The sequence below is a fragment of the Aythya ferina genome (assembly GCF_964211825.1).
Source record: "Aythya ferina genome assembly, contig: HAP1_SCAFFOLD_436, whole genome shotgun sequence".
Lineage (NCBI taxonomy): Eukaryota > Metazoa > Chordata > Aves > Anseriformes > Anatidae > Aythya > Aythya ferina.
Window position 1 is genome coordinate 1 of NW_028181142.1, and position 61,035 is coordinate 61,035.

A 61,035-nucleotide genomic window follows, 5' to 3' on the forward strand; every position below is an offset into this window, starting at 1 on the left:
GCTTTGGGGACATGGGGGGGCATGGGGGGGGGTTGGGGACATGGGGGGCATGGGGGGGACATGGGGACATTGGGGACATGGGGGGGCGTGGGGGGGACACAGGGATGGGGGGGCATGGGGGGACATGGAGGGCATGGGGGGGGACTTTGGGGACATGGGGGGGTCATGGGGGGGACACGGGGGGACATTGGGGGACACAGGGACGGGGGGGCTTGGGGATGGAGGGGACACGGGGGGGACACGGGGTGTGGGGGGGGACATGGGGGGGGCGTGGGGACGTGGGGGGACAAAGGGGGGACATGGGGGGGGGACACAGGGATGGGGGGGGCATGGGGTACATGGGGGGACATTGGGGACGGGGGGGGACATGGGGGGGTCATGGGGGGCGTGGGGGGCGTGGGGACATGGGGGGGACTTTGGGGACATTAGGGGGGGTCATGGGGACATGGGGGGGGACATGGGGGGGGGGCATGGGGCCCCTGGGGGTGTCCCCAAGTCCCCGTCCTGCAGGGTGGCAGCGGGAGGTGGCAGCGCAGCGCCTGGGGGCCGAGGTGGGGCGGCTGCACCTGGAAGGTACTGGGAGCACTGGGAGCACTGGGAGCACTGGGAGGGACTTGGGGGAGCGAGGGGGGGGCCTCAGGGGGGATGGAGCGGGACCAGAACTGGGAGGGGCTGGGATCCTAAACTGGGAGGGACTGGGTCCTGAACTGGGAGGGACTGGGTCCTGAACTGGGAGGGACTGGGACCCCAAACTGGGAGGGACTGGGGTCCCAAACTGGGAGGGACTGGGGTCCCAGTGAGGATGGACTGGGGCGCCAGCTGGGACTCTGGCTGGTCCATACTGGCCCATTCTGATCTGTACTAGTCCATACTGGCCCGTACTGGCCCATACTGGCCCGTAGTGGTCCATACTGGTCCATACTGGTCCGTACTGGTCTGTGCAGGCAGCCGCTTCAGGATGGAGGAGGGAGCCCAGGAGGCCGCGCTGCGGGCGGAGGTCGCCCAGCTGGGGGGGGTCACCGATGTCCCCCCCCCGTGACCCTCCCTTGACCCCGCCCCCTTCACAGCCGTGGCCCCGCCCCCTTTGTGACCCCGCCCCCTGTGCCCCCCCCCCAATAAACCACTCCACGGAGCCCCCCTCGCGTCTGTGGGGTTTGGGGGTCCTGAGGGGGGGGGGGGTGCGGGGCGGGGGGGGCGTCCCACCCCCTGTGTCCCCAAATGTCCCCCCCCGGTGTCCCCAAGTGCCCCAAATGCCCCCCCGGTGTCCCCAGATGCCCCCCTGTCCCCAAGCCCCCAGGTGCCCCTCCCCGGTGTCCCCAAATGCCCCCCCCGGTGTCCCCAAGTCCCCAGATGCCCCCCCCGCTGTCCCCAAATGCCTCCACCTGGTTTCCCCAAGTGCCCCAAATGCCCCCCCCCAGTGTCCCCGAGTGCCCCAAGTGCCCCCCCCGGTGTCCCCAAATGCCCCCTCCCAGTGTCCCCAAACACTTCAAATGCCCCCCCAGTGTCCCCAAGTGCTCCAAGTGCCACCCCGGTGTCCCCAAATGCCCCCCCCCCGTGTCCCCAAGTGCCCCAGGTGCCCCCCCGGTGTCCCCAAGCACCCCAAATGCCCCCCCGGTGTCCCCAAGTGCCCCAAATGCCCCCCTGGTGTCCCCAGATGCCCCCCTGTCCCCAAGTCCCCAGATGCCCCCCCCCCGTGTCCCCAAGTGCCCCCCCCGGTGTCTCCATGCACCCCAAATGCCCCCCCGCTGTCCCCAAAAGCCCCCCCCCCCGGTGTCCCCAAGCACCCCAAATGCCCCTGCAGTGTCCCCAAATGCCCCCCCCAAGCGCCCCAAATGCCCCCTCCCGTTGTCCCCAAGTGCCCCAAGTGCCCCCTCCCGGTGTCCCCAAGTCCCCAGATGCCCCCCCCCCCGTGTCCCCAAGTGCCCCCCCCCCGGTGTCTCCATGCACCCCAAATGCCCCCCGGTGTCCCCAAATGCCCCCCCCCGTGTCCCCAAACGCCCCCCCCCCGTGTCCCCAAGCGCCCCAGGCTGTCCCCAGGTGTCCCAGACAGATTTTATTGTCCCCGAGCTCTGGGGGGGGGGTTCCGGGGGGGTGTCGGGGGGGGGGCTCAGCACCCCCATGGCCGCTCGCACACCCACCCCCCCGGGGAGGGGCGGCGCAGGGCCGGTCCCCCCACGCCCCCCGGGGGTCCATGGCCACGCAGTCCTCGCCCCCCCCCCGCCTCGTCCGGCTGCCCCCAGCGCCAGTTCCTGGGGGGGGGGGAATTTGGGGAGGGGGGGGGTCAGGGGGCGGCACCCCTACCCCATAGCCCCCCCCCCATAACCACAGAGAGCCCTCTGACCCCATAGAGCCGCCGTAATCCCATAGACCCCCATAATCCCATTGCCCCCTGTAATCCCATAGCCCCCCCATAATCCCATTGCCCCCCGTATCCCATTGCACCCCATAATCCCATAGCCCCCCCATAATCTCATTGCCCCCCGTAATCCCACAGTCCCCCATAATCCCATAGCTCCCCATAATCCCATAGACCCCCATAATCCCATAGCCCTCCAGACCCCCATAGCCCCCCCCAATCTCATAGCACCCTCTAACCCTACAGCCCCCATAACCCCCATAATCCCATAGCCCCCCAGCCCCCCATACCCCCCACTAACCCTACAGCCCCCACAGCCCCCAATAATCCCACAGCTCCCCGATAATCCCACAGACCCTCATAATCCCACAGCCCCCCATAATCCCATAGCCTCCCCAGCCCCCACTAACCCTACAATCCCCATAGCCCCCCTATAATCCCATAGCTCCCACATAATCCCACAGCCTCCAATCCCCATACCACCATAAACTCACAGCCCCCCCATAATCCCACCCCCCCTATAATCCCACAGCCCCCACATAATCCCACAGGCCCCCGTAATCCCACAATCCCCCATAATCCCATAGCCCCCCCATAATCCCGTTCTCCCCATAATCCCATAGCCCCCACTAACCCTACAGCCCCTCATAGCCCCCATAATCCCATAGCTCCCCCATAATCCCATAGCCCCCCAACCCCCCATACCCCCCATAATCCCCCAGCCCCCCATAATCCCATAGGCCCCCCATAATCCCATAGCCCCCACATAATCCCGTTCTCCCCATAATCCCATAGCCCCCCATAATCCCCCAGCCCCCCCATAATCCCATAGCCCCCACATAATCCCCCAGCCCCCCCATAATCCCATAGCCCCCCCATAATCCCACAACCCCCCATAATCCCATAGCCCCCACTAACCCTACAGCCCCTCATAGCCCCCATAATCCAATAGCCCCCCATAACCCCATAGCTCCCCCATAATCCCATAGCCCCCCAACCCCCCATACCCCCCATAATCCCCCAGCCCCATCATAATCCCACAACCCCCCATAATCCCATAGGCCCCCCATAATCCCACAACCCCCCATAATCCCATAGCCCCCCCATAATCCCATAGCCCCCACATAATCCCATAGCCCCCCCATAATCCCGTTCTCCCCGTAATCCCATAGCCCCCACTAACCCTACAGCCCCTCATAGCCCCCATAATCCCATAGCTCCCCCATAATCCCATAGCCCCCCAATCCCCCCATACCCCCCATAATCCCCCAGCCCCCCCATAATCCCATAGGCCCCCCATAATCCCATAGCCCCCCCATAATCCCACAACCCCCCATAATCCCATAGCCCCCACTAACCCTACAGCCCCTCATAGCCCCCATAATCCCCCAGCCCCCCAGCCCCCCATACCCCCCGTAATCCCCCAGCCCCCCAATAATCCCACAGCCCCTTATAACCCCCAGCTCCCCAGGACCCCCCCATGCCCCCCACGCCCCCCCGCGCCCCCCCAGCCCCACCGGTAGCTCAGGGCACTGCCGTCCACCCACTGGAAGGAGCCCTCGGTGCTGCGGTCGTGGAGCCCGATCCAGGAGTCGTGGGGGGGGGCCAGCCCCGCCAGGAAGGCCTGGGGGGGGGACACAATAAAAGGACCCCCCCCAAACCCCCCATACCCCCCCTCGACCCTCCGTTCCCCCCCACAGACCCCCCCCATCCAGCACCCCGCATCCATCATCCCCCACCCATGGGTGCCCCCCACCCTATTGCAGCGGGATTTCCCCCCCCCCCTCACCCCCCCAGCACCCATGGGTGCTCACCTGCTCCTGGGGGTCCCCGATGACGGCCAGGTGGGCGCCCAGCCCCCTGCAGACCCCCTGGGCCTGCGCCCACCCCGCGGGGCCGCTGCCGAACTGGAAGCAGCTCCCCCCGTGCAGCCGCCAGCCGGGGGGGCACACGCGGCACCCCGAGGCTGGGGGGGGGGGGCACGGGGAGGGGGGGGCACGGGGGGGGCACGGGGGGGGGGCACGGGGTCACCACCTGTGACCCCCCTCCCCCAGTGGTGTCCCCCTCCTGTGGTTCTCCCCCGCCATGGTGTACCCCCCCCCCATGATGTCCCCCCCCATAATGCCCCCCCCATGATGTCCCCCCCCACCCCCATGATGTCCCCCCCTGCAGTTTCCCCCCCGTGATGACCCCCCCATTCTCCCCCCCCCATGATGTCCCCCTCCGATGTCGTTGCCCCCATAATGACCCCCCCCATGGTTGCCCCCCCCATCATGCCCCCCCCAGATGCCCCCCCGATGATGTTCCCCCCCCAGATCCCCCCCCCCCATGGTGTCCCCCCACCCTTGGTGTCTCCCCCCCATGTTGTCCTCCCCCCCAAGGTGTCCCCCCCCAGGTGCTCCCCCCCCATGCTTGCCTCCCCCCATGGATGTCCCCCCCCCCGATGACCCCCCCCTATGGTACCCCCCCATGATATCCCCCCCCAGGTGCCCCCCCCGTTGCCCCCCCATGATGTCCCCCCTCATCATGCCCCCCCAGGTGCCCCCCCCATGAAGTTCTCCCCCTCCCATGTTGCCCCCCCCCACTGTCCCCCCCCCATGATGTCCCCCCCCAGGTGCCCCCCCCCCCGCTGCCCCCCCCCCCCTCGCCCCCCCTCACCGTTGTGCGCCCAGAGTGCCTGCAGCAGGCTGTGCAGCGCCGTGCGGGTGGCGTCGCGGTCCCGCCACACGGCCACCAGCGTCCCCGACACTGCGGGGACAGCGCCGGCACCCCGTGACCCCTGACCCCTGACCCCTGACCCCTGACCCCTGACCCTGACCCCGACCCCGACCCTGCCCCCTGCCCCTGTCCCCACCTTCCATCCTGGTGGCACTCTGGTTGGCAGCCAGCACGTCCAGCAGCGCCGCTGTCGCCGTGCCTGGGGGGGGGACATTGGGGACACGGGGGGGTCACGGTGACATGGGGGGGTCACAGGGACATGGGGGGGTCACAGGGACACGGGGGGGGTCACAGGGACACGGGGGGGTCGCTGCCACCCACCGCGCTGCTGCAGCCGTGTCTGGTTCCCCTCCAGCACCGCCAGCACCAGCGCCAGCGCCGAGCCTGTGGGTGGCACGGCAACACTGTCACCTGCTGTCACCCAGTGTCACCCCCCGTCACCCACTGTCACCCACTGTCAGCCCCATCACCCACTGTCACCCGCTGTCACCCATTGTCACCCGCTGTCACCTATTGTTACCCCCCGTCACCCACTGTCACCCACTGTCACCCGCTGTCATCTGCTGTCACCTGCTGTCACCCCCTGTCACCCTCTGTCACCTACTGTCACCCATTGTCAACATTGTCACCCCCCTGTCACCACATCACCCCATCACCCGCTGTCACCCGCTGCCACCTACTGTCACCCACTGTCACCCATTGTCACCCACTATCACTGTCACCCCCTGTCACCCAGTGTCACCTGCTGTCACCCATTGTCACCCACTGTCACCCATTGTCCCCTTGCCCCCCCCCGCCCCCCCAGTCCCACCGTTGGCCTCCAGCCTCTCCTGGCTCTCCCTCAGGCTCCGCAGCTCCTGGCTCAGCGCCGCATCTGGGGGGGGGGGGCGGTGACACCGTGATCCCCCCGTGTCCCCATGTCCCCATCTCCCTCCATCCCCCACCCCCCGTGTCCCCCCTACACCCCCCCATGTCCCCACACCCCCACGCCCCCACCCCCCATCCCCCCCCCATTGTCCCCAATGTCCCCATGTCCCCCCCATGTCCCCAAATCCCCCCCATGTCCCCCCTCCCCCCCCACAACCCCCCCCATTGTCCCCAAATCCCCCCACGTCACCTCCTCCCCCCCCCATGCCCCCACATCCCCTCACCCCCCCCAGTTCCCCCCCCTTGTCCCCACGTCCCCCCCATGTCCCCCCATGTCCCCCCCCTCCCCTACATCCCCCCCATGTCCCCACCCCCCCATATCCCCCCCCTTGTCCCCAGTGTCCCCAAGCCCCCCCCATGTCCCCCCCCCACTCACGCCGCCCCAGCAGGGCCCCCAGCAGCAGCCCCCAGGCCACGAAAGCCGCCCCCAGCAGCAGGCAGAGCCCCGGGGGGGTCCCGAGGGGTCCCCACGGCCCCCCCCAGCCTGTGGGGACAGGGATGGGTCAGGGGGAGTTGGGGGGGACACGGGGACCCCCCCCAAACCGCCCCCCCCCCCCCTCAGCCCCCCGCCTCAGCACCTGCCCGGCCCTGGCCCATGGCTGCAGTGCCACCGGTGCCACCCCCCCCCCACGGGTGCCACCCCCCCAGTGCCACCCCCGCACGTGTCACCCCCCCAGTAACCACCCCCAGCCATGTGCCACCCCCCTGGTGACCCCCCCATGGGTGCCACCCCCACACGTGTGACACCCCCCCCCCGGTGCCACCCCCCTACCACGAGTGACACCCACCCAGTGACACCCCCCTGTGCCACCCCCCCCCAAGACACCCTCCTGGCGACCCCCCCCCACGGGTGCCACCCCCCCCAGTGCCCCCCCCCATGTGCCACCCCCCCAGTGCCCCCCCCAGACATATGTCACCCCCCCTGGTGCCACCCCTGCACGTGTCACCCCCCCCGATATGTGCCACCACCCCCCAGTGCCACCCCCCCACGTGCCACCCCCCCCCGGTGCCACCCCCAGCCACGTGCCCCCCCCCCCCCCCCCTTGGTGCCACCGCAGCATTTTGGGCAGGAAGAAGCGGGGGGGGGCGGGGGGGGCAGGATGTGGCCACCCGCCCCGTGACAGCTCGGGGGGGGGGGGGGGACGGGGACAGGGATGGGGGGGACTTCCTGGGGTCCCCAGGGACCCCCCCGGTGTCCCCAAGTGGGGGGGGGACACAAGGGATGGTGCTGAGGGACTGGGATGTCCCCAACCCCCCCCCCCCCGAGAAAGAGTGGGATGGGAGGCTGCTTACAGAGACAAAAAATGATAAAAAACGATAAAAAAGGGTAAAAAAAGATTTAAAAATGTAAAAAACGATAAAAAAAGGTAAAAAACGATTAAAAAAAAAAAGGTAAAAAATGATAAAAACGATAAAAAACGATAAAAAAGATAAAAAATGATAAAGTGTTAAAAGAATAAATTAAAAAAAGTGATAAAAGATTAAAATGCAATAAAAATTAAAAAACGATAAAAGATTAAAAAAATATAAAAAACGAGTAAGAAAGAATTAAAAAACTAAAAAAAGCAATAGAACACAAAAAGCTATAAAAAACGATACAAAGAAATAAATAAATAGAAAACAATAAAAAAATGATTTAAAAAATATATATAAAAACAAACAAAGAAAAAAAACAAAAACAGAATAAAACCCAATAAAACCCAATAAAAGGCCAAAAAAAAAAAAAAACACAAAAAAAAAACAATAAAAAGCACTAAAAGGCCAATAAACCCCCCCAAAAAACACTCAAAGGCCAATAAAACCCAGGGGGGCCAGCCCCCACCAGGAGGGACAAGGGACAGAGGCCGAGGGCCACCAGGGCTCCGAGGTCCCCGTGGAGGCCGAGGGCACCCATGGGGGGAGGCCGAGGGCCAGCGCCGAGGCCCAGAGGGAGGCCAGGAGGGCGACACCGAGACAGGAACCGAGGGAAGGGGCTCCAGGGGAGGCCGAGGAGGACCAGGGAGGCCGAGAGGCCGAGTATTGGGTGGAAACCAAGCAAAATGGCTCCAAGAGAGGCCGAGGATCCGCCAGGGAGGATAAAGGACACTGCCGAAGGCCGTGAGGGAGGACCAGAGGCTGTGCACTACGGCCAGGACCAACGGAAGGGTCTTGGAGGGAGTCAAGCAACGAAAGGGTCTCCAAGGGAGGCCGAGGACCACTGGGGAGGACAAGGGACAGTGCTGAGGCCCACCTGGGAGGACAAGAGGCTGTGTTTTATGACCAGAACCAACGGAAGGGGCTCTGTAGAGGCCAAAGCCCACCGAGGGAGGACAAGAGGTCAATTATTGGGACGAAAACCAACTAAAGGGCCTCTGAGAGAGGCTGAGGACCACCCTGGAGGACAAAGGATGGTGTTGAAGGCCATGAGGCAGGACAAGAGGCCATTTATTGTGACAAAAAACAACTAAAGGGTCTCCGAGGGAGGCCGAGGACCACCAGGGAGGACAAAGGACAGTGTCGAGGGCTGTGAGGGAGGACCAGAGGCTGTTTATTGTGACAAAAATCAACTAAAGGGACTCCAGGGGAGGCTGAGGATCCACCAGGGAGGACAAGAAACAGTGTTGAGGCCCACCTGGGAGGACAAGAGGCTGTTTATTCTGATAAAAACCAACAAAGGGGTATCTGTAGAGGCCAAGGGCTATTGAGGGAGGATGGGAGGCCATTCATTGTGATGAAAACCAACTAAAGGGCCTCTGAGAGGCTGAGGACCACCCTGGAGGACAAAGGATGGTGTCGAAGGCCATGAGGGAGGACAGGAGGCTGTTTATTATGACAAGAACCAACAAAAGGGTCTCTGTAGAGGCCAAAGCCCACCAAGGGAGGACAAGAGGTCATTAATTGTGATGAAAAACAACTAAAGGGTCTTCGAGGGAGGCCGAGGACCACCAGGGAGGACAAAGGACACTGTCGAGGGCCGTGAGGGAGGACCAGAGGCTGTTTATTGTGACGAAAACCAACTAAAGGGACTCCAGGGGAGGCTGAGGATCCACCAGGGAGGACAAAGGATGGTGTCGAAGGCTGTGAGGGAGGACAAGAGGCCATTTATTGTGAGAAAAACCAACTAAAGGGTCTCCAGGGGAGGCCGAGGACAACCAGGGAGGACAGGAGGCCATTTATAGTGGCAAAAACCAAGGAAAGGAGCCCAGGAGGGGGACGAGGAACAACCCCGAGGGCCTCCATCGCGCTCCAGGACCCCGAGGGACCCCGAGGCCCCCCAGGCCCGCGCCCGGCCCCGCTCAGCGCCCCTCCAGGCTCTTGTCGCGGGCGATGACGGCCTCGTCGAACTTGATCATGAGCGTGGTGCCCTTGTGCCAGTGGGCCGTCACCTTGGCGGGGAAGCCGCTGGCGCCCAGCACGGCCTCCAGCAGGCCGGCGGCGAAGGCGGCGCAGTTGAGGGTGCTGTTCTCGCGCGGCACCGAGATGTAGGCGTTGAGCAGCGGCTCCCTCTCGATCACGTAGTAGGTGCGGGGGTCGTCGTTGGCCTGCTCCAGCTTGTCGGCCTCCTTGCCGAAGAGGGCCCGCCACACGGGGCCCTTGACGAAGAGGAGGGCGCTCAGCACCTTGGTCTCGCGGCGGCCGCCCCGCTCGCGGGCCACCAGGGCGTCGAGGACGCGGAGGCCGACCTGGTGGCCCAGGCGGGCCAGGCGGGCCTGCAGCTCGGCCACCGAGTAGACGCGGCGCTGGCAGTACTGCACCAGCTCCGAGAAGAGCAGCGCGAAGGCGCCCAGCGCCACCTCGCCCCGCGGCCGCGCCAGCGCCCGCTCCAGCAGCGGGGACTTGGCCCGGGTGAAGCGCGCCTCCATGGGGCTGGGGGGGGAGAGAGGGGGTCAGGGGGGGCGCCCAAGGCGGGGGGTAGCCATGGGGGGGGGCTGAAGGGGGGCACCCGGGGTGGGGGGCACCCAAGGGAGGAGTATCTGTGTAGGGCACCCATGGGGGGGCACCCTACAATGGGGACTTGGCCCGGGTGAAGCGCGCCTCCATGGGGCTGGGGGGGAGAGAGGGGGGTCAGGGGGGGAACCCAAGGGGGGGCACCCATGGGTGGGGGCTGAAGGGGGGCACCCGGGGTGGGGGGCACCCAAGGGAGGAGTATCTGGGGGGGGTACCCATGTGGGGTAGCCATGGGGGGGGGCACCTATGGAGGGGGACGACCCATGGGGGGGGCACCCGGGGGGGGTATCCATGGGGAGGGCACCTATGGGGGGGGACCCATGGGGCAGGGCCTGAAGGGGGGCACCCATGGGGGGAGCACCCGGGGTGGGGGGCACCCAAGGGAGGAGTATCTGGGGGGGGGACCCACGGGGGGGGCACCCATAGGGGGGGCATCCAGGGGGTGGACACACCCATGGGGCGGCACCCGGGGGGGGGGGACACCGAGGAGGGAGGAGCACCCATGGGGGGCGTGGGGGGAGGGCAGCCAAGGGAGGGGGCACCCAGGGTGTATGGGGGGGGGCCTAAGGGTGGGGGGGGGCAGGGGAGCACCCGGGGGGGGCACCCATGGGTGGGGGGGGGAGGGGAGGGGGGGAGGAGGGCACCCGGGGGGGTTCCCCGTGTGGTTCAGGCCCCCCCCAGGGCCCAGAACCCCCCCTCATGCCCCCCCCGTCCCATTTTGCCCCCCCCGTCCCTTTTTACCCCCTCCCCCCCCCTTTTTACCCCCTGCCCCCCCCCCCGGTACCGACCCGGCCGCTCCGGTCGCGCTTTGCGGCCGCCGCTGTCGTAAAAGCTCCGCGGGGGGGGGAGGGAGGAGCGAGCCGCGTTGCCCCTGGCAACCGAGGAGGGCGGGGCCGTGCGCAAAAAGGGAGCGGGGCTTAGCGCGCCTGGCCACGGCCCCGGAAGCGGCAGCGATGGCGCCCCGCGGGCTGCGGGCGGTGGTGGGGGAGAGTGAGTGGGGGGGGGGGGTCACGTGGGTGGGGGGCGGTCACGTGATGGAGGGGAGTGAGGGGGGGCCGAGGGGGTCACGTGGGGGAGGCGTTGGGGGGGCAGGGGCGGGGCTTGGGGGGGCGGGGGGGGCTGGGGGGGTCATTGGGGGTCATGGGGGGAATTTGGGGGGGGCATGGGGACAGTGGGGGGGTCATGGGGGGCTTTGGGGGGGTCACTGGGGGAATTGGGGGGAATTTGGGGGGGCTGGGGGGTGGGGGGGCTTTGGGGGGGTCATTGGGGGAGTTTGGGGGGCATGGGGGGACTTTGGGAGGGTCATGGAGGGGTCATGGGGGGGTTTTGGGGGGGCTTGGGGGCATTGGGGGGGTCATTGGGGGTCATGGGGGGAATTTGGGGGGACTGGGGGGGCGTGGGGACACGGGGGGGACATGGGGGAATTGGGGGGTCATGGGGGGGACATGGGGGGGGTCATAGAGGGACTCGGGGGGGACATGGGGGGGACATTGGGGGACACGGGGGGGTCATGGGGACATGGGGGGGCATTGGGGGAATTTGGGGGGGCTTGGGGGGGGCATGGAGGGACACGGGGGGGTCACTGGGGGGACATGGGGGGCACTTGGGGGGGTCACAGGGACATTGGGGTGACCTGGGGGGGGCACAGGGGGGGCATGGGGACGTTGGGGGGCATGGGGGGGGCACGGGGAGGATTTGGGGGGGTCACTGGGGGGTCATGGGGGAGATATTGGGGACACTGGGGGGACACTGGGGGGCCGGGGGGGGTCACGGGGGGACATGGGGGGGGGGTGATGGGGACGAGGCGTGCTGGGGACACGTGGGGGAGGGGGGGAGGTGACATCTGGTGGCCCTGGGGGGGGAGGGGGGCGGGGGGGGCACAGCTGGGGCCAGATCCGGCTTAACCCCCCCCCCCCGCGTGTCCCCCCCCCCAGAAATCCTCAATGACGTCATCAGGAGCGTGCGCAAGGAGGGCGAGTGGAAGGTGGGGGCCCCCCCGAGACCCCCCCCAACCCCCCCACCCCCAACCCCATGACCCCGCCCCCAAAAGGGGTCCTGACGGTTTCCCCCCTCCCCCCCCAGGTGCTGGTCCTGGACCCCCCCAGCACCCGCACGGTGTCGGCCTGCTGCAGGATGGGCGACGTGCTGGCCGAGGGCATCACCAGTGAGTGCCCCACAGCGCCCCACAGTGCCCCATAGCGCCCCATAGCGCCCCATAGAATCCTATAGAACCCCATAGCACCCTACAGAACCCTACACTGCCCCATAGAGCCCCATAGCGCCCCATAGAACCTTATACAACTCTACAGTGCCCCACAGAACCCCATAGCACCCTACAGTGCCCCACAGCACCCTATAGAACCCTACAGTGCCCCAAAGCGCCCCACAGTGCCCCATAGCGCCCCATAGAACCCTACAGTGCCCCATAGTGCCCCATAGAACCCCACAGCGCCCCATAGAAACCCACAGAACCCTACAGTGTCCCCCAGCACCCCCGGTGCCACCCGTGGCCACTTGTCCCCTCCTGCCCCCTGTGCCCTCTGACCCCGTGACCCCTGACCCCGTGACCCCTGACCCCGTGACCCCTGCTCCTGTGACCCCGTGACCCCTTGACCCCCCCCCCAGTCATCGAGGACATCGGGAAGCGCCGGGAGCCGATCCCCAGCCTGGAGGCCATCTACCTGCTGCGGCCCTGCCCACAGGTGGGGGGGACACGGGGGGGACACGGGGACATTGAGGGGACAGGGGGACAAAGGGGGACATGGGGGGGACACGGGGACATGGGGGACATGGGGCCATTATGGGACATGGGGACATGGGACATGGGGGGACACGGGGTTGTGGGGGGACATGGGGATTGGGGGGACATGGGGACACCGGGGGGACAGGGGGACAAAGGGGGACACGGGGGGGACACGGGGACATTGAGGGGACACGGGGGACAAAGGGGGACATGGGGTTGTGGGGGGACGTGGGGACAAAGGGGGAACACAGGGACATGGGGATTGGGGGCATATGGGGACAGGATGGGTGGGGGGACGTGGTGGGACATGGGGACATTGGGGGGATATGGGGACATTGGGGGACATGGGGACACTGGGAACACTGGGGGACACGGGGACTTGGGGACACTGGGGATGTGGGGACAGGGGGATATGGGGACACTGGGACATTGAGGACATGGGGATGTGGGGACATTGGGGACACTGGGGACATTGGGGACCCGGGGGCGGGCTGACCCGTCCCATCCCCGCAGTCGGTGCGGGCGCTGATCGGGGACTTCGGGGACGCCCCCACCCCCCGCTACCGGGCAGCGCACGTCTTCTTCACCGCTGGTACGGGGCGCGGGGCACCCAAGGGTGCTGGGGGGCACCCCGGGGCACCCCTCGCCTGTGGGGGAGGGGTGGGTGCTGCGGGGCACCCATGGGTGATGGGGTTTGCTGCGGGGCACCTGGGAGTCTTGGGGGTGCTGTAGGGCACCCATGGGTGCTATGAGGTGCCCTGGGTTCTCTGAGACACCCCTGGGTGCTGTAGGGCACCCATGGGTGCTATGGGGTGCTATGGGTGCTGCCAGGCACCCATGGGTGTTCCAGAGTAGCATGGGGTGCTGGGGGCACCTGTGAGTCCTAATGGGGTGCTGTGGGTGTTGTGGGGTGCCTTGGGTGCTCTGAGACACCCCTGGGTGCTATGGGGTGCCCTGGGTTCTCTGAGACACTCACGGGTGCTGTAGAGCTCCCATGGGTGCTATGGGACACTATGGGTCACCCATGGGTGATCTGGGGTTCCACGGACGCTTTGCGACACCCATGGGTGCTATGAGGTGCAGTGGGGTGCCCGCGGGGCACCCATGGGTGCTGTGCCCCCCCCCAGGCTGCCCCGATGATCTGTTCGAGGAGCTGGGGCGCTCGCGGGCCGCCCGCGCCATCCGCACCCTGAAGGAGATCGACATCGCCTTCCTGCCCTACGAGAGCCAGGTGGGGGGCACCCATGGGTGCTGGGGACACCCAGGGCGAGGGGGGGCACCCAGGGATGACGGGAGGGCACCCACAGGTCAGGGGGAGCACCATCGGGTGCCCTATCCCACAGCCAGCTCATGATGGGGGTCCCCATGTGTGCAGGGGGGGCACCCATGGGTGATGGGGGGCACCCGGAGGTGACAGGAGGACACCCAAGGGTTACGGGGGGACACCCAGAGGTGAGGGGGGGCATCCAGGGGTGACGGGGGGGCACCCACAGGTCAGGGGGAGCACCCACAGGTGCCCTGTCCCTCAGCCAGCTCATGCAGGGGGGGCACCCATGGGTGATGGGAGCACCCATGGGTGACGGGGGGACACCCAAGGGTTACGGGGGTTACACCCAAGGGTGATGGGGGGGCACCCACAGGTAAGGGGGAGCACCCATGGGTGCCCCATCCCGCAGCCAGCTCGTGCTGAGGGGTCCCCATGTGTGCCAGGGTGGCACCCATGGGTGATGGGAGCACCCATGAGTGACAGAGGGGCACCCAGGGGTGAGGGGTGGCACCCACGGGTGGGGGGCAGCACCCACGGGTGCCCCATCCCGCAGCCATCTCGTGCCAGGGGTCCCATGGGTGCCGTGCCCGTGGGGTGCCGTGGGGCGCAGCACCCATGGGTGCCCCCCCCGCAGGTCTTCTCGCTGGACTCCCCGCAGAGCTTCCACGGGTGCTACAGCCCCCAGCGGGAGGGGACGCGGGCGCAGCACCTCGGGGTGCTGGCGGAGCAGCTGGCCACCCTCTGTGCCACCCTGGGCGAGTACCCGGCCGTGCGCTACCGCAGGTGACAGCGGGGGGGGGACACGGAGGGGACATCGGGGACATCACTGGGGACATCATTGGGGACGTCGGGGGGTGGGGGGGACATCGGGGAGCTGTGGCCAGTGTCCCCAGGGTCCGTGTCCCTGTGTGACGTGTCCCCATGTCCCCAACGCTGATGTCCCCGTGTCCCTGTGTCCCCATGTCCTTGTTTCCCCGTCCCCAACACCCATGTCCCCATGTCCCCAACATCTGTGTCCCCGTGTCCCCAACAATTGATGTCCCCATGTCACCGTTCCTGTGTTCCTATGTCCCCGTGTCCCCATCTCCCCATGTCCCATCCCCAACACCCATGTCCCCGCATCCCCGTGTCCCTGTCCCCAACATCCACGTCCCCATGTCCCCAACATCCATGTCCACGTGTCCCCACGTCCCCCTGTCCCCATCTCACCGTGTCCCATGTCCCCTGTCCCCAACACCAACATCTCCATGTCCCTGTGTCCCCATGTCACTCTGTCCCCATGTCCCCAACACCGACGTCCCCATGTCCCCAACATCCATGTCCCTGTGTCCCCCATGTCCCCGTGTCCCTGTGTCCCCAACACCCATGCCCCTGTGTCCCCATGTACCTGCATCCCAATGTCCCCAACACCGATGTCCCCACGACCCTGTGTCCCCATGTCCCCATCTCACTGTGTCCCCATGTCCCCAACATCCGTGTCCCTGTGTCCCATGTCCCCAACACCGTCTCCATGTCCCCGTGTCCCCACGTCCCCATCTCCATGTCCCATGTCCCCTGTCCCCAACAGCCATGTCCCCATGTCACCGTGTCCCTGTGTCCGCATGTCCCCATCTCCCCGTGTCCCATGTCCCTATGTCCCCTGTCCCCATGGCCGTGTGTCCTATGTCCCCAAAACCCGTGTCCCCCTGTCCCGTGTCCCCCTGTCCCACGTCCCCGTGTCCCCAGGGGCCCCGAGGACACCGCGGTGCTGGCGCGGGCGCTGCTGGCTCACCTGGACGCCCGCCGGGCGCAGCACCCGGCCATGGTGGAGGTGGGGACGGGGCCGGGGTGTGGGGGTGGTGACGCCCGGCGGGGGCACCCATGGGTGCTGGCCGCAGGGGCGGGTGCAGCTGCTGATCGTGGACCGGGCGTTCGACCTGGTGACGCCGCTGCTGCACGAGCTGACGCTGCAGGCCATGGCCTACGACCTGCTGGGGCTGCAGCACGACACCTTCCGGTGAGGCACCCATGGGTGGGGGGCACCCTTGGGTGGGGGGCACCCGTGGGTGGCGGGGGAAGAGGGTACGGGGGTGGGGGTGTCCACGGGGGGACACCCATGGTGGGGGTGCCTGTAGGGTGAGGGGCAGCCAGGGGTCAGGAGAACCATGGGTGGGGGGCACCCGTGGGTGGGGGGGGCACCCATGGGTGGCATGGGAAGAGGGCACAGGGATGAGGGCGCCCATCGGGGGACACCCGTGTTGGGGGTGCCCGTAGGGAGAGGGGCAGCCAGGGGTGGGGAGAGCCCTGATGGGGGACACCCATGGGTGGGGGGCAGGGCACCCATGGGTGCAGAGACCCATGGGTGGGGGCACCCATGGGTGGGGAGACCTGATGTGGGGCACCCATGGGTGGGGGGCACCTATGGGTGGGGGAACCTATGGGTGGGGAGACCTGATGGGGGGCACCCATGGGTGGGGGGCACCTATGGGTGGGGGCACCCATGGGTGAGGAGAGCTGATGGGGGGCACCCATGGGTGGGGGCACCCTTGGGTGGGGGGCACCCGTGGGTAGGGTGCATCCATAGGTGGGGACACCCATAGCCGTGAGGGGGAGTATCCATGGGTGTGGGGGGGCGATGACACCCACGGGGGGGGGTGATGACACCCACGGGGGTGGGGGGGGTGACACCCATGGGTGTCCCCCCCCCAGGTACGAGACGTCGGGGCTGGGCCCGGTGCGGGAGAAGGAGGCGCTGCTGGACGAGGACGACGAGCTCTGGGTGCAGCTGCGCCACATGCACATCGCCGACGTCTCCCGGTGGGCCCCCCCCCTGCAGAGGCACCCATGGGTGCCCCCCCACCCCCCCCAGCACCCGCCAAAAAAAAAAATCCCACCCCCACCCCCATCAAACCGGCCCCGGTGCCCTGAAACGTCCCCAAGATCACCCCCCAAAAATGTCCCCCCCGCACCCCAAGGGCGGCCCTGGGGCACCCAAATCCCCCCCCTGCACCCCAAAATCCCCCCCAGCCCCAAATCCCCCCTAAAACTCCCCCCACCCTAAATCCCCCCCTGTGCGCCCCAAATCACCCCCACCCCAAATCTCCCCCACACACCCCAAATCCCCCCCCACCCTAAAATCCCCCCCACCCCAAATCCCCCCAACCCCCCCCCCAACCTCCCCTGCACCCCAGGTCCCCCCCAAAACCCCAAATCCTCCCCCCCAACCCCAAATCTATCCCATGCCCCAAATCACCCCCCGAGCCCCCCCCCCCACCAAATACCCACCCCCACCCCAAATCCCTCCCCGTGACCCCCCCCCCGGTGCCCCCCCCAGGAAGGTGTCGGAGCTGCTGCGGACGTTCTGCGAGAGGAAGCGGCTCAGCACCGAGCAGGTGGCACCTGGGGCACCCGTGTCCCTTGTCACCCCTGTCCTGTGTCACCTCCGTCACCCCTGTCCCCAATGTCCCCGGTGTCCCCAACGTCCTCAATGCCCCCAGTCCCCACTGTCCCCAATGTCCCCCCACTGTCCCCATGTCCCTATGTCCCCCTGTCCCCAATGTCCCCTCAGTGTCCCCATGTCCCGTATCTCCCCTGTCCCCAATGTCCCCAATATCCCCAGTGTCCCCATGTCCATGTTTCCTCTCTCCCCAATGTCCCCAAATGTCCCCAATGTCCCCAACTTTCCCAATGTCCCCATGTTCCCAATGTCCCCAAATGTCCCCAGTGTCCCTCCTGTCCCCATGTCCCCAATGTCCCCCAGTGTCCCCAATGTCCCCAACTTTCCCAATGTCCCCATGTCCCATGTCTCCTCTCTCCTCAGTGCGCCCCTGTCCCCAATGTCCCCAGTGTCCCCAATGTCCCCATGTCCCCAATGTCCCCATGTTCCCCAGTGTCACCCTGTCCATGTCTCCTCTCTCCCCAATGTCCCCAATGTCTCCAACGTCCCCAATGTCCCCATTGTCCCCAATGTCCCCAATGTTCCCCATGTCCCCCAGTGTCCCCATGTCCATGTCTCCTCTCTCCCCAGTGTCCCCCCTGCCCCCAACACCCCCAATATCCCCAACATCCCCAACATGTCCCCAATGTCCCCAACGTCCCCAACACATCCCCGTGTCCCCCAGGCCACCCTCAAGGAGCTCTCGCACATCCTCAAGAAGATGCCCCAGTACCAGAAGGAGCTGAGCAAGGTCTGGGGGGGGGCAGCAGGGGGCCGCGTCCCCCCCGTGGTGGCCGTGCCACGTGTCCCCGTGTCCCCATGTCCCCATGTCCCCGCAGTACGCCACCCACCTCAGCCTGGCGGACGCCTGCATGCGGCGCTTCAAGGGCACTGTGGAGCGGCTCTGCGCCGTTGAGCAGGTGACAGGGGACACCCCGGGGACACCCCGAGGACACCCCGGGGACACCAGGGGACACCGGGGTCCCTGTGCCTGTCGGGGTCCCCGTGGCACCCGGAGGTGTCCCCGTCCCCAGCCCTGTGACGCTCGGAGAGCGGTGGGTGGGGTGGTGGGGACGTGGGGTGACAGCCACGGGGGGTTGGGGACCCCAAGGTGACACCCCAGCACCTGATGATGGGGACGTGGGGTGCTGGGGACATGGGGTGACAGCCACGGGGGTTGGGGACACTGAGGGGACACCCCAGGATGTGGTGATGGGGACATGGGGTGCTGGGGACCCTGGGGTGACAGTTAAAGGGTTTGGGGACACTGAGGGGACACCCCAGGACCTGATGATGGGGTCATGGGGTATTGGGGACATGGGGTGACAGCCACGGGGGGTTAGGGACCCCAAGGTGACACCCCAGGACGTGGTGATGGGGACGTGGGGTTTTGGGGTCATGGGGTGACAGTTAAAGGGTTTGGGGACACCGAGGGGACACCCCAGGACCTGATGATGGGGTCATGGGGTGTTGGGGACATGGGGTGACAGCCACGGGGGGTTGGGGACCCCAAGGTGACACCCCAGGACCTGGCGACGGGGACATGGGGACACTGAGGGGACACCAGGGGGTGCTGGGGACACTGAGGGGACGCCCCAGGACGGGGTGCCGGGGACGTGGGGTGACAAGCAGGGGGTGTTGGGGACCCCTTGGTGACACGCGTGTCCCCAGGACCTGGCGATGGGGGAGGAGGCGGGGGGGGCGCGGCTGCGGGACCCCCTGGTGCCGGTGGTGCCGCTGCTGCTGGACGCGGGCGTGGAGCCCCCCGAGAAACTGCGCCTGCTGCTGCTCTACCTCCTGAGGAGGGGCGGTGAGGGGGGCGGGGGGACAGGGGGGGACACCAGGGGACACGGGGACACCGGGGGACAAGGGGGCACCGGGGGACAAGGGGGCACCGGGGGACACAGAGGGACAGGGGGGCATAGGGACATGGGGACGCCAGGGGATGGGGGGACAAGGGGGACTGGGGACGTGGGGACATGGGGGGGCAGGGGGGGACAAGGGGACGCCAGGGGACACAGGGGGGACACCGGGGGACAAGGGGGCACCGGGGGACATGGGGACACCACGGACAAGGGGACACCAGGGGGACTGGGAATGTGGGGACATGGGGGGTAGGGGGGGACAGCGGGGACAAGGGGACACTGGGGGACATGGGGGGACACGGGGGACACGGGGACACCAGGGGACAAGGGGACACCAGGGGGACAGGGGACGTGAGGACATGGGGGGACAAGGGGGGGACAGTGGGGACAAGGGGACACGGGAACACCAGGGGACAGAAGGACATGAAGGGACAAGGGGACATGGGGATGTGGGGGGACATTAGGGGAACGTGGGGACATTGGGGAGACATGGGGGGACACTGGGGGACATGGGGACACCAGGGGGGACATGGGGACAGGACATAGGGACACCGGTGGGTGGCTTGGGGACATGGGGTGGGGACAGGGGACAGGGACCTGGGCGTCGCCACCCGGGGGTGACCCCGGTGACCCTGGGTGACCCCGGGTGACCCTGGTGACCTGGGTGACCCCGGTAACCCCAGTGACCCTGGTAAGCCGGGTGGCCCTGGTGACCATGGGTGACCCTGGTGGCCCCGGTGACCTGGGTGACGCCGGGTGACCCCGGTGACCCCGGTGACCCAGGGGTGACAGAGGAGAGCCTGGCGCGGCTCCTGCAGCACGGGAACGTCCCCGGCCAGCACCGGGTGCTGCGCAACCTGCCCCTGCTGGGCGCCACCATCGGCCCCGGGGTGAGCACCCATGGGTGCCCCCCAACGGGGGGGTCCCCGACCCTCCCCTGGGTGCCCTCCCTCCACCCCTGGGTGCTCCCACCCCATCCCTGGGTGCCCCCACCCCGCCCCTGGGTGTCCCTGATCCCACCCATGGGTGCCCCCTGACAGGGGGGTCCCCCACCCCACCCCTGGGTGCCCCCCTCCCACCCGTGGGTGTCCCTGATCCCACCCCTGGGTGTCCCCTGCCCCCCTCCCAACCCCCTCCACGTCCCTTTGCACCCTTGGGTGTCCCCATCCCTGGCTGTCCCCTGGGAGCCCCCATTGGGTGTCCCCAGGGATGTCCCCATGGGTGTTCCTGTCCCTGGGTGTCCCCTGGGTGTCCTGTGGGTGTCCCTGAGTGTCCCCTGGGTGTCCCTGTCCCTGGGGTGTCCTCTGGGTGTCCCCTCGGTGTCCCCTGGGTGTCCCCATCCCTTGGGGTCCCAGGGTGTCCCCTGGGTGTCCCTGGGTGTCCTCTGGGTGTCCCCTCGGTGTCCCCTGGGTGTCCCCATCCCTTGGGGTCCCAGGGTGTCCCCTGGGTGTCCCCTGGGTGTCCCTGTCCCTGGGTGCCCTGGGGTGTCCCCTGGGTGTCCTCTGGGTGTCCCTGTCCCTGGGTGTCCCTCTCCCTTGGGGTCCCGGGGTGTCCCCTGGGTGTCCCCTGGGTGTCCATGTCCCTTTGTGTCCCCTTGGTGTCCCTGTCCCCTGCGTGTCCCCTGGGTGTCCCCTGGGTGTCCCTGTCCCTGGGTGCCCTGGGGTGTCCCCTGGGTGTCCCCGGGGTGTCCCCAGCGCGGTGTCCCCGTGTCCCTGTGGCAGGGTGGGGGGCAGTTCCCCGAGGTGCGGCCGCGCCCCGAGCCCACCTACGAGCTGTCCCGGTGGACCCCCGCCATCAAGGACGTCATGGAGGTGGGGACACGGGGGGGGCGTGGGGACACGGGGGGGGTGAGGGGACATGGGGGGGGCATGGGGACACGGGGGGGCATGGGGGGGGCGTGAGGGGCATGGGGGGGTGTGGGGGGGACATGGGGGGGCGTGGGGACTTGGGGGGGACATGGGGGCTACATGGGGGGGCATGGGGGGGGTGTGGGGACATAGGAGGACATTGGGGACATGGGGGGGGACATGGGGAGGTGTGGGGGCATGGGGGGGACATCGGGGGAACATGGGGGGGACATGAGGGGGAGATAGGGGGACATGGGGGGGACATGGGGGGGACAAGGGAAAATGGTATGGGGGATGTGGGGACGGGGGGGGACATGGGGGGACATGGGGGGGACAAAGGGACATGGGGGGGACATTGGGATATGGGGGGGACATGGGGGACATGGGAGGACATTGGGGACATGGGGGGGACAAGGGGGGGCATGGGGACACGATGGGGGGCATGGGGGGAAATTGGGGACAGCAGGGGGACATGGGGGGGATGAGGGGACATCAGAGGGATATGGGGGGGACACGGGGGGGACACTGGGGGGACATTGGGCCATGGGGGGGGGGTCGGGGGGCGCTGGGGACCGGGGGTGACAGCGCTGTGTCCCTGTGTCCCCCCCCCCCCCAGGACGCGCTGGCCGACCGCCTGGACCGGGAGCAGTGGCCCTTCGTGCGCCCCCCCCCCAACCCCCCCAGCAGCCAGGCGGCCGTCAGGTGGGGGGGGAACTGGGGGCACTGGGAGGGACTGGGAGGGGGCTGGGGGGTGACTGGGAGGGACTAGATGGGGAACTGGGGGGACTGGGAGGGGCTGGGGGTTAAACTGGGGGGGTCCAGGGGGTAACTGGGGGGGGGACTGGGGGGTGATGGGGGGGGTAACTGGGGGGCCTGGGGTGGGCTGGGAGGACTGGGGGGTAACTGGGGGGGGTAACTGGGGGGACTGGGTGGGGCTGGGGGATAACTGGGAAAGATTGGGGGGTAACTGGAGGGGACTGGGTGGGTAACTGGGGGGACTGGGGGGTAACTGGGAGCACTGGGGGGGACTGGGTGGGTAACTGGGAAGGGTTGGGGGTAAATGGGGGGGGTAACTGGGGGAGACTGGGGGTACTGGGAGGGACTGGGTGGGTAACTGGGGGGGCATTGGGGGGGGTAACTGGGGATACTGGGGGGGTACTGGGGGGTTACTGGAGGTAACTGGGGGGCACTGGGGGCCACCCGTGGGTGCCCCGGTGACCCCCCCCTTCCCCTCCCCCCCCAGCGCCCGCTTCGGGCAGTGGCACCGGAGCAAGGGGGGTGCGGGGGGGGCGTGGGGGGGCCCCCGGCTGCTCGTCTTCCTGCTGGGGGGGGTGGCGCTGGCCGAGACGCGCTGCGCCTACCAGCTGGGGGGGGACGTCCTCATCGGTGAGTGGCACCCGCGGCACCTGTGTCACCTCTGTCACTTGTCATCCATGTCAGCTCTGTCACCTATATTACCTGTGTCACCTCTGTCACCTGTGTCACCTGTATTACATGTCACCTGTCACCCATGTCACCCGTGTCACCTCTGTCACCTGTGTCACCCGTATTACATGTCACCTGTCACCCATGTCACCCGTGTCACCTCTGTCACTTGTCACCCGTGTCACCTCTGTCACCTGTGTCACCTGTCACCCGTGTCAGTTGTCACCTGTGTCACCTGTGCCACCCGTATTACATGTGTCACCTGTCACCCGTGTCACCCGTGTCACCTGTGTCAACTGTATTACATGTCACCTGTCACCCACGTCACTCACGTCACCCGTATTACATGTCACCTGTCACCTGTGTCACCTGTATCACCTGTGTCACTTGTCACCCGTGTCACCTGTGTCACTTCTGTCACTTGTCACTCGTGTCACCCGTATTACCTGTTACCCATGTCATCTGTATCACCTGTGTCACCTGTCACTTGTCACCCATGTCACCCGTGTCACCCGTGTCACCCGTGTCACCTGTGTCATCTCTGTCACCTCTGTCACCTCTGTCACCTGTCACCTCTTGCACTTGTGGTACCTGTGTCACCTCTGTCACCTGTCACCTGTGTAACCTGTCACCCGTGTTCCGTCACCTGTGTCACCTCTCACCTATCACCCATGTCACCCATCACCCGTGTCACCTGTCACCCATTGTCCTTGTTGCCTGTCACCCTTGCCACCCATGTCATTTATTGTCTGTGTCACTTGTCACCTGTGTCACCTGTCACCCCTGTCACCCCGTCACCCGTGACTTGTCACCCATGTCACCTGTGTCATTTGTCACCTGTGTCACTTGTCACCTGTGTTCCCATCATCCGTGCCGTCTGTCACCCATCACCGATGTCACCCTGTCACCTGCCACCCAGGTTACCTGTCACCTGTGTCACCTGCCACTTGTGGTCCATGTCACCCGTGTCACCCATATCACCTTGTGTCACCTTGTGTCACCCCATGTCACCTGTGTCACCTTGTGTCACCTATGCCACTTGTCACCCTGTGCCACCCGTGCCACCCTTTGTCACCCGTGTCCCCAGGCTCCAGCCACATCCTGACCCCGCGGAGCTTCCTGGAGGCCGTGGAGGGGCTGGACCAGCCCCTGCCCCCCCCGCAGTGACCGGGGGCACCCATGGGTGCTGCAGCCCCACCAGGAGAGGGGGGGGGAGTGGGGGAGGGGATTATGGGTGCAATTAAAGCCATTTGGGTAATTGCTCGGCGCTGCCAGCGCGGATTGGGGACGCGGCGGGGGGGTGGGGGGGGCTGCACCTGCTGTGCCTCCCCCAGCACTGCCGTAATCCAGAGAGCACACGGCACCCTTGGGTGCCCAACAGCACCCACGGGCACCCCACAGCACCCAAGGGCCCCCATGGCCCCCCCCAGCACTTGTGGGCACCCCATGGCACCCATAGCACCCAAGGGCCCTCACGGCACCCACACCCACCCCAGAGCACCCATGGACCCCCGTGGCACCCATGGGTACCCCATGGCACCCACAACACCCATGGGCACCCCACAGCACCCAAGGGCCCCCACAGCACCCACGGGCACCCCATGGCACCCATAACCCCCATAGCCCCCCCCGTGGCACCCACAGAACCCCATGGCACCCACAACCACCCCACAGCACCCAAGGGCTCCCACAGCACCTGTGGGGACCCCGTGGCACCCATGGACCCCCACGGCACCCCAAAGCACCCAAGGGCCCTCACAGCACCCACGGCCCCTCATGGCACCCATGGACCCCCACTGCACCCATAGCACCCATGGTCAACCCACAGCACCTATAGCACCCATAGGCCCCCCCCGGAACCCCATGGCACCCACAGGCACCCAAGGGCCCCCGTAGCACCCATAGCACCCACAGCCACCCCATGGTACCCACAGCACCCATGGCACCCACAGGCACCCAAGGGCCCCCATGGCACCCACAGCACCCACAGCAGCCCCGTAGCAGCCCTGGGCACCCCCAGCACCCATGGGTGCCCCCCCGCCCGCCCACGCTCCCCCCCCACCCCTGCTGATCCGGCTTAGGGGGGGTTATAAGGCGTCGCACGGGTGCGGGGGGCAGCACCCAGCATGGCTGCGCCGGGGGGCTCGGAGGGGACGGCGCCTGCGGGGGTGAGGGGTGCGGGGGGCACCCATGGGTGCTGGGGGTGTGGGGGGGGGGCACGAATTTGGGAGGGCACCCATGGGTGGGGGTGGGACACCCACATCGGGGTTACGGGGTGGGGGGGGGATTTGTGGGGGCACCCATGGGTGGGGGTAGGTGGGGGGCACCCACATTGGGGTTATGGGAGGGTGGCACTAATTGGGGGGGGGGGCGCCGATTTGGGGGGGGGCACCAATTTGGGGGGGCACATTGTGGGGTCCTGGGGGGGGCACCCACTTGTGTGTGCTCCCATGGGTGGGGGGGTCACCAATTTCTTGGGGGGGGGGGCGTCAATTTACTTGGGGGGGACACCGATTTATTGGGGAGGACACCAATTTATTTGGGGGGGGGGTACCAATTTATGGGGGGGGGCGCTAATTTATTGGGGGTGGCACCGATTTATTTGGGGGGGGGCACCGGTTTCTGGGGGCATGTTGTGGGGTCCTGGGGGGGGGGGGCACCCACTCGCGGGTGCTCCCATGGGTGCGGGGGGGCCCTGACCGCCTCGCCCCCTTTGCAGGGGGGGTCCCCGGGTGCGGGGGGGTCCCCCGAGGCGGGGGGGTCCCCGGAGCAGGAGGGCTTCTTCTCGCTGCTCAGCTCCGTGCAGGGCGCGCGCATGGACGAGCAGCGCTGCAGCCTGGGGGGGGGCACCGGTGAGTGGGGGGGGGGGGGGGGCACGGGGGGGGGGCAGAGGGGATGGGGGGGGGCACAGGGGGGGGATTTGGGGGGTGTTGGGGATTGGGGGGGCGGGAATTAGGGCCGGAGGGGGGGGAATTGGGGATGGGGGGGGGCACTGGGGACAAGGGGGGGGGACAAAGGGGGAGAATTGGGGACGAGAGGGGAACGGGGGGGGCGTTGGTGGATGGGGGGGCCACGGGGGGGATTTGGGGGGTGTTGGGGATGGGGGGGGATTAGGGCCTGAGTGGGGAAGGGAATTGGGGATGGGGGGGCCACGAGGGCGGGATTTGGGGGGTGTTTTTAGATGGGGGGGTGGGAATTAGGGCCAGAGGGGGGGGCGTTGGAGATGGGTGGGTCACTGGGGACAAGGGGGGGGACAAGGGGGTGGGAATTAGGGCTGGGGGGGGGGGGGGATTGGGGATGGGGAGGGAATTGGGGACAAGAGGGGGGTCCGGGGGGGGGGGCACGGGGATGGGGGGGAAGTGGGATGGGGGGGTACTGGGTTCAAGGGGGGGCAACTGGGAACGAGGGGGGGGGCACTGGGGCCGGGGGGGCGGAATTGGAGCTGGGGGGGGGTCACAGGAGAAAAGGGGGGGGCATTAGGGAATTAAGGCCGGGGAGGAGAAATTGGAGCCGGGGGGGGGGCTCCGATTCAAATTGGGACAAGGGGGGGGGTTCTGGGGTGGGGGGGGGCCGTGTCCCACCGGTGCCCCCCCCCCCCCCCCAGGGGAGGCCCCCCCCGAGCTGGCGGCGCTGCTGGAGCTGGTGGCTCACGCCAGGGCCGGCGGCTGGACCAGCAGCGCCTGGGGGTGGGGCGGCTGCCGGGCTTCGGGGGCCCCCCCGAGACCCCCCCGGTACGAAAATTGGGGGGGGGGGGGGGCAAAGGGGGGGCTGGGGGAGGGATAGGGGGGGTCCTGGGGGAGAAAGGGGGGGGTGGAGGGGGTAAAGGGGGGGGCTGGGGCTGGGGGGGGGTGGGGGGGGGCTGGGGGGGGCACTATTCTTTGGGGGGGGGGTTATGGGGCTGGGGGGGGCACAGCCCCATGGGGAAGATGGGGGGGGGAAATAACACAGCTTTTTTTTTTTTGGGGGGGGGCACAGTTTTATTGGGGGGGTGGGGGCACAAAATTGGGGGGGGGGCACAGCTCCATGGGAAGCCCCAAGGGTTGTTTTTTTTTTTTGGGGTGGGGGGCACAGCCCCATGGGGGGGGCAAAAGGGAGGTGTTTTTTTTTGGGGGGGGGCACCCAGGTGCCACTCCCCCCCCGCTGTCCCCACAGAAGTGAAGCCCCCGGAGCCCCCGCGTCCCCGAGGAGTCCCCGCGCCCCCCTCGCCGTGTGACCCCCCCCCGACGACCCCCCCCCTCCAAATAACCCCCCAAAATAACCGCCCCCCCCCCCAATAAACGCCCCCCCAGCTCTTGATGTCTGCGGGTGTCTGTGGGGGGTGGGGACACCGGGGGGGGACAACACTGGGGACACGGGAGGGGGCAAGGGGACCCCAGCACTTTGGGGACCCTCCCGGATCACTTTGGCCCCCCCATGTCACTTTGGGACCCCCCCATTAATTTAGGGACACCCCCAATGTCACCTTGGGGACCCCCCCCCATGCACAGTGACAGCCACGTGTCCCCCCCCCCCACTGTGTCCCCACCCCCGGTGTGTCCCCAAGCCCTTGGGTGACCCCAGGGTGACCCAAAGCGTCCCCACACCCTCACGGTGTCCCCAAGGTGTCCCCAAGGTGTCCCCGGGGTGTCCCCACATCCCTGCAGCGTCCCCAAAGTGTCCCAAGTCCTCGTGGTGTCCCCAAGGTCCTCACGATGTCCCCAGGGTGTCCCAGGGGTGTCCCTGAGGTGTCCCCAGGTCCTTTCAGTGTCCCCAGGGTGTCCCCGCGATGTCCCCGGGGTGTCCCCAAGGTGTCCCTGGGGTGTCCCCAGGTCCCCAGGGTGTCCCCTACGCGCGGGGTCCCCGCAGCGCCCGCTCCTCCTGCAGCTGCCGCACCCGCTCTTCAGCGCCGCCATCGCGCGCCTCTGGGGACAAAGGGGGGTGACACCGGGCACCAAGGGTGCTGGGGGGGGGCAGGGGGACAGGGGGACATGGGGACAGGGAGGGTGTGGGACAAAGGGCACCCAAGGGTGCTGGGGGGGGCGGGGGGACAGGGGGACACGGGGACGTGACACTGGGCACCCATGGGTGCTGAGGAGGGACAGGGAGACATGGGGACAGGTCACTGGGCACCCATGGGTGCTGGGGGGCAGGGGAACAAGGGGACATGGGGACAGGAGAGTGTGGGACTAAGGGCACCCAAGGGTGCTGGGGGGAAGACACGGGGACAGGGGGACACTAGGATGGGACACCAGGCACCCATGGGTGCTGGGGGGGGACACAGGGGGACACGGGGATGGGATACAGGGCACCCATGGGTGCTGAGGACATGGGAACAGGGGGACAAGGGGTGGGACACCAAGCACCCTTGGGTGCCAGGGGCGGACAGGGGAACACAGGGATGGGACACAGGGCACCCAGGGGTGCTGGGGGGGGATGGGGGGACAACGGGGGGGTGATGGGCAACCAGGCACCCATGGGTGCTGGGGGGGACACACAGGAACAGGGGGACAAGGGGACAGGACACTTGGCACCAATGGGTGTTGGGGGGGTGGGGCAAGGGGGGGTGGGACAAAGAGCACCCAGGGGTGCTGGGGGGTCATGGGGACAAGGGGACAAGGAGGGGTGGGACAAAAGGCACCCAAGGGTGCTGGGGGGGCACCCTAGGGACACCCCGGGGCTGCCTCTCACCCGCTCAGGGTCATCTGGAGGGAAGATCTCCCGCTGGGGGGGGACAAAAGGTGTCAGCACCCATGGGTGGGGACACCCGGGAGCCCCCCTCCCCTCCCAGCAGCACCCTTGGGTGCCCCCCCCCCCACAACCCTACCCCCATGGGAGCCTCCAGACCCCCCCGGGAGCGCCCTTGTTCCCCCTCAGCACCCATGGGTGCCCCCTTGTGCCCCCCCCACCCGTGGATGCCCCCCCCTACCCCTGGATGCCCCCCCCCCATGGGTGCCCCCCTGGGGGAGTCCCCAACCCCCCCCTAAAGCACCCTTCAGCACCCACTGGGTGCCTCCAGCCCCTCCCCAGGTACCACCCCCACCCAAGGGTGCCCCCCCACCCATGGGAGCCCCCCACCCAAGGGTGGCCCCCCCCATGCGTGCCCCCCCACCCAAGGGTGCCCCCCCCCATGGGTGCCCCCCCCCATGGGTGCCCCCCACCCAAGGGTGCCCCCCCCCACCCATGGGTGCCCCCCACCCATGGGTCCCCCCCACACCCATGGGTGCCCCCCCCACCCATGGGTGCCCCCCACCCAAGGGTGCCCCCCCACCCATGGGTCCCCCCCACCCAAGGGTGCCCCCCCCACCTTGCGTTGCACGACGAAGCGCTCGAAGTACTGCGCCTGGTTGGACACCCAGAAGACGCCCACGGGGAAGGAGAGGTACAGCAGCATCTGGGGGGGGCACCGTCACCACCGCCCCCCACAGCCCCCCCAAACACCCCATAACCCCCCCATAACCCCCTGGACCCCCCCAATACCCCCCTGCCCCCCCCTTTACTCCTCCTTGCCCCCGTTTCCCCCCGTACCCCTCCAGACCCCCCCAAATGCCCCCAATTCCCCCAAATCCCCCCCAAACCAAATCCCCCCCAAACACACCCCCAGCCCCCCAAATCCCCCCATACTCCCCTAAACCCCCCCAAATCCCCCCAGACCTCCCCCAAATACCCCAAGATCCCCCCCAAACTCCCCCATTGCCCCCCAGATTCCCCCAGACCCCCCCAACCCCCCCCAAATGCCCCCATATCCCTCCAGAGCCCCCCCAAACTCCCCCTTTGCCCCCCAAATCCCCCCAGACCCCCCAAATACCCCTCCAAATCCCCTCCCAAATACCCCCAATTCCCCCAAATACCCCCCCAAACACCCCCACAGCCCCCCCCGGACCACCTAACCCCCCTATATCCCCCCCAAATCCACCCAGACCCCCCAAACATCCCCCCCAAATACCCCCACAGTCCCTCAAATCCCCCCAACCCCCCCCAAATGCCCCCAACTCCCCCCAGACCCCCCCCAAATCCCCCCCATATTCCCCCCAAACTCCCTCTTTGCCCCCCAAATCTCCTCATAGCCCCCCAAATGCCCCCAAATCCCCCATAACCCCCCCAAATCCTCCCATATCCCACCCCGGACCCCCAGACCCCCCCCAAATCCCCCCCAACTCCCCCTAAATGCCCCCAGATCTGCCCCAAACTCCCCCTTTGTTCCCCAACTCCCCCCCAATACTCCCCAAATACCCCTCAAGCTCCCCAAATACCCCCACAGCCCCCCCCGGACCCCCGGACCCCCCCCATAACCCCCCCAACCCCCCCCCGCCCCCCTCACCCGGAAGATCTCCAGCTTCACCCCCATGGCTCCGCCGGCCCCGCCCCCCGCCCCCCATTGGCTGCCGGAGCGGAAGGGGCGGGAGCCCAGCGGCGCGACGGGCGGGAGGGGCAGCCAATGAGAGCGCGAGCTGAGGGAGGGAGGGCGGAGGGGAGGAGGAAGTGACGTCAGCCCCCAGCGCCCAGCAATGGCGGCGGAGGCCTCGGAGGTGGCGGAGATGGAGGGAGCGGGGCCGGAACCGGAACCGGGGCCGGGAGCGGGACCGGAAACGGAACCGGAACCGGGAGAGGAACCGGAACCGGCACCGGCACCGGAAGCGGAGTCGGGCATGGAGCAAGAACCGGAGCCGGAGCCGGAACCGGAGCCGGGGCCTGCCCGGGCCGAGCTGTGCCTCGTGAGTGGCGGCGGGGGGGGAGGGGCCGGGACCGGGCCCCCCCGGGCCCCCCCCGTTCCCCCACAGCCCCCCAGAGCCCCCCCAGTACCCCCCAGTACTCCCCAGTGACCCCCAGCCCCCCCCAGTCTCCCCAGCCCCCCCCGCTACCCTCCCAGTTCCCTCCAGTACCCCCCAGTTCCCCCCCATCCCCCCAGTATCCTCCCAGTACCATCCCAGTACCCTCCCAATACCTCCCAGTATCCCCCCAGTACCCGCCAGCCCCCCCACATTCCCCCATTGCCCCCCAGTGCCCCCCAGTTCCCCCCAGAACCCCTCCAGTACCCCCCAGCACCCCCCCCCAGTATCACCCAGTGCCCCCCAGCGCCCCCCCAGTACCCCCCAGCACCCCTCCAGTGCCCCCCAGCACCCCCCCAGTATACCCCCGCCCCCTCCAGTAACCCCCATCATGCCCCCAGCCCCCCCAGTACCCCCCAGTTCCCCCAGCCCCCCACCTCCATGACCCCCCCGACCCCAAATCCCCCCCAACCCCCCCCAACGCTCCCTCTCCCCCCGTTGCCCCCCCGGAGGAGGCTCCACGAGGTGCAGGCGCTGCCCCTTGCACCCCCCAGTGACCCCATGACCCCCCCATGACCCCCCTCGTGACCCCCCCATGACTCCCTATAACCCCATAACCTCCCCCTGACCCTATTTACCCCCCCCATTCCCCCCCCAGGAGCAGGCAGACATACCCCACGAGGAGCAGCTGCTGCCCCCCTGCCCCCCATACCCCTCCAATACCCCCCTAATTCCCCCAATTTCCCCCTGCCCCATACCCTCATGATCCCTATGACCCCCCCATGACCCCCCCCGACCCCATAACTCCCCCCTAACCCTATTTGCCCCCCCGTTGCCCCCCCAGGAGGATGCGGATGTGCCCCATGGGGAGCAGCTGCTGCCCCCATACCCCCCCATACCCCCCCAATTCCCCCCCAATTCCCCCAGTTTCCCCCTGCCCCATACCCTTGTGACCTCTATGACCCCCCCTGACGCCCCCTGACCCCATACCCCCCCTAACCCTATTTCCCCCCCCCAAGGTCGATGTGGACGTGCCCCATGGGGAGCAGCTGCTGCCCCCATACCCCCAATTCCCCCCCAATTCCCCCAGTTTCCCCGTGCCCCATACCCTTATGACCCCCATGACCCCCCATGATCCCCCTGACCCCATAACCCCCCCTAACCCTACTTCCCCCCCCCAGGACGACGCGGACGTTCCCCACGAGGAGCAGCTGCTGCCCCCATACCCCCAATACCCCCCCAATTCCCCTGACCCCCCCTGACCCCATACCCCCCCCTAACCCTATTTCCCCCCCCCAGGACGACGCGGACGTGCCCCACGAGGAGCAGCTGCTGCGCGACCCCTACTCGGTGCGGGGGTGGCTGCGCTACCTGCGGGCCCGCCAGGGGGCGCCGCGGGCACGGCTCAACCTCCTCTACGAGAGGGCCCTGCGGGAGCTGCCCGGCAGGTGGGCGGGGCCTCGAGGGGGCGGGGCCTCGAGGGGGAGGGGCCTAGGGTGGGCAGGGCCAATGGTGTGGGCGGGGCTAGGCAGTGGGTGGGGGCAAGGGTATGAGTGGGGCTATGGGGAGGGGAGAGGCTACAGGGGGCGGGGTCAGGCAGTGGGCGGGGTCTAGAGGGGGCGGGGACTAAGGTGGGCGGGGGCCTCGAAGGTGGGCGGGGCCTCGGAGGTGGGCGGGGCCAAGGATGTGGGCGGGGCTATGAGGTGGGTGGGGGTATTAGAGCAAACAGAGAGGCTAAGGGGGGGCGGGGTCAGGCAGTGGGCGTGGCCTCCTGGTGGGCGGGGCCTATAGGGGGCGTAGCCTCTGGTGGGAGGGGCCTCGACGGTGGACAGGGCTAGGCCGTGGGTGGGGACAAGGGTGTGGGTGGGGGCAGTGGGGCTAACGGGAGAGGTCAAGGGGGCGTGGTCAGGCAGTGGGCGTGGCCTGTGAGTGGGCGGGGTCTCTCGAGGGGCGGGGTCTCTGGTGGGCGGGGTCTCGGAGGTGGGTGGGACCAGGACATGGGTGGAGCCAAGGGTGTGGGTGGGGGCAGTGGGGCTAACAGAGAGGAGAGGCCAAGGGGGGCGTGGTCAGGCAGTGGGCGGGGTCAGGTAGTGGGCGGGGCCTCGGAAGTGGGCGGGGCCTCGGAAGTGGGTGGGGGTAGTGGGGCTATGGGGAGGGGAGAGGCCTAAAGGGGCGGGGTCAGGCAGTGGGTGGGGCCTCTGTGTGGGAGGGGCCTCGTGGGATGGGATGTGGTGGGCGTGGCCTCGAGGGGGCGGGGCCAAATGTAGTGGGTGGGGTGGGGCCAAGGGGGTGAATGGGGCCATGGTGAGGGGCGGGGTCAAGGGAGGGTGGGGCTGGAGGGGGTGGGGCTAAGGGGAAGGGGTGGGGATTTGGGGGCAGGGCTGCTGCTGGGGGCGGGGCAGGGCACCCTTGGGTGCTGCTGGGGGTGCTCAGGGCACCCTTGGGTGCTGCTGGGGTGGGGGCTCAGGGCACCCTTGGGTGCTACCGGAGGAGGCTCAGGGCAGCCTTGGGTGCTGCTGGGGGGGATCAGAGCACCTTTGGGTGCTGCCAGGGGAGCTTCGGGCACCCTTGGGTGCTACTGAAAGAGGCTTAGAGCAGCCTTGGGTGCTGCTGGGGGGGCTCAGGGCACCCTTGGGTGCTACAGGAAGGGGCTCAGGGCACCCTTGGGTGCTGCTGGGGGGGATCAGACCATCCTTGGGTGTTGCTGGGAGGGCTTGGGGCACCCTTGGGTGCTACCGGAGGAGGTTCAGGGCACCCTTGGGTGCCGCTGGGGGCACTCGGGGCACCCTTGGGTGCTGCTGGCCCCCCTTTATCTCCTCCCAGCCCTCCTGGGAGCACCCAAGGGTGCCCGTGGGGGCTCGTGGCCGTGCGGGGACCCCCCCCCGGGCACCCTTGGGTGCTGACGGGGGCACCCTTGGGTGCTGGTTGCAGCTACAAGCTGTGGTACGCCTACCTGAAGCTGCGGCGCCGCCAGGTGAGGCTGAGGTGCGTCACCGACCCCGCCTACGAGGAGGCCAACAACTGCCACGAGAGGGCGCTCGTCTTCATGCACAAGGTGGGGGGCACGGGGGGGACATCTGGGGACATCAGGGGGGTGTTGGGGACATTTGGGGACACGGGGACACCGGGGGGACACGGGGGGAGTGTTGGGGACGTTTGGGGGTACAGGGACGTTGGGGGGACATGGGGGGGACGTGGGGGGGACACGGGGACATTGGGGGGCATTGGGGACATCAGGGGGGCGTTGGGGACATTTGGGGACGTGGGGACATTGGGGGGGACACGGGGGTGCAGGAGGGGACGCGGGGGCACATCGTCCTTTAGTTGCCCCATTCCCTGCCCCATAGCCACCCCATAGCCCTCTCCCCTGCCCCATAACCCCCCCATAACCTCCTGCTGCCCCCCAACCACCCCTCAGCCCCCTAACTGCCCCCCAGCTGCCCCCCCAGCCCCCTAACTGCCCCCTAATTGCCCCCTAACTGCCTCCCAACCACCCCCCACCCCCTAACTGCCCCCAAGCCACCCCCCAGTCATCCCCCCAGCCCCCTAACTGCCCCCCAGCCCCATAACTGCCCCCCTAGCTGCCCCCCAGCCCCCTAACTGCCCCCTAGCCACCTCCTAACTGCCCCCCAGCCCCCCAACCATCCCCCCAGTCCCCTAACTGCCCCCTAACTGCCCCCAGCCCCCTAACTGCCCCCTAATTGCCCCCTAACTGCCCCCAGCCACCCCCTAACTGCCCCCCCAGCCTCCCAACCATCCCCCCAGCCCCCTAACTGCCCCCTAACTGCCCCCAGCCCCTTAACTGCCCTCTAACTGCCCCCTAACTGCCCCCAACCATCCCCCCAGCCCCCTAACTGCCCCCAACCACCCCCCCAGCCCCATAACTGCCCCCCTAGCTGCCCCCCAGCCCCCTAACTGCCCCCTAACCACCCCCTAGCCACCCCCTAACTGCCCCCCCAGCCCCCCAACCATCCCCCCAGCCCCCTAACTGCCCCCTAACTGCCCCCTAACTGCCCCCAACCACCCCCCCAGCCCCCTAACTGCCCCCTAACCACCCCCCAGCCACCCCCTAACTGCCCCCCCAGCCCCCCAACCACCCCCCCAGCCCCCTAACTGCCCCCTAACCACCCCCCAGCCACCCCCTAACTGCCCCCCCAGCCCCCCAACCATCCCCCCAGCCCCCTAACTGCCCCCTAACTGCCCCCAACCGCCCCCCCAGCCCCCTAACTGCCCCCTAACTGCCCCCAACCGCCCCCCCAGCCCCCCGCCCACCCTCCCCCGGCCGCCCCCCAACGCGGTGTCCCCGCAGATGCCGCGGATCTGGCTGGATTACTGCCAGTTCCTGGTGGGGCAGGGCCGCATCACGCGCACGCGCCGCACCTTCGACCGCGCGCTGCGGGCGCTGCCCATCACGCAGCACCACCGCCTCTGGCCCCTCTACCTGCGCTTCGTGCGCCTCTACCCCCTGCCCGAGACCGCCGTGCGCGTCTACCGCCGCTACCTCAAGGTACGGGGGGGCACCCAGGGGTGCCCGGTGGCACCCAGGGGCGCCTCGCGGCACCCAAGGGTACCTGGGGGCACCCAAGGGTATGTGGGGGCACACAATGATACTTGGGGGCACCCAGGGGCATCCAGTGGCATGTGGTGGCACCCAGGGGCGCCTCGTGGCACCCAAGGGTACCTGGTGGCACCCAAAGGTATGTGGGGGCACACAATGATACCTGGGGGCACCCAGGGGCACCCAGTGGGATGTGGTGGCACCCAGTGGTACCTGGTGGTACCCAGGGGTGCCTCGTGGCACCCAATGGTATGTGGGGGCACATAATGATACCTGGTGGCACCCGGTGGCACCCAGGGGCACCCAGTGGTACCTGGTGGCACCCAGGGGCACCCAGTGGCATGTGGTGGCACCCACTGGTACCTGGTGGCACCCAGGGGCACCTCGTGGCACCCAATGGCATGTGGTAGCACCCAGGGGCACCTCATGGCACCAAGGGGCACCCAGGGGCACCCAATGGCACCCAGTGGTACCCTGTGGCACCTGGTGGGATCCAATGGCACCCAGCGGTACTTGCTGGCATCCAGTGGTGGTTGGTGTCACCCAACAGTACCTGGTGCCACCCAGGGGCACCCAAGGGCACCCAATGGCAGCCAGGAGCTCCCAATAGCACCCAGGGGTGCCTGGTGGCACCCAGTGGTACACGGACGCACGTGGTGGGACCCAATGTACCCAAGGGCACCTAGTGGCACCCAACAGCATCTGGTGGTACCTGGTGACAGCTGGTGGCACCCAGCAGTACCTGGGGGCACCCAATGGTATCTGATGGCACCCAGTGGTACCTGGTGACAGTTGGTGGCACCCAGTGACACTTGGGGGCACCCAGTGGCACCTGGTGGCACCCAATGGTACCCAGCAGTACTTGGCATCAGCCAATGGCACTTGGTGGCACCCAATGGTACTTGGTAGCACCCAATGGTGCCTGGTGACACCCAGTGGTACTTGGTGGCACCCAACAGCACCTGGTGACACCCGGTGGCACCCGGTGGCACCTGGTGGCACCCAGTGCTTGGGGGGGTCACGTGGAGCAGGGAGGTGACAGCAGGGAGAAAAAACGGAGCAGGGACAAAGGAGTCAGGGGACAGCAGGGACAAAGGGGACAGGGGACAAGAGCAGGGAGGGGACAGGGAGGGGACATGGAGGGGACAGGGGTGCCATGGGGCCACGCGGGTGGCACCTCACGTCCCCGCATCCCTGGGGTTTGGGTGGCATCCCTGCGCCCCCACGGTGTCCCCGTGGCGTCCCCTGTCCCCGTGGCGTCGCCGTGGTGTCCCCACGGTGTTCCCACGGTGGCCCCACGGTGTCCCCACGGTGTCCCCGTGTCCCCCCCCCAGCTGTGCCCCGAGGGCGCGGAGCAGTACGTGCAGTACCTGCGCTCCGTGGGGCGCCTGGACGAGGCGGCGCAGCGCCTGGCCGCCCTGGTCAACGACGAGCGCTTCGTGTCCGCCGAGGGCAAGTCCAAGTACCAGGTGGGGGGCCCGGGGGGGGGCACTTTGGGGGTCTTGAGGGGGTTCTGAGGGGTCCGGGGGGGGTCTTGGGGGGGTTCTGAGGTGGTTCCGGGGGTCCCCGGGGAGTCCTCACGGGGTTTTGGGGGGGTTCTGAGGGGCCTGGGGGGGGCTTGGAGGGTCCAGGGGGAGTTCTGAGAGGTCTGGGGGGGTCTTGGGGGGGTTCTGAGGGTCTTAGGGGGGTTCTGAGAGACTTGGGGGGGTGCTGGGGGAGTCCAGGGGGGGTCTTGGGGAGCTTCTGAGGGGACTGGAGGGGGGTTCTGAGGGGCACTGGGGGGTCTGGGGGGGTCCAGGGGGGATTCTGAGGAGGTTCTGGGGGTCCCCGGGGAGTCCTGGGGGTCCCAAGGAAGTCCTGGGGGGGTTTTGGGGGGGTTCTGAGGGGCTTGGGGGGGTTCTGGGGATCCCGAGGGGGTCCTGGGAGTCCCAGGGAAATCCTGGGGGGGTTCTGAGGGGCCTGGGGGGGGCCTGGGGGGGGGGTTGAGGGGTTTGAGGGGGTCCTGGGGGGGTTCTGAGGGGCCTGGGGGGGTCCTGGAGGTCCCAGGGAGGTCCTGGGGGGGTTCTGGGGGGATCCTTGGGGGTCTCAGAGGAGTCCTGGGGGGGGGTCTGCAGGGCCTGGGGGGCTCCCCCGGCTGCAGGGGGGCTCCTACAGACATGGGGGGGTGCTGGGGATGTGGGGGGGCTCCTACAGGCCCCACCGCCCCCCAGCCTCTCCGGGGGGGGCTCCGTGCGTTTCTCCACGCCCCCCCTCACCCCGTAACCCCCCCTTTTTTTTGTGTCCACCCCCCCCAGCTGTGGCAGGAGCTGTGTGACCTGATCTCGCAGCACCCCGAGCGCGTGCGCTCCCTGGACGCGGGGGCCATCATCCGGGGGGGGCTGCGGCGCTTCACCGACCACCTGGGGCGCCTCTGGTGCGCCCTGGCCGACTGCTACATCCGCAGCGGGCACTTCGAGAAGGTGACACCACGGGGACACCCTGGGGACGCTTTGGGGACACTTTAGGGACACTTTGGGACGCTTTGGGGACACTTTGGGATGCTTTGGGACAATTTGGGACACTTTGGGGACACTTTGGGACACTTTGGGACAATTTGGGACACTTTGGGACGCTTCGGGGACACCCGGACACCCCGGGGACACCCTGGGGACGCTTTGGGGACACTTTGGGACGCTTTGGGGACACCCTGGGGACACACGGATACCCTGGGGACACTTTGGGATGCTTTGGGGACACTTTAGGGACACTTTGGGACGCTTTGGGACAATTTGGGATGCTTTGGGACGCTTTGGGGACACCCTAGGGACACCCGGACACCCTGGGGACACTTTGGGGACACTTTGGGACATTTTGGGACGCTTTTGGACACTTTGGGGACACTTTAGGGACACCTCGGGGACACACAGACACCCCAGGGACACCCTGGGGACACTTTAGGGACACCTCGGGGACACGTGGACACTTTGGGGACACCTTGGGACACTTTGGGGACACCCTGGGGACACACGGACACCCTGGGGACACCTTGGGGACACTTTGGGGACACCCGGACACCCCCCTGCCATGTCACCCCCCCCCCATTGTGTTCCCATCCTGACCCTGTCCCCATCTTGTCCCCGCGCCATCCCCGTCCCTGTGCCACCCCCATCCTGTCCCCACCCCCATCCCAATCCTGTCCCCTCCCAGTCCTATCCCCACCCTGTCCCCATCCCTGTGCCACCCCCATCCCCATCCCGTCCCTGTCCCCATCCTGTCCCCACCCTGTCCCCATCCCATCCTGACCCCGTCCCTGTCCCTGTGCCACCTCCATCCCAATCCTGTCCCCGTCCCCATCCTGTCCCCACCCTGTCCCTGTGCCATCCCCATCCCAGTGCTGCCCCTGTCCTGTCCCCATCCCAGTCCTGTCCCCGTCCCTGCACCACCCCTGTCCCCACCCTGTCCCAATCCCCATCCCAATCCTGTCCCCATGCCAGTCCCGTCCCCGTGCCCCCCCCCGTCCTGTGCTGACCCTGTCCCCATCCTGTCCCCACCCTGTCCCTGTCCCCATCCCCATCCTGTCCCCATCCTGTCCCCATCCCAATCCCGTCCCCATCCCCACCCTGTCCCCACCCTGTCCCCACCCCCATCCCAGTCCCGTCCCCATCCCCATCCCAATCCTGTCCCCATCCCCACCCTGTCCCCACCCCGTCCCCATCCCCTCCCGTCCCCCCCCGTCCCCGTGTCCCCCCCCCGGTGACCCCGTCCCGTGTCCCAGGCGCGGGACGTGTACGAGGAGGCGGTGCAGACGGTGCCGACGGTGCGGGATTTCAGCCAGGTGTTCGACAGCTACGCGCACTTCGAGGAGAGCCTCATCGCCGCGCGCATGGACAGCGGGCCCCCCCCGGGGCTCGGCGAGGATGGTGGGGGGCCGGGGGGGGCTGGGGGGGGCTGGGGGGGGGGCTGAAGGGGGTCCTGAGGGGGTCTGGGGGGCCTAAGAGGGGTCCTGGGGGGTTTTGAGGGGGTCTGGGGGCCCTATGGGGGATCCTTGTGCCTTGGGGGGCTCCCTGGGGGTCCTATGGGGGGACTTGGGTGGTCCTGAGGGGGTCTGGGGGCCCTATGGGGGGACCTGCGGGAGGTCTGGGGGTCCTATGGGGGGGTCCTTGGGGGGCCTGGGGGGGCTGAAGGGGGTCCTGAGGGGGTCTGGGGGGCCTAAGGGGGGTCCTGGGGGGGTTTGAGGGGGTCTGGGGGGCCTATGGGGGATCCTGGGGGGGCTCTGAGGAGGTCTGGGGGCCCTATAGGGGGTCCTGGAGGAGGGCTGGGGGGTCCTGAGGGGGTCTGGGGGTCCTAAGGGGGGTCCTGGGGGGGGGTCCTGGGGGAGGTCTGGGGGTCCTGAGGGGGTCTGGGGGTCCTATATGGGGGTCCTTGGGGGTCCTTGGGGGGGGACCTGAGGGGGCCTGGGGGTCCTGGGGGACCCTGGGAGGCTCCTGGAGGTCCTGGGGGTGCCCTGGGGGGTCCCTGGGGGTCCTGAGGGGGTCTGCGGGTCCTATGGGGGGTCCGTGGGGGTCCCTCGCACCCTATGGGGGTCCCTGAGGGTCTTGGGGGGGGTCCTGGGGGGGTCCCTGAGGGTCCTGGGGGGGCTCCTGGGGGGGGTCCTATGGGGATCCCTGGGGGTCCCTCGCACCCTATCCCATCCTGGGGGGGAGGTCCCATCCTTTGGGGGGGTCCCATCCTTTGGGGGGGTCTCCCACCCCCCTGGGCTGTCTCCCCCCCCCCCCCCGACGCCCCCCCGTGCCCCCCCCCCAGGCGAGGTGGACCTGGAGCTGCGCCTGGCGCGCCTGGAGCGCCTGGTGGGGCGGCGCCCGCTGCTGCTCAACAGCGTCCTGCTGAGACAGAACCCACACAACGTGCACGAGTGGCACAAGCGCGTGCGCCTGCACCACGGCCACCCCCAGGAGGTGGGGGGGACATGGGGACATTGGGGACATTGGGGACATCAGGGACATTGGGGACACGGGGAGGTTGGGGACATGGAGACGTTGGGGTGAGGGGCGCAGTGCCCGAATCCCCAAAATGTGCACGAGGGGCACAAGCGTGTGCGCCTGCACCACGGCCACCCCCAGCAGGTGGGGGGGACACCGGGACATCAGGGACACTGGGGACACTGGGGACATGGGGATGTTGGGGACAGCAGGGGTGATGGGGATGTGGGGACGTTGGGGTGGGGGGCACAGTGCCAGGACCCCCACAACGTGCACAAGGGGCACAAGCGCGTGCGCCTGCACCACGGCCACCCCCAGGAGGTGGGGGGCACCGGGACACTGGGGGGGCACTGGGACACTGGGGACATTGGGGACATTGGGGACAGGTGGGGTCATAGGGATGTGGGGACGTTGGGGATGTTGGGGTGAGGGGCGCAGTGCCAGGACCCCCACAACGTGCATGAGGGGCACGAGTGGGGGGGACACCGGGACACTGGGGGGGACACTGGGACACTGGGGATACTGGGGACACTGGGGACATTGGGACATGGGGATGTTGGGGACATGGAGATGTTGGGGTGAGGGGCGCAGTGCCCAAATCCCCAAAATGTTCACAAGGGGCACAAGTGTGTGCGGCTGCACCACGGCCACCCCCAGCAGGTGGGGGGCACCGGGACACTGGGGGGGCACCGGGACACTGGGGATGTTGGGGACGCTGGGGACATTGGGGACAAGGGGGGGTGATGGGGACACTGGGGACATTGGGGTTGGGGGGACATGGGGACAGGGGGGGTGATGGGGACAGTGGGGACAACGGGGTGCCCGAAGAGGTGGGGGGGGGGACACGGGGGGACAGTGGGGTGGGGGGGACATTGGGGACATGGGGACGTTGGGATGGGGGGGACATGGGGACAGTGGGGATGTTGGGGACGGGGGGGTGATGGGGACAGCGGGGTGCCCTAAGAGGTTGGGGGGGGAAATGGGGACATTGGGGACATAGGGACAGCGGGGTGGGGGGGACATTGGGGACACTGGCGGTGGAGGGGGGACATCGGGGTGGGGCACTGGGGGCGATGGGGACAGTTGGGGGGGGGCTTTGGGGATGGTGGGGGGGACATTGGGGGGGATCAATGGGGACAGGGGGACTGGGGGGGGACTGGGGACAGTGTGGGGGGATATTGGGGACAGCGGGGACATTGCGGGGCCTGACGTGTCCCCGTAATGTCCCCGTGCCCCCCCCGTGCCCCCCCCAGATCATCAGCACCTACACGCAGGCCGTGCGCACCGTGGACCCCATGAAGGCCACGGGGCCCCCCCACAGCCTCTGGGTGGCCTTCGCCCGCTTCTACGAGGACAACGGGCAGCTGGACGACGTGAGGGGGGGGACACCCCAAAATGGCACCTGGGGGGGGGGGCGGGGGGGGCACCTCGGGGTGCTGGGGACACCCAGCTGGCACCCCGGGGTGCTGGGGACACCCAAATCGTCACCCCGGGGTGCTGGGGGCAACGGGCGGCTGGATGATGGGAGGGGGGAGGGACACAAAAATGTCACCTGGGGGGGGCACACCCCAAAATGGCACCCAGGAGGGAGCGGGGGGGCACCCTGGGGTGGTGGGGACACCCGGGTGTGCCCTGTGCCCCCGCCCTGTCCCGTCGTGTCCCCGCCACCTGCCCCCAGTGTCCCGTGTCCTCCCCCCCCCCCATGTCCCCAACCCCTGTCCCCAACCCCTGGTGGCCCCCCCATGTCCCTTCCCCCTCCCCCCATGTCCCCAGCCCCTGTCCCTCTGTGTCCCCACCCCCATCCCCCATGGCCCTGTGTGTGTCCCCCCCACGTCCCCACCCCTCCCATGCCCCCCTTATCCACCCCCATGTCCCCTGTCCCCCCCCGTGTCCCCACCCCCCCCATGTCCCCATGTCCCCATGCCCTCCCAAGTCCCTGTCCCCCCCCATGTCCCCCCACCCCTGACACTGCTCCCCCGTGTCCCTACACCCCCCCATGTGTCCCCACACCCCCCCACGTCCCCATGTCACCCCCCATGTTCCTGTGTCCCCCCCCATGTCCCCCCACCCCTCCTGTGTCCCCCCACCCCCGACACCGCCCCCCCCATGTCCCTGTGTCCCTCCCCATGTCCCCACATCCCCGTGCCCCCCATGTCCCCCCTGTGTCCCCACCCCCCCCCCATGTCCCCACACCCCCCCTTATGCCCCCCCACCCCCCCCATGTCCCCGTGCCCCCCCCTGACGCTGCCCCCCCCGTGTCCCCCCCCCAGGCCCGTGCCATCCTGTCCCGCGCCACGCGGGTGCGGTTCCGGCAGGTTCCCGACCTGGCGGCCGTCTGGTGCGAGCGCGGGGAGCTGGAGCTGCGCCACGGCCACCACGAGGCCGCCCTCAACGTGCTGCGGGTACGGGGCACCGGGACCCCCCCCCCCCAAATCCAAATCCCCCCCCCCCAGCCCCTACCGGCCCCCCCCGATCCGAAATCCCCCACCCCAATCCCGACGTCCCCCCAGAACCTGTGCCAAGGCCACCACGAGGCTGTCCCGTGGGTTTGGGGGGGGTTCAGGACCCCCAGGGGGGGCTCAGGACCCTGGGGGGGTGGCCACGGGGACCCCCCCAATCCAAAATCCCCCCCCCGAATTCCAAACTCCCCCCTCCCAGCCTAAAATCGCCCCCCCCCAATCCGAAATCCCCCCCCAGTTCCAACATGTCCCCACTGGAGCTGTGCCACGGCCACCCCAAGGCCATCCTGTGGGTTTGGGGGGGCTCAGGACCCCCAGGGGGGGCTCAGGACCCTGGGGGGTGGCCACGGGGACCCCCCCCAATTCCAAAATCCTCCCCCAATTCCAAAACGCCCCCCCAATTTCAAAATCCCCCCCCCCCAATCCAAAATCCAGCCCCCCCCCCCCAATTCCAACATCCCCCCAGGAGCTGCGCCGCGGCCACCCCAAGTCCATCCCGCGGGTTTGGGGGGGCTCAGGACCCCGGGGGGGGGGCACAAGCCCCCCGATGTGCCCCCCCCCGATTTAAAATCCCCCCCCCCCCTTGCAGAAAGCCACGGCGCTGCCCGCCAGGAGGGCCGAGTACTTCGACAGCTCGGAGCCGGTGCAGAACCGCCTCTACAAGTGCCTGCGCGTCTGGGCCATGCTGGCGGACCTGGAGGAGAGCCTGGGCACCTTCCAGGTGGGGGGGGGGCTCTGTGACACGGGGGGGGGCTGCACGGGACCCCCCCGAGGCCACCGGGTCAGGGTGGGGGTCCCAGGACCCCCCCGGGTAGAGCTGGGGGTCCTGGGACCCCGCAGGTCCACGGGGTTGGGATGGGGGTCCTGGGACCCCCCTGGGCACCTTCCAGGTGGGGGGGGGGGGGGCACCACGGCACTGAGGGGGCTCCCTGGGACCCCCCCCGGGGCCATGGGGTCAGGGTGGGGGTCCCGGGATCCCCCTGGGACCCCTGGGTTGAGCTGGGGGTCCTGGGACCCCCAGGTTGGGTTGGGGAATCTGGGCCCCCCCAGGCGCCTTCCAGGTTTGGGGGGGGCTCTGTGACATGAGGGGGGCTGCACGGGACCCCCCCGGGGCCACCAGGTTGAGGGGGGGGTCCCAGGACCCCCCCGGGGCCCCCAAAGTGCTGGGGGGTCCCCAGTACCCTCACAGCCCCCCCCAGCTGTCAGGGAGCCGTATGGGACCCCCGCGCTGTCCCCAGTGTCCCCGTTAATCCCTGACACCCCCCCGATGTCCCCATTGTCCCCATTTGTCCCCCAATGTCCCCTGATGTCCCTGATGTCCCCATTAATCCCCCGTGTCCCCCATTGTCCCCATTTGTCCCCAGTGTCCCCATTAATCCCCCCACATCCCCATTAATCCCCCATGTCCCCATTGTCCTCGATGTCCCCAATATCCCCTGACGTCCCTTGATGTCCCCAGTGCCACCTGGTTTCCCTAATGTCCCCATTAATCCCCCATGTCCCTTTGCTGTCCCCAATATCCCCCACTGTCCCCACTGTCCCGTGACACCCTGCTGTCCCCATTGTCCTCGATGTCCCCAATATCCCCTGATGTCCCTGGATGCCCCCCCTGTCCCTGATGTCCCCACTGTCCCCTGCTGTCCCCGCTGTCCCTGACACTCTGCTGTCCCCAATATCCCCCAATGTCCCCATTGTCCCCGCTGTCCTCAATATCGCTGATGTCCCCAGTATCTCCCATTGTCCTTGCTGTCCCCCAATATCCCCCGTTGTCCCCAATGTCCCCAATGTCCCCAGTATCTCCCGTCTCCATTGTCCCCAGTGTCCCCTGCTGTCCCCAATGTCCTCATTATCCCCCAATGTCCCCACTGTCCCCATTATCCCCCAATACCCCCCAATGTCCCCAATGTCCCCACTGTCCCCAATGTCCTCATTATCCCCCGATGTCCCCAGTGTCCCCAGTGTCCCCCAGTAATGTCCCCCATGTCCCCCTGTCCCCCCCGGCAGTCGACCAAGGCCGTGTACGAGCGCATCCTGGACCTGCGCATCGCCACCCCGCAGATCGTCATCAACTACGGGCTGTTCCTGGAGGAGCGCGGCTACTTCGAGGAGAGCTTCAAGGTGGGGACACCGCGGGGACACCTTGGGGACACCCTGGGGAGGCCGTGGGAAGCTTGGGGACACCCCCGGGACCTTGGGGACACCTTGGGGATACCCTGGGGACCTTGGGGACACCCTGGGGACACTTTGGGGACACCCCAGGACCTTGGGGACACCCTGGGGACACTTTGGGGACACCCCCAGGACCTTGGGGACACCTCGGGGAGGCTGTGGGGATGTTGGGGACACCTTAGGGACACCCTGGGGACCTTGGGGACACCTTGGGGACACTTTTGGGAGGCCATGGGGACACCGCCGGGACCTTGGGGACACCCTGGAGACACCCTGGGGACACCCCGGGGACCTTGGGGACACCCTGGGGACACCCATAGGGCACTGGGGACCCCATAGGGACCCCACCACCACCTGTAGGGCCCTGAGGACCCCATAGGGACCCCATAGGGACCCCGTAAGGACCCTGCCACCACCTGTAGGGCCCTGAGGACCCTGAAGGGACCCCATAGGGACCCCCCCACCACCTGTAGGATCCCAGGGACCCCATAGGGACCCCATAGGGACCTCATAGGGATCCTCTCACCACGTGTAGGGCCCTGAGAACCCCATAGGGACCCCATAGGGACCCCATAGCGACCCCACCACCACCTATAGGACCCTGACGACCCCATAGGGACCCCATAGGGACCCCATAGCGACCCCACCACCACCTATAGGACCCTGACGACCCCATAGAGACCCCATAGGGACCCCCTAGCGACCCCCCACCCCCTATACCCTCTCACCAACACCTCAGGCCCCCCACCTGGCGTTGCGCTCCATCGGGTGGGGGCGACCCCAAACCCCTGCACACCACCTCGGGTGGGAACGAGGCGACCCCAAACCCTCTGACGGTGCCGTGTGCGTCCCCCCATGTCCCCGTGTCCCCCCCGTGTCCCCCCCGTGTCCCCCCCCAGGCGTACGAGCGTGGCATCGCGCTGTTCCGCTGGCCCAACGTGGCGGCGGTGTGGCACAGCTACCTCACCAAGTTCGTCGCCCGCTACGGGGGCCGCAAGCTGGAGAGGGCGCGGGACCTCTTCGAGCAGGCGCTGGACGGCTGCCCCCAGAAATACGCCAAGAGTAAGGGTTGGGGGGGGCGCGGGGGGGCGGGAGGATGGGTTGTGGGGCTGGGAGGGGGCTGAGGGACACAGGGGGGACGTGGGGGGCACTGGGGGGCTGTGGGGGTGGGGGTGGGGCAGGGGGTGGGGCAGGGTGGTAGTGGGGTTGGGTGTGGGGTAGGGGGTGGGACAGGGGGTGGGTGTGGGGCAGGGAATGGGGTAAGGTAGGGGTATCTATGGGGTTAGGGCACGGGGTGGGTGGGGGTCAGGCTGTGGGGCAGGTTATGGGGCAGGTTATGAGGCTGGCTATGGGGCAGGCCGCGGGGCAGGCCATGGGGTTGGCTATGGGGCTGGCCATGGGTGAGGCTACAGGACAAGCTATGGGACGGGCTATGGGACTGGCTATGAGGTGGGCTATGGGGCAGGCTATGGGGCAGGCCATGGGGTGGGCTATGGGACTGGCTATGGGACTGGCTATGGGGCTGGCCATGGGTCAGTCCGTGGGTCAGGCTATGGGGGAGGCCATGGGGTGGGCTATGGGACTGGCTACGGGGCACATGATGGGTCAGGTTATGGGGCAGGCCATGGGTCAGTCCGTGGGGCAGTCTGTGGGGCAGGCCGTGGGGCAGTCCATGGGGCCGTGCCCCACGGCGCGTGCCGCCCGCAGCCATCTACCTGCTGTACGCCAAGCTGGAGGAGGAGTTCGGGCTGGCGCGCCACGCCATGGCCGTGTACGAGCGCGCCACGCGGGCGGTGCTGCCGGCCGAGCAACGCGACATGTTCAACATCTACATCAAGCGCGCCGCTGAGCTCTACGGCGTCACGCACACGCGGCCCATCTACGAGAAGGCCATCGAGGTGGGGGCGCGGGGACAGCGTGGGCACAGGGACGTGGGGATGGGGGCACGGGGACGTGGGGATGGGACACGGGGACGTGGGGATGGGACGTGGGGATGTGGCATGGGGCGACTTGGGGACATGGGAATGTGGGCATGGGGATGGGACACAGGGACATGGGGATATGGGGACATGAGGGACACAGGGATTGGACGTGGGATGTGGGGACGGGGGGACGTGGGGATGGGACATAGGATATGGGGGCGTGGGGACTTGGGAATGGAACATGGGGTGTGGGGACTGGGGGACATGGGGACATGGGGATGGGACGTGGGATGTGGGGACATGGGGACATGGGGACATGGGGATGGGGGGACACCAGCATGGGGGACATGGGGACATGGCATGGGGGATGTGGGGGACATGGGGATGAGACACAGGGACACGGGGACATGGCATGGAGACATGGGGACATGGGGATGTGACACGGGGGAGGGACAAGTGCCAGGGGACATGGGGACATGGATAGGGGACATGGGGAGAGGGTATGGGGACATGGGGACATGGGGACATGACACTGGAAATACAGGCATGGGGGACATGGGGACGGGGGGATGTGACATGGGGGGACATAGGGACATGGTGTGGGGACAAGGTGTGTGTGGGGGGGTCCTGTGGGTGTCCCACGGTGCCTGGCACTGACTGGGGGGGGGGCACCCATGGGTGCAGGTGCTGGGGGACGAGCAGGCGCGCGAGATGTGCCTGCGCTTCGCCGACATGGAGTGCAAGCTGGGCGAGGTGGACCGGGCGCGCGCCATCTACACCTACTGCTCCCAGATCTGCGACCCCCGCGTGAGCACCCCGCGGCCGGGGGGCACCCATGGGTGGGGGGGCACCCAATGGGGTGGGGGGCTCCTGGGGGACAGGGGCAGAATGGCACCGATGGGGTGGGGTGCACCCAATGGGGAGGGGGACACCCGGTAGGGTGGTGGGCACCCGATGGGGCAGGGGGCACCCATGGGTGGGGGGCCACCCATTGGTGGGGGGGCACCCAGTGGGGTGGGGGGCACCTGGGGGACAGGGACAGAATGGCACCGATGGGGCGGGGGGCACCCAATAGGGTGGGGGGTACCCATGGGTGGGGGGCACCCAGTGGGGCAGGGGGGCACCCGCTGAGGTTACCCGGTGCCACCGATGTCACCAGGGCCACACAGTGCCACCGGTGTCCCCAAGGCCTCGTGGTGCCACCAGTGTCCCTGAGGCCACCCAGTGTCACCAATGTCCCCAAGGTCTCACGGTGCCATCAATGGCCCCAAGGCCACCACAGGGTGCCACTGGTGTCCCCAAGACCACCTGGTTCCACTGATGTGCCCAAGGACTTCTGGTGCCACCAATGTCCCTGAGGCCACCCGGTGCCACCGGTGTCCCCGAAGCCTCCCATTGCCACCAGTGTCCCCAGGGCCTCACGGTGTCATCCTCTCCCCCCCCCCCCAGATCACGGCCAACTTCTGGCAGACGTGGAAGGACTTTGAGATCCGCCACGGCAACGAGGACACGATCCGCGAGATGCTGCGCATCAAACGCAGCGTCCAGGCCACCTACAACACCCAGGTCAACTTCATGGCCTCCCAGATGCTCAAGGTCTACAGCAACGCCACCGGCACCGGTCAGTGGGGGGCACCCATGGGTGCTGGGGAGGCTGTGGGGGTGGGGAGAGCCCAGGGGGGTACTTGGGGAGCATCTGGGGGGCAGAAGAGGGCGCCTATGGTGGGCTGGGGGCAAAAGGGAGCGGGAGCACCTATAGGGTGTTTGGGGCTATCTGTGGGGCACTAGGGGGCACCCATGGGGGTCCAGGGAGCATTTATGGGGGGCTGGGGGCACCCGTGGGGCATCAGGGAGCATCTGTGGGGCAGGAGGGGGCATCTATGGGGGGCTGGGGGCCACTTGGGGGGGGTTGGGGGCTTTTTTGGGGACTGGGGAGCACCCATGGGAGTCCAGGGAGCACCCAGGGACATGGGGCTGGAGGGGACGAGGGGACAGAGGGGACAGAGGGGAGGTGGAGACGGAGGGCACGAGGGGACCTGGGGGTGGAGGGGACTGGGGGCGCTGGGGACACGCGGTGACACGGTGACATGGTGACATGGTGACATGGTGACACGGTGCCGTGGTGACACGGTGACACGGTGGCAGTGTCGGACCTGGCGCCGGGGCAGAGCGGGCTGGACGACATGAAGCTGCTGGAGCAGCGCGCCGAGCAGCTGGCAGCTGAGGCACAGCGCGACGCCCCCCGCCCCAAGGACAGGGTGCTCTTCGTCAGGTGGGTGCCCCCCCAGACCCCTCCCCACGTCACCCTTGGGTGTCACCTCCCCGGGACCCCCCAGTGTCACCCCCCGGGCATGGGACAAGTCCCTTGGGTGCTGTCCCTGCGCCACCCCCGCGGTCCCGCGTCCCCTCCCCACCCCGGGGTCCCCTCAGTGAGGTGGGTGCTGCCCCCCCCCACCCCTGGGTGCCCCCACCCATGGGTGCTGACGGCGCCCACAGGGCCGAGGGCCCGCGGGAGGCCCTGGCTGCGCTGTCCCAGCAGGGGAACCCCGACGAGATCGACCTGGGGGACGAGGACGAGCCCGAGCCCGACGGTACCGGGGGAGGGACGGGGGCTGGGGGACAGGGGGACAGGGATATGGGGACAGGGATATGGGGATGGGGACACGGGGATATAGGGACAGGGACATTGAGATGGGGACATGGGGACGGGGGGACATGGGGACAGAGATATGGGGACAAGGACAGGGAGATGGAGATGGGGACATGGGGATATGGGGACAGGGACATTGAGATAGGGACATGGGGACAGGGATATGGGGACAGGGACACAGAGATATAGGGACGGGGGACAGGGATATAGGGACACAAGGGACGTGGGCCGGGGGGTGTGGGGCCATAATGCTGCTGGGGGGGGGGGGGGGGGCAGGGACACAGCACTGGGGGGGGGGACACGGGGAGGGGATGGAGGTGCCCTGACCCCCCCGTGCCCCCCCCAGAGGTGCAGCTGGAGCAGAAGCGGGTGCCCTCCTCCGTCTTCGGGGGGCTCAAGGACGACTGAGGCGCCGGGACCACCCCCACAGGACCCCCCCCTTGTCCCCCCCCATTTATTGTGCCCCCCCCCCCCTTTATTGTCCCCAATAAACGCCATTTTACAAGACCCGGCCTCCATTAAATTACTTTATTAAGTGACAATGACACCATGGGGGGGGGACATCCCCCCCCCAAAAAAAAACCACCACCCCGTGCCCCCCCCCCCCCCCCCCAAAAACCCCTCCCCTATGGACAGACATTCGCAGGGTGGCAGAGCCAGCAGCACCGTGGGGACACCGCGGGGGGGGGTGGCAGTGGGGGAGGGGGGGGGGCTTTGGCACCATGGGGGGGGAACGCAGTGGCCCCCGTGCCCCCCCCCCGTTGGGTGGGGACACCCTGGTGGCACCCAGTGGCTTCGTGTCCCCCACCCTGTGACCCTGGGGGGGGGGCACCAGGGTGGGCAGAGCCCAGGCACATTTTGGGGGGGGGGGGTCGTGTTGGTGCCCCTCCCCCCCGGCCTTGTCCCTTTGTCCCCAAGCTTTGTGGGCATGGGGGGGGGGGGGAGGGGGGCGGGGGGTGGGGGGGGGCGCAGCCCAGGCACAAAATTGGGGCCGTGGCAAAGGCTGGGACCCCCCCCCCCAGCCCCACCCCCCCCGCCTTTCCATGGCTTGGGGCAGGCACAGCATTTTGGGGGGGGTCGGGGGGGGGTCCCCAAACTCCAAAATGCTGGGGGGGGGGGGGGCACACAGGGGCTTTGCCCCCTCCCCTCAGAGCTGCCTCACCCCTTGTATGTGCCAAATTGAGGGGGGGGGGGAGCTGAAGGGGGGGGGGGAAGGGGAGCACCCCCCCTCCACCTTCCCACTGCCCCCTCCCCTCCCAGGTCCTTACTTGGGGAGGTGCCTGGTTTTTTGAGGGTGCTGCCCCCCCCCATGACCCCCCCCCAGTCCCTTTTTGGGGGGGGGGAATGATGTGTTTTGTTTTTTTTTTTGGGGGGGGGGGGTGTTACTGTGCCCCCTTCCCAGGCTCTTACTTGGGGGTGCCGGCTTTTTTGGGGTTGTGCCGGGTTTTTTAGGACTGCTGTGCCCCCCCCCCTTACCCCCCCAGGCCCCAACCTGGGGTTGCTGTTTTTTTTGGGGGGGTGCCCTTTTTTTGGGGTAGGTTCCATTTTTTGGGGGATTCTGGCCCCCCCTTACCCCCCCCAAGACCCCTACTTGGGGGTGCTGGCTTTTTTAGGGGTGCCAGGTTTTTTGGGGTGGGTTCCAGTTTTTAGGGAATTCTGCCCCCCCCCCCCCCTTAGCCCCCTAGGCCCCTACTTGGGGGTGCTGGGTTTTTGGGGGATGCCGAGTTTTTTTTGGGTTTCTGCCCCCCCCACCCCCAAGACCCCTACTTGGGGGTGCTGGCTTTTTTAGGGGTGCCAGGATTTTTGGGGTGGGTTCCAGTTTTTTTGGGGATCCTGCCCCCCCCCTCGCCCCCCCAGGACCCCTACTTGGGGGTGCCGGCTTTTTTGGGGGTGCCGGGCTTGCGGGGCTGCCAGAGGTGGCCCTGGATGGTGAAGGCGTCGACGCTCATGGACATGGTCTTGGCGGGGATGGGGGCGAAGCGCTTGCGGTCCGAGAGGTATTTGTAGATGCCCTGCACCATGGGCAGCGGCACCGTGCGCGGCCCCGAGCCCGCCAGGCGGCTCAGCTCGGGGGGGTCCCCCCCCAGCGTGTAGAGGGCGCGGAACTGGCAGCCCCCGTCGCGGAAGAGGATGAGGAAGTGGTTGGCCTTGCTCTTCTCCACCTCCTGGGGGGGCGAAAGGGGGGGGAAAAAGGGGTTAATGGGGGAGTAATGGGGGAAAAAGGGGTTAATGGGGGGAGAATGGGGGAAAGGGGTTAATGGGTAACAAGGGGTTAATGGGGCGACAAGGAAAACAAGGGGTTAATGGGGGGATAATGGAGGAAAAAGGGGTTAATTAGGGGTTAATGGGGGGAGAATGGGGGAAAAGGGGTTAATGGGGGGTTAATGGGGGATAAAGGGGTTAATGGGGGAAAAGGGGTTAATGGGTAACAAGGGATTGATGGGGGAAAAGGGGTAAATGAGGTGACAAGGAAAACAAGGGGTTAATGGGGGGATAATGGGGGAAAGGGGGTTAATGGGGGGGTAATGGGGGGATAATGGGGGATAAAGGGGTTAATGGGTAACAAGGGGTTAATGGGTAACAAGGGGTTAATAGGGTGACAAGGAAAACAAGGGGTTAATGGGGGGATAATGGGGGAAAGGGGGTTAATGGGGGGGGTAATGGGGGGATAATGGGGGATTATTTGGGGGGATAATGGGGAAAAAAGGGTTAATGTGGGGTTAATGGGGTAAAAGGGGTTAATGGAGGGGTGAGGGGGTTAATGAGTAACAAGGGGTTAATGGGGTGACAAGGAAAACAAGGGGTTAATGGGGGACAGGGGGGTAATGGGGGGCAAGGGGTTAATGGGGGTTAATGGGGGATGAGGGGGTAAAAAAGGGTTAATAGGGAAATGAGAGGTTAATGGGGGATGAGGGGTAACGAAGGGTTAATTAGAGGGGTAACAAAGGGGTAATGGGGTGAAAAGGGAATGAGGGGTTAATGGGGGACAAGGGGTTAATGGGGGACAAGGGGTTAATGGGGTGACAGCCCCCCTCCCCCCACACACACACACACCCCCCCTGGTGCCCATGGCCCCACGTCCCTCATGGTGCTTCTGGGACCACCCCAACTGTCCCCAGGATGTCCCCAGGTGTCCCAAGGGTGCCCCTGAGTGTCTCCGGGGTGTCCCAGGGGTGTCCCCGGGGTGCCCTCAGGTGCCCCCAGGATGTCCCCAAAGTGCCCCCCCTCACCTCTAGTGCACCCCAACTGTCCCCAGGGTGCCCCAGAATGTCCCCAAGGCACCCCTGGGCACCCCTAGGAGCCCCCAGGCGTCCCCAGAATGTCCCCAGGCATCCCCCCCAGGGTGCCCCCAGGTGTCCCCAAATGCCGCCAGAGTGTCCTCAGAATGCTCCCAGGTGTCCCCAAGGCGCCCCCAGGCCCCCCCAGGTGCCCCCAGGATGTCACCAGAATGTCCCCAAGGTATCCCCAGGCCCCCCCGGCCCCCCCCGGCGTCCCCAGGATGCCCCCAAGATGTCCCCAAGGTGTCCCCAGGCCCCCCCAGGTGCCCCCAGGATGCCCCAGAATGTCCCCAGGTGTCCCCAGAATGCCCTCGGAATGTCCCCTGAATGTCCCCAGCCCCCCCCCGGTGCCCCCCCCCGGTGCCCCCGGCCCCCACCTCGAGCACGCGGTTCTTCTGGGGCTCGTTGACGCGGCCGGCCAGGCAGCAGTGCGCCAGCGCGTTGTGGATGATGTGCTTGTTGGACTTGGCGCTCGGCTCCTTGTACAGCCGGGGGCCTGGGGGGGCACGGGGGGGGCACGGGGGGGTCATGGAGGGGCACGGGGGGGTCATGGGAGGGGCATGGGGGGTCACGGGGGGGGAACGGAGGGGTCATGGGGGGCACAAGGGAGTACGGGGGGTCATTGGGGAGCGTGGGGGGTCACAGGGGGGCACGGGGAGGTCATGGGGGGGCACGGGGGGTCATGGGGGGGTCATTGGGGGTCACAGGGGGGCAGGGGGGGGTCACAGGGAGGGCATGGGGGTCATGGGGGAGCACGGGGGGGCATGGGGAGGTCACGGGGGGGCTCATGGGGAGGCGCAGGGGGGTCATGGGAGGGGCACGGGGGGGGTCATGTGGGGTCACAGGGGGGGTGCGGGGGGGGACACGGGGAGGTCATGGGGACAGGGGTGCCACCCTGGGGATGCGGCAGGGGTGGCACAGGGATGGGGGGGGGGGGCACTTTTTGGGGGTGGGTATGGGGGGGGGGGGGTCGCGGGGGGGGGCACCCACCGGTGTACTCGGGGACGGAGGCGGGGGACGAGGCGCTGGAGGCGTTCTCCCACTCGCGGTCCCGCCCCGGGGGGGGGGGCGCGCCCGGGGGACATCGGCCCCGAGGGGGAGGCTGCCCGGCTGCGGGGGGGGGGCACAGCGCTGTGAGGGGGGGGCACACACCAGAACCCCCCCCACACAGCTCCCTTTGAGACCCTGACCCCCTCGCCCCAGACCCCCCCCAAGAATCCCCCAAGACCCCCCTGAGCCCCTCTTCCCCCCCCCTCAGAACCCCCCCTCCAAGACGCCCTCCCCCCCCAGACCCCCACCAACCCATACCTTGACCCCCCCCACCTCCTCCCCCGACCCCCCCACAACCCCTCCCCCACCTCCTGCCCCCCCCACCCCCCCATCCCCTCCCTTACCCCCCCCACCCTTTCCCCAACCCTATTCTACCCCCCCAGGACCCCACCCCACCTCCTGCCCCCCCACACCTCTTGTCCCCCCCCCCTCCCCAATTTTGCCCCCCCCCACCTGGGGGCCCTCCCGGCGCTGGGCTCGGCGGCCACGGTGGAGAGCGAGAGCGTGGACTGGGAGTACACCTTGGACAGGCGGGCGCCTTGGGGGGGGGGCACGGTCAAAGACCCCCCCTCCCCATTTTGTTGCCCCTCCCCCCCCCCCCAATCATCCGTCCCGCTCCCCCCTCCAATTTGGGTGCCCCCAGCACACACAGACAACGCCCCCCCCCCCCATGTCCCCCCCGTACCCCCTCCATGTCCCCAAGCCCCCCTGTGTCCCCCCCATCTCCAAACCCCCCCATGCCCCTCCATGTCCCCATGTCCCCCCCGTGCCCCCCCCCATACCGAGTAGCCCTTGGCGGGGCCATGTCCCCATGCCCCCCCCATTTCCAAGCCCCCCCAAGCCCCCCCATGTCCCAAAGACCCCCCACGTCCCCATGTCCCCCCCCATCTCCAAACCTCCCCAAGCCCCCCCGATGTCCCCATGTCCCCCCCATGTTCCCAAGCCCCCCCCATGTTCCCAAGCCCCCCCCATGTCCCCCCCACCATCTCTAAGCCCCCCCCCATCTCTAAGACCCCCATGCCCCCCCACATTCCCAAGGCCCTCCCCTATGTCTCCAAGCCCCCCCATGCCCCCCCCACATCTCCAAGCCCCCCCCCAACCTCCAAGCCCCCCCATGCCCCCCCCATGCCCCCAAGCTCCCCCAATGTCCCCATGTCCCCAAGCCCCCCCCACGCCCCCCTGCCCCCCCCCCCCCGTACCGAGGAGCCCCTTGGCGGGGCTGCGCGCCAGGGCGGAGTCGTCGCAGAAGACGCTTTTGGGGCGGGGGGGGCGGCGGGAGGGGGGCCGCGGGGGGGGGCGCGGGGCCGCAGCACCTTGTCCAGCTCGGCCATCAGCTTCAGCTGCTGCCGCCGCTCGTACTCCTGCCGCGTGAAGTCCCCCCGCCGCCCCCCCTCCTCCTCCACGCGGGGGGGGTCCGCCGACACCCTAGGGTGGGGGGGGCGCGGGGTGAGACCCCCCCCCCTCAAAGGGCTGGGGGGGGGTGGAGACCTGAGATCCCTCCCCTCAAAGGGGTACTGGGGGGAAAAGGTGAGACCCCCCCCCCCCCCCATACAGCCCCCCCCCGTTGGGGAAATGGGCACCTGGGGGGGGGGCACAGCTGGTGAGACCCCCCCACAAAAAAAAACTATTTGGGGGCACAGCTGAGACCCCCCCCCCCGAAAGCTTTATAGGGTTATGAGGGCACCTGGGGGGGGGGCACAGGTGAGACCCCCCCCCTAAAGCTTTATAGGGTTATAGGGGCACCTGGGTGGGGGGCCACAGGTGAGGACCCCCCCCAAAAAACAAAAACTATTTGGGGGGGGCACAGGTGAGACACTCCCCCCCAAAAAATCCCTATATGGGTGCCCTGGAGCAGGTGGGAGACCCCATAGGACCCCCCCCAGCCCCTATATTGACCCTGATAGGGGGGGGGCCCACAAGTGAGACCCCCCCCATTCCCTATATGCCCCCCCCACCAGATATGGGCACCTTGGGGTGTGGGGGGGGCACAGCTGAGGACCCCCCCCCATCCCCATATAGGTGCCGTGGGGTGACAGGGAGACCCCCTAGGACCCCCCCCAGCCCCTATATTGCCCCGGGGGGGGTCTCTGCCCGTGTGCCCCCCCCCCCGGCACCCACCTGGCCTCGGCCTCCTCCCTGTCCCTGCGCTCGGCCTCCAGCCAGTGCCGGCGCTGCCGGGCCTCCTCGCTGCGCCTCTGCTGCCGCTCCAGCAGCGCCGCGCGCCTCTGAGCCATCGCCGCCTCCGCCTTCTCCTCCCCCTGCCAGGGGACACCCCGGGGACACCCGTGGGACACCCGAGGGGCACCCAGGAGACACCCACGGGGCACCCACGGGACGCCAAGGGGCACCCAAGGGCACCCAGGGTGCGCCAAGGGGACCCAGAGGCACCCAAAGGATACCAAGGGGCGCCCAAAGGCACCCAGGGACAGGGACACCCCGGGGACACCCGTGGGACACCCGAGGGGCACCCAAAGGGCACCCACGGGACACCCACAGGGCACCAAGGGGCACCCAAGGGCGCCCAGGGTGCGCCAGGGGGCACCCACAGGGCAGCCAAGGGGTGCCAAGGGGCACCCAGGGGCACTCGGGGGACACCCAGGGATACCCAGAGGACACCAAGGGGCACCCAGGGGACACCCGTGGGACACCCAAAAGGCACCCACGGGCATCCAGGGACAAGGGACACCCCGGGGACGCCCATGGGACACCCACGGGGCACCCATGGGCACCAAGGGGCACCCAAGGGTGGCCACGGTGCACCAAGGGGTACCCAGGGGCACCCAGGGGACAACCAGGGGTACCCAGAGGACACCAAGGGGCACCCAGAGACAGGGACACGCAGGGGACACCCGTGGGACACCCAAAAGGCACCCACGGGGCACCCAAGGGTGCCCAGGGGTACATAAGGGCAAGAGGCACCCAGAGGATGCCCAAGGGGTACATAAGGGCACCCAGGGGACACCAAGGGGCGCCCAGGGGGCACCCAGGGACACCCAAAGGGCACCCATGGGGCTCCAAGGGGCACCCAAGGGCACCTAGGGGATGCCCAAGGGGCACCAAGGGGCGCCAGGGGGCACCCAGGGGACACCAAGGGAACACCCGAGGGACACCCTGGGGGCACCCAGGGGACACCCAGGGGTCCCCATATCCCCCATCCCCCCGTCCCCACGCCCCCCCCTCCTCCCCCACACCCCCCCCTCCTCCCCCCATGCCCCCCACCTCTTATCCCCCCCCCCACGCCCTCTACCCCCTTATCCCCCCCCCCCACGCCCCCCACCCCCTTATCCCCCCCCCCCCCCCGCCCCCTCACCTTAAAGAAGAAGCCGAGGCTGGCTCTGTGGGGGGCCCGGCCCCCCCCTCGGTGGGCGACCCCTCGAGCGAGTCCCCCTCCTGCTCGTCGCCCCCCCCCAGGCTGCCCAGGGGCACCTCCACCAGGCTCCCCCGGCGCTCCCCCGGCGAGGACGCGTCGCTGGTGCCGTCCCCGGACACCCGGGCGGCCCCCCCGGCACGCAGGGACCCGGGGGGGGCGGCGGCGAAGAAGAAGAAGCCGGGGGGGGCCCTTCTTCATCTTCATCTTCATCTTCCTCCCCCTCCTCTTCCTCCCCCTCGGAGAAGTGGATGGAGGAGCGCGTCTGCACCGGCACCTGGCTGGGGGAGAACTTGCGCAGGTGGGGGAGGTTGTCCACGTCCCGGGGGGGGGTCAGCACCCGCGTCAGGGGGGGCAGGCGCAGCTCGGCGGGGCGGGGGGGCCGCCGGGGGCTTTTTTGCGGGGGGGGCGCCGAGCTTTCCCGGGGTGCAGCAGCAGCAGCGGCGGCGGATGCGGTGGACGCGGTGGATGCGGGCGCAGCGGCGGCGGAGGTCGAATTCTTGGGGGGGGCGGCTTTGGGCGGGGGGGGGATGACCCAGGCTTGCCCCGGGGGGGTCCGGGGGGGGGGCTCCTGCTGCAGCAGCCGCTCCTGCTGGCGGCTGAGGCGCTGCATGTCCTGCTGCAGGCAGCTCAGCGCCGTGCTCAGCTGCGCCACGGCCGCCCCGTAGCCGGCTTCGGCGAACGTCACCTGCTTACGGCTCCGGGTGCCGGTGTCCCCCCCGCTTTCGGGAAGGCTTTCGGGACCGGGACCCCCCCCGCTTTCCGGGGGGGTTCTTCGGGGCCCCCCCCTCGCTGCTGCAGCTGCAGGAAGGCGCTCTTGCCCAGGCGCTGGCGGTGCTTGGCGAAGATGGCCTCGATGCGCTGCTTCTGCGCCTCGATGGCGCGCCGCTTCTCCTCCAGCCGGGCCCCCAGCTGGCTCATCTCGGCGCTCAGCCCCCGGCCGCAAGCCTGGGGGGGGGCTCCCGACACCCCCCCGGCCCCCCCCTCGATGATTCCGAGCTCCTGGGGGGGGTCGGGAAGCGGTGCCCCCCCCAGCGCTCGCCACCGCCGCCGCCGCCTCCTCCAGCTGCTTCTTGCGCTCGGCGAAGCTGGTCATGCGCACGGGGGGGTCGGGGGTTTTTTGGCCCGGGGGGGCGACGGCGGCGGCGTGGGGGGGGCTTTTGGTGCTGGGGGGGGGTCTCCTACCGTTTGGGGGCCCCCCCCTTCCAGCGGGGAGTGGAGGAAGAAGGCGGCGGGGGCGCCGTCGGGGAGGAGGCGCTGGGAGCTGTGGATGATCTGCAGCGCCTCCTCGATGCTGGGGGGGACGGGGGGGGCGCGGACGCCGCGGGGGGGGGCGCCGAGCGGCGCCGGGGGTTGGTGGCGGCGTGGGGGGGGGCGGCCAGGCTGTCGCTGCTGGCCGAGCGGGCCAGGGGGCCCGTGGCCCCCCCAGGGGGTTGCCCATCACGATGTCCACGTCGCTGTCCAGCCCGAAGGGGATGCTGAAGGAGACGGCCTGGGACAGGGGGTGGCTGCGGGGGGGGCAAAAAAAAAAAAAAAAAAAAAGGGGGGGGGGCAGCGGTCAGCACATCCCCCCCCGTGGCACTCCAGATCCCTAAGACCCCCCCGTAGCCCCCCCCAGCAGCCTGTGCCCCTCCTATTTGACCCCAAGCCCCTGGGACCCCCCCATTTACCACCCCCGTGGCCCCCCCTTACCTCCCCCATGCCCCCCCCCAGCACCCTGTGCCCCCCCCATTGCCCCCCCAGACCCCTGAGACCCCCCCGTGCCCCCCCCCGACCCCTGTGCCCCCCCCATTTGCCCCCCATGCCCCTGAGACCCCCCCATTCCCCACAGACCCCCCTTTTGCCCCCCCCAGACCCCCGAGACCTCCCCCCACCCCCCCATTACCCCCCAACCCCCCCCCCACGCCCCCCCTTTCCCCCATTTCCCCCCCCCAGCCCTGATGCAGCCCCCCCGCGGCTCTCCCTGCCCCCCCCCCGTGCCCCCCACCCGTGCCCCCCCCCGTGCCCCCCCCCCACCTGAGCGGTTTCTTGCTCCAGCCTTTGCCGAAGGCCCCCTCGGCGTGGGGCAGGGAGGGGGAGTGGGGCAGCGAGCCTGGGGGGGGGGGCACGGGGAGGGGGGGGGGGGCCGGGGGTTACCCCCACCCTGTGCACCCCCCCCCCGGCACAACAGCCCCCCCCCACGAGTCCCCCAGCCCCCCCCATAAACCCATTGCCCCCCCCCAGCCCTTCCCAGACCCCCCCCCCATGGCCCATCCTTGCACCCCCAGAGCCCCCCCCCGACCCCTCCCCAACCCCATGACCCCCCCCAAATCCCCCCCCGACCCCCCCAACCCCATGACCCCCCCCAAACCCAGCCCCCCCTAAAAAATCCCCCCATGACCCCCCCGACCCCCTGACCCTCCAAACCCCCCCCATGACCCCCCCCGACCCCCTGACCCCCCATGGCCCCCCCCAAACCCCAGGACCCCCCCCCAATCCCAAACCCCCCCCATGACCCCCCCCGACCCCTGACCCCCCCCCCACCACAAATACTTGTATTCCCCCCCCCCCCCCAAATATTTCCCCTGGGGGGGGGCACACCCCCCCAATGCTGTATGTGCCCCCCCCCGCCGTGCCCCCCCCAGACCCTTTTTTTTTGGGGGGGGTCTCACCTGGGGTCCCCCTCAGCAGGGGGGGGGACAGCCCCCCCGGCAGCAGCGGGTGCTGGAAGTTGAACCCTGGAGAGCTTGGGGGGGGGGGGGGGGTTAATTATTGCGGGGGGGGGTTAATTAATAGGGGGGGGTGTTAATTATTGGGGGGGGCACCTGCCCCCTGCCCCCCCACCACCTCAGTGCCCCCCCCCCCCTCACCTGCTGGTGGGGGTCAGGGCGTCCTCAGGGCCTGGGGACTCTGGGGGGGGGGGGGACACAGTGGGGGGAGGGCTCTGAGACCCCCCCCCAGTGCTCCCAGTAACCCCCCATCAATCCCAGCACCCCCCCAAGTTCTCCCAGTTCCCCCCCAGCGCTCCCAGTGCCCCCCCAGTACTCCCAGTGCCCTCCCCAGTGCCCCCCAATAACTCCCCAGCCCTCCCAATACGCCCCCAGTCCCCCCCCAGTACTCCCAGCCCCCCCCCAGCGCTCCCAGTTACCTCCCCATCACCCCCAGTGCCCCCCAGTGCCCCCCAATACCCCCCCAGTCCCCCCCCACTACTCCCAGCCCCCCCCAGCATTCCCAGTCCCCCTCCCAGCGCTCCCAGTCCCCTCCCAGTGCTCCCAGTGCCCTCCCCATCACCCCCAGTGCCACCCCCAGCGCTCCCAGCCCCCCCCAGTACTCCCAGTTCCCCCCCCAGCGCTCCCAGTTACCTCCCCATCACCCCCAGTGCCCCCCCAGCGCTCCCAGTGCTCCCCAGTGCCCCCCAGTCCCCCCCAGTACTCCCAGCCCCCCCCCAGCGCTCCCAGTCCCCTCCCAGTACTCCCAGTCCCCTCCCAGTGCTCCCAGTTCCCCCGCACCTTGCCCCCCCCCCCAGCTGGCGGGGGCGCACGATGGGGGGGCGCAGCACCTCGAAGCACAGGAAGAGCTCGGCCAGCAGCACCCCCACGTTCAGCTGGGGGGGGGGGACACCGGGGGGGGGTCACGGCCACCCTGTGCCCCCCCCAGCTGCACACCTTGACCCCTCTGGTGACCCCCCGCCCCCCCATGCCCCCCCCCCGTCCTCAATGCCCCCCCCCACGTCCCTGATGTCCCCACTTCCCCCCCCCGGTGCCCCCCCCCCATTTTCCCCCCCCCCCCAATATATTGTCCCCAATGCCCCCCCCCCACCTTCCTCCTGCCCCCCCATGTCCCCCCACCCCCCAGTGCCCCCCCCAACACCCCCCTGTCCCCAATGTCCCCCATGCCCCCCCCCGCCCCAATGCCCCCCCATTGCCCCCCCCCACCCAAGGTGCCCCCCCCCATGTCCTCCCACCCCCCAGTGCCCCCCCATGTCCCCCATTGCCCCCCCATCCCCCGAAGTGCCCCCCCACCCCCTCCAAATTGCCCCCCCCGCCCCCCCGCCCCCCAACCTCTCCCCTGGTCCCCATCTCCCCCAATACCCCCCCCAATACCCCCCCAAAATGCCCCCCAGTGCCCCCCCCCATACCCACAGCGTGGGGGGGGCCACACAGAGCAGCTCCTCCAGGGCCACCCCAACATCCCCAATGGCCCCAACGCCCCCAAAACCTCCCCAAAACGCCCCCCCACCCCCCCCAAACGTGCCCCCACCCCCCCTAAGAAAGAACCCAGGTGCCCCCCCACCCCCAAAAGTGCCCCCCCCTCACCCGTAGAGGGGGGGCCACATAGAGCAGCTCCTCCAAGGCCACTCCAACGCCCCCAATACCTCCCCAAAACGCCCCCCTACCCCCCCCAACCTGT

At 68.5% G+C, this 61,035-nt stretch overlaps 5 protein-coding genes and 1 long non-coding RNA gene across 6 annotated transcripts; 3 read left to right on the forward strand and 3 right to left on the reverse strand.

Annotated features, from left to right (window-relative positions):
• Positions 1-2,033: 2,033 nt before the first annotated feature.
• On the reverse strand, positions 2,034-6,614 carry LOC311429200 (C-type lectin domain family 4 member G-like). Its single transcript, XM_084540315.1, has 9 exons — positions 6,580-6,614; positions 6,378-6,485; positions 5,886-5,948; positions 5,396-5,458; positions 5,211-5,273; positions 5,015-5,104; positions 4,171-4,322; positions 3,874-3,980; positions 2,034-2,249 (listed from the first exon to the last, which is right to left on the reverse strand). The coding sequence occupies exons 1-9, from the start codon at positions 6,596-6,598 to the stop codon at positions 2,108-2,110; spliced, it is 807 nt and encodes a 268-aa protein (XP_084396441.1). The 5' UTR covers positions 6,599-6,614; the 3' UTR covers positions 2,034-2,107.
• A 1,297-nt stretch (positions 6,615-7,911) lies between these two features.
• LOC311429207 lies at positions 7,912-8,851 on the forward strand. The gene is made up of 2 exons (XR_014688182.1): positions 7,912-8,317; positions 8,421-8,851. It is a non-coding gene; the product is annotated as an uncharacterized lncRNA (long non-coding RNA).
• A 210-nt stretch (positions 8,852-9,061) lies between these two features.
• On the reverse strand, positions 9,062-10,828 carry TRAPPC5 (trafficking protein particle complex subunit 5). The gene is made up of 2 exons (XM_084540319.1): positions 10,717-10,828; positions 9,062-9,847 (listed from the first exon to the last, which is right to left on the reverse strand). Exon 2 carries the CDS (start codon positions 9,841-9,843, stop codon positions 9,277-9,279), a length of 567 nt encoding a protein of 188 aa, XP_084396445.1. The 5' UTR covers positions 9,844-9,847; positions 10,717-10,828; the 3' UTR covers positions 9,062-9,276.
• Positions 10,829-10,846: 18 nt separating this feature from the next.
• Positions 10,847-23,752, forward strand: STXBP2 (syntaxin binding protein 2). Its single transcript, XM_084540318.1, has 19 exons — positions 10,847-10,918; positions 11,863-11,912; positions 12,011-12,092; positions 12,554-12,630; positions 13,185-13,263; positions 13,799-13,902; positions 14,573-14,721; positions 15,664-15,748; positions 15,816-15,934; positions 16,627-16,734; positions 17,252-17,309; positions 18,039-18,104; positions 18,193-18,273; positions 19,025-19,163; positions 20,002-20,108; positions 20,940-21,029; positions 21,682-21,767; positions 22,309-22,451; positions 23,578-23,752. Exons 1-19 carry the CDS (start codon positions 10,882-10,884, stop codon positions 23,655-23,657), a joined length of 1,740 nt encoding a protein of 579 aa, XP_084396444.1. The 5' UTR covers positions 10,847-10,881; the 3' UTR covers positions 23,658-23,752.
• A 6,193-nt stretch (positions 23,753-29,945) lies between these two features.
• On the forward strand, positions 29,946-49,561 carry XAB2 (XPA binding protein 2). Its single transcript, XM_084540317.1, has 19 exons — positions 29,946-30,181; positions 31,535-31,683; positions 33,167-33,290; positions 34,545-34,742; positions 36,128-36,262; positions 37,088-37,252; positions 38,548-38,692; positions 39,576-39,727; positions 41,005-41,124; positions 42,022-42,153; positions 42,800-42,931; positions 44,215-44,328; positions 45,279-45,441; positions 46,087-46,277; positions 46,986-47,108; positions 47,751-47,922; positions 48,447-48,573; positions 48,798-48,892; positions 49,298-49,561. Exons 1-19 carry the CDS (start codon positions 29,975-29,977, stop codon positions 49,357-49,359), a joined length of 2,706 nt encoding a protein of 901 aa, XP_084396443.1. The 5' UTR covers positions 29,946-29,974; the 3' UTR covers positions 49,360-49,561.
• Positions 49,562-50,699: 1,138 nt separating this feature from the next.
• CAMSAP3 (calmodulin regulated spectrin associated protein family member 3) lies at positions 50,700-60,229 on the reverse strand (the record flags this gene model as incomplete). The annotated part of the gene is given in 19 exon segments (XM_084540316.1): positions 50,700-51,116; positions 52,607-52,725; positions 53,220-53,296; positions 53,298-53,339; positions 53,733-53,817; positions 54,479-54,581; positions 54,584-54,704; positions 55,398-55,537; positions 56,590-56,616; positions 56,619-56,843; positions 56,846-57,385; positions 57,388-57,738; positions 57,742-58,018; positions 58,020-58,154; positions 58,663-58,738; positions 59,298-59,371; positions 59,496-59,535; positions 60,135-60,156; positions 60,158-60,229. Coding segments are annotated over 19 exon segments (2,829 nt in total), but the record flags the coding sequence as incomplete, so codon positions are not given.
• Positions 60,230-61,035: the final 806 nt, after the last annotated feature.

Coding starts and splice junctions, on each gene's coding strand:
- LOC311429200 (XM_084540315.1), bottom strand. Junction 5,949..6,377: donor GGGGGCCCTGCTGGGGCGGC/GTGAGTGGGGGG, acceptor CCCCCCCCCCAG/ATGCGGCGCTGAGCCAGGAG. Junction 2,250..3,873: donor GGCAGTGCCCTGAGCTACCG/GTGGGGCTGGGG, acceptor CCCCCCCCCCAG/GAACTGGCGCTGGGGGCAGC.
- TRAPPC5 (XM_084540319.1), bottom strand. CDS start 9,843: ATGGAGGCGCGCTTCACCCGGGCCAAGTCCCCGCTGCTGGAGCGGGCG.
- STXBP2 (XM_084540318.1), top strand. CDS start 10,882: ATGGCGCCCCGCGGGCTGCGGGCGGTGGTGGGGGAGA. Junction 12,093..12,553: donor GCTGGCCGAGGGCATCACCA/GTGAGTGCCCCA, acceptor CCCCCCCCCCAG/TCATCGAGGACATCGGGAAG. Junction 18,274..19,024: donor GGCTCTGCGCCGTTGAGCAG/GTGACAGGGGAC, acceptor GCGTGTCCCCAG/GACCTGGCGATGGGGGAGGA.
- XAB2 (XM_084540317.1), top strand. CDS start 29,975: ATGGCGGCGGAGGCCTCGGAGGTGGCGGAGATGGAGGGAGCGGGGCCG. Junction 45,442..46,086: donor CCCCCAGAAATACGCCAAGA/GTAAGGGTTGGG, acceptor TGCCGCCCGCAG/CCATCTACCTGCTGTACGCC. Junction 47,923..48,446: donor CAGCAACGCCACCGGCACCG/GTCAGTGGGGGG, acceptor ACACGGTGGCAG/TGTCGGACCTGGCGCCGGGG.